The 72,089-nt window shown below is 37.5% G+C and overlaps 1 long non-coding RNA gene across 1 annotated transcript; it reads right to left on the bottom strand.

Annotated features, from left to right (window-relative positions):
* Positions 1–41,609: 41,609 nt before the first annotated feature.
* On the bottom strand, positions 41,610–70,021 carry LOC123478302 (uncharacterized). Its single transcript, XR_008425564.1, has 4 exons — positions 69,950–70,021; positions 54,736–54,826; positions 46,031–46,224; positions 41,610–42,961 (listed from the first exon to the last, which is right to left on the bottom strand). It is a non-coding gene; the product is annotated as an uncharacterized lncRNA (long non-coding RNA).
* Between the last annotated feature and the right edge of the window lie 2,068 nt (positions 70,022–72,089).

Here is a 72,089-nt window from a genome sequence, read left to right as displayed (position 1 = left end):
GGGTGGAGGGATGGGGAGAAAAGGCATACAACTGTAATTGAATAACAATAAAAATTTTTTTAAAAAGTGAAAAAAATTCTTATGACACCTTTGATTATATTTCTCAAAATTTATTTTTCTGGATAAACTAGGATAATATTCTGTCATTACTCAGCTTCTTTGGGGGCAATGCATGAATAAATCTTCTGAAATGTAATCAAAATGTGAGGAGATTTTACTTCTTGCCAAAATAATTAGGGTGTGATGTGTCCTGATAACCAGCTGTTGAGAATAGATTCAGTTTTCCTGAAGGGTGGACCACAAAACCAGCAAATCCTCTCCATATTCTTCAACTTAAAAAAATCAACAAATCTACAACAGTCCAAGATTTTATTTAGAAAATAGATTGATGTTGATGTCACATAAATTATATTAAACTCATATTAACATCCTTGTTTGTATGCAATGCAACAGAAGAAAGCTAAAGACTTTCTGGTTGTTTCTGTTTATTAATAAAAAGGAAGTTTTTTTTTTAATGGATTTATGCTATATCTTGAACATATTTTAGAGCATTTGGAGAATAATGTTGATGTTGAAACTATATATAGAACAAATAAAGCATGATAATATATATGCTTCAGTTTCTTAATTGGAGATGGATTAATTTTCAAGCAACTATGGTATATTTACCGCTTAATATGATATTTCCTAGTTTTAGTTGTTTTGTATAAAACTAGATTTATGTAGAAATATATTATTCAACACAAATTGTGAATAAGAATTATAATAATACATTAAAAATTAATAACAGAGTTAATTGGAAATTAAACAAATAATTTCTAGAGGATGAATAGCAGATTGAAACCAGAGTCTGGTTTAGGGACCATGTGGAAGAGGGATAAAATAGAACTGACATATAGCGGTGATTTTGTGCCTCATCGTTATGGAGTGACCCCTGGCTCATGGTGGGTAGATGTGTTAACTTGACAAAAAACAAGCAGGCTCTGATGGACACCCCTAAGTCACAGCATGGTAATTAGCTAACTACATAGGAATAATTTGAGCTATGCTTTATGGCCGATTATGGCAGAATTACTGAACTTTCTAAAACAAAATTCTATAGTCACTAGGAGTTGCAACTTTTTAAAAAATACATATTTATTGATTATGCTATTACAATTGTCCCATTTCCACCCCTTCACTCAACTTCATCCTGTCCACCCCTTCCCTCCCACATTCCCACCCTATAGTTCCTGTCCATGGGTCATGCATATAAGTTCTTTGGCTTCTATATTTCCTACACTATTCTTACCCTCCACCTGTCTATTTTCCAACTATCATTTATGCTACTTATTCCCTGTACCTTTCCCCCCACTCTCCCCCTCCCACTCCCCTGTTGATAACCCTCCATGTGATCTCCATTTCTGTGGTTCTGTTCCTGTTCGAGTTGTTTGCTTAGTTTGCTTTTGTTTTTGTTTTAGGTGTGGTTGTTAATAACTGTGAGTTCGCTGTCATTTTTACTGTTCATATTTTTTATCTTCTTTTTCTTAGGTAACTCCCTTTAACATTTCATATAAGAATGGCTTGGTGAGGATGAACTCCTTTAACTTGACCTTATCTGAGGAGCACTTTATCTGCCCTTCCATTCTAATTGATAGCTTTGCTGGATACAGTAATCTTGGATGTAGGCCCTTGCCTTTCATGACTTGGAATACTTCTTGCCAGTCCCTTCTTGCCTGTAAGGTCTCTTTGGAGAAATCAGCTGACAGTCTTATGGGAAGTCCTTTGTAGGTAACTGTCTTCTTTTCTCTTGCTGCTTCTAACATTCTCTCCTTCTGTTTAATTTAGGTAATGTAATGATGATGTGCCTTGGTGTGTTCCTCCTTGGGTCCAGCTTCTTTGGGACTCTCTGAGCTTCCTGGACTTCCTGGAAGTCTATTTCCTTTGCCAGATTAGGGAAGTTCTCCTTCATTATTTGTTCCAATAAGTTTTCAATTTTTTGTTCTTCCTCTTCTCCTTCTGGCACCCCTATAATTCAGATGTTGGAACGTTTCAAGATGTCCTCGAGGTTCCTAAGCCTCTCCTTATTTTTCCAAATTCTTGTTTCTTCATTCTTTTCTGGTTGGATGTTTTTTTCTTTCTTCTGGTCCACACCATTGATTTGAGTCCCAGTTTCCTTCGCATCACAATTGGTTCCCTGTACATTTTCCTTTGTTTCTCTTAGCATAGCCTTCATTTTTTCATCTAATTTGTGACCAAATTCAACCAATTCTGTGAGCGTCCTTATTACCAGCGTTTTGAACTGTGCATCTGATAGGTTGGCTATCTGTTCGCTGCTTAGTTGAATTATTTCTGGAGCTTTGAAGTGTTCTGTCATTTGGGCCATTTTTTTTTTTTTTGTCTTGGCGCACCTGTTATGTATAAGGAGCGGAGCCTTAGGTGTTCCGCGGGGTAGGGTAACGCTCATTGCAGCGCTGTGACGTTGTATGTGGGGGAGGGGCCGAGAGTGAGCAATGGCGCTTGCTCCATCTCCACCGGACTTCAGTCACTCCCTCCGCCACCCACAATCAAATTGGGACCCTCTGGTGCTGGTTCCCGAGTGAGTGGGCCCGTGCACACTCTAGGCCCCTGTGGGTCTCTCCAACGACCTCTCCTGTGAGGCTGGGAGTCTCTCCAGCTGCCGCCCCAACCCCCAGGGGTGTTTTCACTCAGGTTTGAGGCTTTATTTCCCCGCACTGGAGCCCTGGGTTACGCAGTCTGCTTTGTTCCCCGCCATTCTTCCTGGTTTATCTGTGCACAAATGTGGGGCCGCGGGGTGCTACCCACCACACTGCCTGCCCTGTTGTCCGCCACTCTGAGTCCGGCCCTCTTGGTTTATCTGTGTGCGAATGTGGGGCCGCAGGGTCTGCTAGTGGTCAGACTGCCTGCCCTGTTTGTCCCACACTCCGCCAATCTTGGTCCCGCTATGGCAACTTGAGTCCTCTCCGCCCCTCCTACCATTCTGGATGAATGTTCCTTTTTATCTCCTTGGTGTTGGACTTCCTTGCCATTCAATTTTCTGTCAGTTCTGGTTGTGCGAGGAGGCACAGTGTGTCTACCTACGCCTCCATCTTGGTTCTCCATCAGTGATGTCGAGTTGCATATTTTTAACCCCAAGGCAAAAGCAGAGTAGATTGTATGTTTGGTTAATAAAGAATGAATGCCTGTGGGTTTCACTCAGATCATATTTCTCTTCTCTTCTAAGTCATGACGCTACATTAGACTGTGCTATATTTAGTTTTTCTTTCTTTCTTTCTAACTATTTGGAGTATTTTATTTTATTTTTTAAAATATATTTATTGATTATGCTATTACAGTTGTCCCCTTTCCCCCCCTTCACTCCACTCCATCCTGCCCACCCCCTCCCTCCCACATTCCCCCCCTATAGTTCATGTCCATGGGTCATACATATAAGTTCTTTGGATTCCACATTTCCTACACTATTCTTACCCTCTCCCTGTCTATTTTCCACCTAACATTTATGCTACTTATTCTCTGTACCCTTCCCCCCTTTTCCCCCCCTCCCGTTCCCCTGTTGATAACCCTCCATGTGAGCTCCATTTCTGTGGTTCTGTTCCTGTTCTAGTTGTTTGCTTAGTTTGCTTTTGTTTTTGTTTTAGGTGTGGTTGTTAATAACTGTGAGTTTGTTGTCATTTTTACTGTTCATATTTTTTATCTTCTTTTTCTTAGATAAATCCCTTTAACATAATATAAGGGCTTTGTGATGATGAACTCCTTTAACTTGACCTTATCTGAGAAGCACTTTATCTGCCCTTTCATTCTAACTGATAGCTTTGGTGGATACGGTAATCTTGGATGTAGGTCCTTGCTTTTCATGACTTGGAATACTTCTTTCCAGCCTCTTCTTGCCTGGAAGGTCTCTTTTGAGAAATCAGCTGACAGTTCTATGGGAACTCTTTTGTGGGTAACTGTGTTCTTTTCTCTTGCTGCTTCTAACATTCTCTCCTTCTGTTTCATCTTGGGTGATGTAATGATGATGCGCCTTGGTGTGTTCCTCCTTGGGTCCAGCTTCTTTGGGACTCTCTGAGCTTCCTGGACTTCCTGGAAGTCTATTTCCTTTGCCAGATTAGGGAAGTTCTCCTTCATTATTTGTTCAAATAAGTTTTCATTTTTTTGTTCTTCCTCTTCTCATTCTGGTACCCCTATAATTCAGATGTTGGAACGTTTCAAGATGTCCTCGAGGTTCCTAAGCCTCTCCTTATTTTTCCAAATTCTTGTTTCTTCATTCTTTTCTGGTTGGATGTTTTTTTCTTTCTTCTGGTCCACACCGTTGCTTTGAGTCCCAGTTTCCTTCACATCACAATTGGTTCCCTGTACATTTTCCTTTGTTTCTCTTAGCATAGCCTTCATTTTTTCATCTAATTTGTGACCAAATTCAACCAATTCTGTGAGCACCCTGATTACCAGTGTTTTGAACTGTGCATCTGATAGGTTGGCTATCTCTTTGTTGCTTAGTTGTATTTTTTTCTGGAGCTTTGATCTGTTCTTTCATTTGGGCCATTTTTTTCTTTTTTGGTCTTGGTGCTCCTGTTATGTAAAGGGGTGGAGCCTTAGGTCTTCACCGGGGTGGTAATGCTGGTTGCTGCGCTGTGATGCTGTATGTTGGGGAGGGGCTGAGAGGGAGTAATGGTGCTTGCTCCACTCTGCCAGATTTCATTCACTCCCTCTGGTATGCACAATCAAATTGGGCCCCTTTGGTGCTTTCCTGAGTGGGTGGGCTTGTGCATGCTCTAGGCCCCTGTGGGTCTCTCCAGCGAACTCTTCTGTGAGGCTGGGAGTTTTTCCTGCTGCCTACTCAACCCCCATGGGTGTTTTCAATCAGAGGTTTGAGGCTATATTTCCCCTTGCTGGAGCCCTGGGTTGTGCCATCTGCTTCACTCCCCTGCTGTTCCTCCTGGTTTATCTATGCGTGAATGTGGGGCCGCAGGGTCTGCCAGCCACCATCTTGTGGGTTCTGCTAGCTGCAGCCTGGCCTGCCCCGTTCCACAATCTGCCACCTTGCTTGGTCCGCCAGCTGTCGCCTAGCCTGGAGTCCTGTCCGCCCTGGCTCCCTGTCTCCTCCCCTCCAACTGGTCTGGATGAATGTTTCTTCCTTATCTCCTTAGTTGTCGGACTTTAACTGGGCTCATTGAGGCTGTTTGCCCCTCCTCCTGCACCACTGATGAGGTCATAGATCAGTGACTTAAAAGCCCTCCCAGCACCGTGCATCAGTTGAGGTGTAGACTGCCTGCTATAATCCCAAGACCCTCTGAGCCATCACTCCTTGATCTCTCTCAACTCCACATCAGAAAGCATTTGGATTTACTTTTGCCGGCACTGTGCCCAGGTCTCCACAAACTTTTCCAGTGGAAAGTCTATTTTGAATACTGCTGTGAATGGCCAGGCCATTTTGGAGCTCACTGAATACCTGTACTAGACCTCCTCCTTCCTACTTTGAACAATGCCCTCTCTCCATCAACAGACTAAGCTGAATCCCATTTAATTCCTTGTCAGCATTTGATCACCAGGAACTGGGGCCAATCCTGATATTTCTGTTTTCTGCCTAGAAGGAAGTCCTGAGGTGAGTAAACTTGAAATTTAGTTTTTAATTCATTTCCTTCTGCAGTTCTAGAATTGTCTATTCTTTACTCCAGATCATATATCCTCTGCCACTCTGCACCTATGTCACTATCCCTTTTCCCCCAACTTGTACCCAAAGCTAGTTCCTGGACTGATTCTGATACTCCTTTTTTCAAACTTTTTCAGATTTTTTTTGGTCCTTCCCCCAAGCTTTACCATTTAACCTATTTCCCTAAAACCCAGGAATTCTCCAAACTATTTCTTCATGAATGCAACTTTCCCACAGGCTTGAACATCTTCTGTAGCTGTGGAGTCTATACCAATACTTTACTGGAAACTTAAGTGGAACCTCTGCCCAGGGTCAGACAGTTCACCTGGATGACTTGTGCTGAATGGATCTCTTCCATAACAGAACTTTCTCTGTCAGGGAAAAGGCACACAAAGTTATTGAGGAAGTAAGAAGACTAGTTCTATATTATACCTATTACTTTGGGGCTTACTTTATTGGCAGGACCATTTTCTGTGAGTTGGGCCTGATTTACTTCACAGCATCCAGTTTTTGAGGGACTCTTATAATGCTGAGAATTAATTTGCTTTATATTTAACAACCCCCTGTGTCTTTGTATTCATTTCTAAAGTCTTACCATCACTTATTATTCCCAGAATTAGAGAAGTTCCTCATACTCATTTGGTCTGAATCTTCCATGCCATTGTTTGGACAAGCTCTCTGACATGGCATTGTTGTTTCGGTCCTGGGGTTTGGTTATTTGCCTACTTCCCTGGGCTCTGAGGAGCTTCTCTTCTACCAGTCTTGGGTGTAATCTAACTCATCATTTTTCCCAAACTCTACTAATGATTAGGTGAAATGAACTCAAGAGTAAATGCTTCTTCCTCCATAGTAGCAGACATAACAGACACAGTGCATCTATTTCCATTAGTCAAAATAGATGAAGTTAGGAAATACTATGTCTTTCATTTTATTTTATTGGGAACAAGCTCTGCATGAGGTAGCCAGATGATGGCTTTAAGAAATTCCAGAAAACTGCTGCTGCTCACAGCCTGGAAAATCCTAGCAAACCTAATACCATCAAGGGATGTAACTATGAACATATAATTGCACAGATCTATTTTCAAGATTTTGTAATGCATTTCCTAAATTGATATCATTTGGCAAGAGCTATAAATTTATGACAAACCAAAAAGGGTTACCATTATGAATTATGGGGTTGTTCCTAAAGAACCATCATTTTTTCCATATTTCAGACCAAATATATTGTTTTCTCAAAACTGTATAATAATGGTATTTTACGGCTTACTCAAATAACCACAAAACCTTTGAAGAGATATATGGTTCCAAATAGCCACTATAAAGTATTGCAGAAATGGAATCAATTTATTGGTAATAAGTACTTTATATGGGGTTAGTTAATAAAAGTTGTGTAGACCACCCTACTTAAGTAGGTTATCCATCCTATTTTTCTCTGTTTGTTCCTTTGCATTATCATACTTACCACACTTTGTAATTGTGTATATATATACATATACATATGTATATATGTATTGGCACATTTGTTGATTTTGTGTCTTTATCACTAGATTATGATTCATGCATTCCATGATACCTTGTCCATTTTCTTTACCAATGTATGTGCAGCATCTATGCCTGTTACTGTGTTAGGTACTGAATAAATACTTTAACATAGTACATTACAACTTGATCTCTAGACATAAGACAGAGATATCTAATTGAAATATATGTAGGCTATATATATCATAAAAGTGAATATAATCATAAAAATCATATATATAAATCACTTCTACTTATTTATACATATACATATATATGACACAGACTATATGAACAAGTAGAAATGATTTGGTAAATAACACTTTGGTGTATTCATTTTTCATAAAAAATAGATCTTGAAAATATTTTTAAAATCTGAAAATTTAAAAAAAATTCAATATTCATTTAAATAATATTTCCTCACCAAATAACAAGTCTATTACATTTGAGGATGACATGGTGTTTAGAAGGAAAGTTTAAACATTAGGGAAAAAAATCAACATTCATTTTGTGAAATTAATTATTCAAGACAAAAGCAATAAAATTTTATCAACAAATGCATTTATTTATACATTTACATTTAAAAAATGAAAAGACTCATTATAGATGAGGGATATTTGACTAAATACAGCATGTTGGTGGTGTGTAGTATGAAAAATACTTAAAAGTTTTAGCTGACTCTGAGTTCTGTATGAATATTATTCTGATAATTGCAAAAATAAATAAGTAAGTAAGTAAATAAATAAATAAATGGAAATTTTAGCTTATATTATAAAAACTAGTGTCCAGAACAAATTACATGATAAACTAGCTGTTTATCCACACTTTGGGGTCTCCTGTTTCCTAAGAGACACAGGTAAACACTCACTTCTCCAGAAGCAAACACAGTGAGGGCCTGGGGAGAACTTCAAAGTGTTCCTGGGAAGGAATGTTTGCTGAATCCAAGAACATAGGTATTAGCATTGTCTTTCAGGTCTGTGAAGGGCTTATCCTGTAGGTCTAGAACTGGTATTGATAATGGGGCACCATGGGGCAGATCCAGAACCAGCTGTGGGACTTCGTAAGGGGAAGAGTTTGGTTCAAACTAAGGAAAAACTTCTCAGCAAAATAATCAAATTATTGGGATGGGATGCTTTTTCATGAGTTTCATGAATTCTGAGATCTTCAAAGAGAGTAGAAGTCAGTGAAGGAATTCATTTAATTACCTGTGAGACTCTTTATAATGTACTAAAATTGAATAAACAGCTAATATAATGAATCCTTTAAGCCTCAACTGGTTTCTATTAAAAATCATGGGCTTTCTTCCTTAACCCCTGCTTATTTTATCTTATTACTTTTGTAATTTTCTTTCCCCACTACAGTGTGTTCATTTCTCCTTTTACTGAGTTTACGAAAGCATGACCAATTATCTCAATGACCTGTCATTCAAATAAGAGGTGAGTCACGACTTTTAATAAAAACAGTAGCATGTTGACCGGAGAGACCCTGTTGACACTCTCCATTGTTTAACAGGACTTCCCTAGCTCACCCTCTACCTCACTCAACAGGGGTCAGGCCAGTGCCCTCTGATCTCCTGAAGTGGGCTAACAGATTGAAAATCTGCTGATCAAACAGCTGCTGAGTCACTAACGATCTCTCTCGTTCCAGTGACTAGGCAGGGCGGTGGAGTTCACTTATCCTTATACACAATTGAATGGCTTTCACTCTCAAGGCCCCTGGCCACCGATTCACGTGAAAATTCATCTTCAGTAGCTATAGCAACAAGATGGTTGGTTGTGGGGTGGGGTGTAGTAGGATGGCTGGTGAGTGCTGGTGGGGAGAGTGAGGTTTGATGCCGCCTGGGCAACCTTGGTTACTTTCATAGAGACACGACAAGAAACTTAGAAAATTAAGATTTTGTGTTTATATTTTCAGAGTCTCTCAAAATGTAACTCATGGAAGAATTCTCCAGTAATTTCAATTCAGTGAATCAAGGACTGAGTTTAGGGAATCTGCCTGTTTAATATGTACCCCAGTTGAAGCCCAGTCACACAGTTTGCAAACCTCACATTGAAAACAACTACTGGTTTAGACAAAAAGTCTTACTCTTTATATTTTTCTGGTGTACCTCTTGGAACTGAGAACCAGAAACTAGGACAAAAGGCTGTGGCAAATGTCCACGTGTATGTGTTTATGTGCATATGGGGGAATGTTTGTTTAAGCATTTGAAATATGCTTTGTGGACTACAATAGGTAAAAGAAATTATTGAACACTGGGAAATAGGGGAAAGTAGAAAAAGGTAGAATAGTGTTGAATTCCAAACTTCAATAGAAAATAACTCAATAGTAATTTAGGGTCACAGAGTTTGCTTAGGGGTTGAGTGTCAAACTTCTATGCAATAATTCACAGAAGGTTAGACTGCACAATTTGCTTAGGCGTTAACCATCTCTATAAGCTGGAATGTCAGACCATTATTCTTGCTATTGCACTGCTGATTTTACCAGGACAAGGGCACCCATTGCTATTCAAACTACCTACTGATCTAATGCTATCAGCAAGCTTAGGAAACAGATGATATTAAGAGGAAAACAATCACATAATGTTTGATGCAGCTGTTCTGCAATGATTGCCCCTGTAGAGTTTGATAAGGTGTTTACTTGCCCCCTCTCAACTCTTACTGGAACAGCTACATTTAATAATGCAAGATCACAAAGGTGATCTGCCTCTGTTTTTTCATTTACATGTAAACGAGAAAGCTATTCATAGAACTGTGGTCAATAACCACTTTTTCTTCATGTTTCTATGCTTTAGCTTTCAAGCCTAAGAAAATTATGTGAGAACTTCGGTGAGAATGTCAGCCTGAATCATGTCAGTCAAGGTAATCTGGATACCAAGAACTAAACAAAACAAATTGAATAAAAGCAGCCTGAAGTTCATCGGGTTTACTTTGAGTCAGCCTGCTCTCATAGAGACCTAGGTTTGCAATGCTTGACTGCAGTTTCATATTTATAGAGATGGATTAGAGACAGAAATCATCCTCAGGGCTTAATCCCAGGGCAACCAGAAAAACAACTCCTTGTAAAGCTGTTTACAGGGTAGCAGATGTGAAGGTGTATTTCAGATAGACATGGCATAAATAATCTTTAAAAATTAAGTATTTCATTAAACAACTCAAAATGAGAATTAGAAATTTTTAATCCTAACTTTTAAAATTTAGCTTATCAGATTATTATTTGGCTTTATTCATTCTCTTTCATTCTGTCTGTAATGTTACTTCATTTGAAATGTTTAAATGTATTTTTAGCTCTTTTCACTGTTATGGTTTCTCATTTTTTAAGAGAAAATAAATTGTTAGTTTCTTTTTAATATATTTTTAAATCCTCACCTGAGGATAAATTTATTGATTTAAGAGAGAGAGGAAGGGGGTTATGGAGAGAGAGAGCGCGAGAGAGAAACATCAATGTGAGAGGGAAACATTGAGCTGTTGCCTCCAGCATGTGCTTTCACTGGGGATCAAACGTCCAACCTAGGTATGTGCCCTGACCAGCAATCAAACCCATGACCGTTTGGTGTAGAGTTGACCTTCCAACCAATTGAGCGTCTGGCCTGGGAATTAGTTTTTTTGTTTGTTTGTTTTAAGTGCCTCTATTTTGTCCTAAACTAATATTATAAAACATTAAATTCATATTAATATCACTACTAGAGTTTTGATTGGTTTTATAAAATAATAGAAATTAGATCACTTTTATTTCCATTCCACCTTAAACCTTGTCTCCCATTTTATGATAATTTGCCAATCATTAATAGGACAAAGTGCACAGAACCTTAGACAAATGAGGCAGGATGGTTTCATTGCGCTAAAGGAGGCAAAGATCACACCATTTCTCCCTAGTGAAACAACAGTGTAGGACAGTATTTGCCATCTAAGGGAATCAGTCCCATTAACATCCTTGGCATGATGGGCATGTTTCTTCCCCAAGGAAAGGCTGACTTCCACTAGAAGAGACTAGCTCCACCATTTGGAATGAGCAGTATGACTTGGAATGAAAGTATTCATTATGGATTGCAAAGTATTCTTTATCAGTGGACTTTTGATTCTTGTCAGGACCTTCCCGTGATTACAATGACATTTCTCTACATTCAAAGCTGCCTTAGAAGAAATTCAGCAGGCAACCACCCATGAGAGAGAATAGAAACATTGCTTCTTTTTTTTTAATTTATTTTTTTAATTTTTGTTTTATTTTTTATTTTTATTCAGTTACAATTGTCTGTATTTTCTCCCCATCCCTCCACTCCACCCCAGCCAGTCCCACCTCCCTCACCCACCTCTATCCTCCCCCTTGCTTTTGTCCTTGTGTCCTTTATAGTAACTCCTATAGACCCCTCTCCCCACTATCCCCTCCCCACTCCCCTCTGGATGGAACTGGAGAGCATTATGCTAAGTGAAATAAGCCAGGCAGTGAGGGAAACATTGCTTCTTCTGTGACAAATTTAAAATAACTTTTAGATTTCTTTTTTTGCCAATGGTTTAAAATTATTCAAGATGATAGGCCAGAGAGAACTTACAGAACAGTTTATTCAAGATAGTCAAGCTTAAAATATATGAATCATTAGTCACATAAAATTTTCCATAGAATTTTAATATATAAAATAAAAAGTAACATTATTAGTATCACTTTCTTTTACAAATTCAATGTCTATAATTTTGTATAAAGTCGGTAAAAAACAAAGGAACATTTTGATAAAACATTTGAAATCATGCAATTGCTTTCCACCTGGTTCATTACAAAAGTATTTGTAGGAACATATATTTAAAGCCAAATTCCTGAAAACTCTCAGGATATTTTTTGATCAAATAGAAATTGCAGAGCATGCTTTTTTTTTTTTTTTCGACATCAATATGAAAGAAGATAATGCAATAGCACTAACTAATGTGTTGATGGGCTCTGGTATATTACAACTACAAAAATACATATTTAGGCAGGCATGTTGCTTTGTTTTTCTTTTCAACTGTTATATATATATGTGTGTGTGTGTGTAAGGTTTTGCATAAAGCACCTACATGAAATCCTAGAGTATATTTTCCTCCATATCAGAAAAAAAAGTGAAAAAGAAACTCAGACCCAGAGTGGTGATTCATTCTAGATCAATCCACACTCTGCTGACAGGAAAGTAGTTAGAACTTACGTGACCTGACTCCCATTGCTGTGTTCTTTCCACCATTTTCCACTGCCACTCTCATCTTAGTATTGTTGTAATTATTAATATTATTTTGTTAATGCTATTATTATGGTAAATATGAAACATCCAAGAAATAATGATCATTAGACATTAGCACTGGAGGAGGCTTTGGAGATAAACACTCACATCATCATTCCTGAGATTGGAAGTTGAAGGGAGTCACCTGCCTGAAATCCAGTAAATTGTTAATAGAAGCAACCTGAGGTTTCTGACTCTCTGTTTAGTGTTTCAATCTATTTGTCTTAGTTCAGCAGGAGTGTTCTTGAGAAATAGGTTTCAAGAAAAGAACCCATATCACCTGAACATTTTATTTTTTTATTCAGTTTTAGTTCATTTCATTGAGAAACAATATTATCTGTGGATCTGGTTAAACTTTAAATGCAAAAATAAGTTCTTATTTAAAATCTTCTTTAAGAATTCTTGCCACTGTTCTAAGAATTAGAAGAGAATACCACCATTCTTTTGTGTTTATTCCTTTGTAAAACATGTATTCTTGAAATTAAATCAAGATTCTTATCATAACATTTTATTCCAATTTACTGTATACCTTTAGCTTAGAAGTGGGGGGGGGTGCTCCACCTGCAGGGCACCCCTGGCCCCTTGGATGAGAATAAGTCTACCAAGACATGATCTGCTTGGGGAGGAAAGGTGGCTGATCTCTCAAAGGAGAAGGGCCAAGAGCATTTTCCTCAATGGGCTTTTATTGGGTTCAGTTTGCACAGGAATACAGGTAAAGCTCATCAATCATTGTCAGGCAGTAAGGATCAAACAATAGAAAACAAACAAAGAACTCTGAGGGCTTATTCTGAGTCAGGGTCTGTTAGCTAAAGAGCTATAAGACTTTGAGAAACAAACTCATTTCATGTGTGGACCCTTATCAGAAAACTGAGGACATTCTTAGCAAAGCAGGTTTTACAAGATTTTATGTATTCTTTCTTAGGCCTGATTGCCCTGGGGAATCTGCCCTTTCCAGCACAGGACTGCACCTCCACCCTCTGTCATTGTTTCAGGCTTAAGTCAAGCAGGGGAAGTAAGGCAGCCAAGAGATTAGGAGACTTCTTGTAGACAGAATGAGGACTCAGGCTATGTCAAAGCCAGGGGTGAGGGTCCATCACCCCCTTTCTCCATAGCCCCCCAAGTCCTTCCCTGAGGGCCTCTTCATGACCATGCCTGTATTAGGTCATCCCTTCCTTGAGGAATCTTACCCGTCATTGGCTAACTGGTCAGGCTCAGGGCCAAGCAGGGTAAAGTAAAGTGGGCAGGGGCGGTGCCCCTGCCAGGGAGATAAGCTTTGTCTCCTTAATGGCTTATGGTTCCAAGGTCTCTCACTCAACCTCAGCCATGGGGGGTTTAGAGCTTCTGAAACCAGGCAGGGGCAGTTCCCAACATAGAAGATCAGATATTTTCTGTGTTCTTGAATTTTAGTATATTTATCCTCCCGACAGGAAAACTGCGCACCACATGTAAAGCATTTTCCATTGTACTTAAAGATGTTGGCTTTGTGACTCACCCAAGCCTTCAACTTTCTTCAAATTTACACTGAAACCACCACAAGCACCTATTAAGTATCCCTCAGCTCTACTGAATTTGCAGTCAGAGTGGAAATATGATGCCTTCTCTGGGTTTGAATACCAAAAAAGGAAATCCTAAAGTAAAATTGCAATTTGGCTTTAAAAAAATTATTTTACTGTTGTTCAAGTACACTTGTCTGCATTTACCCCCCCTCACCACTCACCCCCACCCCCTCAGCCATCCTCACCTCCCTCCCCTGATTCCACTCCCCCTTGGTTTTGTCCATGTGTCCTTTATAGTTGTTCCTGAAAACCCTTCCCTGGCTTTTATAATGAATGTAAGCAATGCATAGGGAGTTTGTAATTAAAATACTTTTGTCATTTTGGGAATCTTAATGTTGAATGATGTCTGTGCTATATTTATAATCACTTTCTTCCCCATTAATAACAAAGCATTTCCAATTTAAAATGAGTGTGGCCATAAATTTTGCTTGTTCTCATTTGAGATCCCAGAATCTAAGGCTTTTCTTTCTCTCTGTGTGTCTTGTATTGCAATTTCATTACTGTTCTGTCTGCTTTGGGAAAATATTTTACCAGTAGTCTTTGTATATATGTTTAATATTTTAGAAAAATTATGAAATACAAAAAAGGTATATCATATCAGATAGATGAATTATAATGTTTTGGAGGCATTTAAAATGTTTAAACAATGCATGCAGTTTTTTGTGTGTATGTGAAAAATGAGAAGTTAAAAGGACTGGATTGTTTTTAGCTGACACATTGATTTGTCACTTTCAAAACTAAGTTGCATTTAGGACTGGGATTTCATGTAACATCTCTAGTAGACTTTGAAAGAGATGAAAACATAATTTTTTCTATTTTGTTCATTTCTAGGTCTCTTACTCTATAGACTGGTATTTTGATTCATGAAAAATAATGTCCAAAGTTTTCATAACTTAACAGTATTGAGCCTACTGTATAAAGAAAACATGAACCTGAACACTATGTCCTAAGAAGGGTCTAGAATCTCAAAGGAAATGAACTGGTTTCCTTTTTTTCTTAATGTCTTTTCCTGTATGTAAAGGGTGAAACAGCATATCCCATGGAAAAACTGTATCGGGGGGATATACACATTCCTCTTCACTTCTGTTTTAACTTTTACTGGTAGATTATTACTTAAAACTGGTATATCTGTTATTCTGTATTTCAATTTTGTTATGAAAGCTTACTCAATAGACTGTGTGTGCACTTTTTTTTATTATGTAGACAACACAGCTAAGTTCAGCTAGATCTTTATTTGTCCAAAATCAACTTTTTTCTCTACTGTAATTAAATTTAAAAAGACTATTCAAATTACCTTTAATTATATTTTGTAGTAAAAATTAAAAAATTTGACATCTGCCATCATCTAATGGATTTTGTGATCACTCCCTATTTGTATTCCTGTCTATAGTCTTTATGCCTTCTGTTCTGAGGGTTACCATCAGGGGAAGGGTTATAAATGAATTGAAAAATAAAACATGAATGGATAAAGATAATTGTTTCCCAAATTTGGTTACAGAAAAATTTAGAGAAAAAGTCTTTTGTATCATACATTTTTTCTATAAAATGTGCAATCCTTTATTCAAAAAATAGTATCAATTGATTGCATTTCTTGGCTCACTATAGGTAGAACACAGGCAAAGAGAGAGAGAAGCAAGAGTGACACTGAAGTAAAATGGCCTTTACTTTCATTTTAACCTTTGAACGATATCAGTCTTTGTTAACGAACTTTTAACACTCACCTGTGATTTAATCACACACCTGTGATTTTTCAGGGTGCTGCTGTAATTTACCTGGCCATTGGGAACTTGAAAGGGTCTACCTACGCACCACAGTCATGATCCCAGGGCATGATGGAGTCACTGATTGAGAGGTAAGAAAATACGTTTATCCTTCACTGGATGCACAAACTGTGGTTTCATGATGACACAATTTAATAACCTTCTAATTGTATTTGAGGCAGTTCTATTTTTTAAATTATTTTAAATTATATTTTATTGATTATGCTATTTTCCCCCTTTGCCCCCTGCACCCAGCACCCCCCACTCCCTCAGGCAAGCCCTACACCATTGTCCATGTATATGGACCATGCATATAGGTTACTCGATTTCCTACACAGTACTTTATATTCCCATGTATATTCTGTAACTACCAATTTCTACTTCTTAATCCCCTCACCTGTTCACCCATTTCCCCGCACACTCCTCCTACATGGCATCCATCAAAACACTCTCTGTATCCATGATTCTGGTCCTGTTCTTTTTTGCTTAGTTTGTTTTTAGATTCAATTGTTAATAGACATGTATTAATTGCCATTTTATTGTTCATAGTTTAGATGTTCTTCTTCTTAAATAAATTCCTTTAACATTTCATATAACAATGATTTGGTGATGATTAACTCCTTTAGATTTTTCTTGTTCTGGATGCTCTTTATCTTCCCTTTGATTCTAAATGATAGCTTTGCTGGATAGAGCAATCTTGGATGTAGGTCCCTACTTTTCATGACTTTCAATATTCCTTGCCAATCCCTTCTAGCTTGTAAAGTTTCTTTAGAGAAATCAGCTGACAGTCTTATGGAAACTCCCTTATAGTTCTAACTGCTTTTCTGTTACTGCTTTTAAGATTCTCCCTTTATCTTTAACCTTTGGCATTTTAATTGTGATGTGTCTTGGGGTGGGCCTCTTTGCATCTACCTTGTTTGGGACTTTCTGTGCTCCATGGACTTGAATGTGTATTTCCTTCACCAAATTAAGGAAGTTTTCTTTTGTTATTTTTCCAAAAGATTTCCCATTTCTTGCTTTCTCTTTCTGGCACCCCAATGATGCTAATGTTGGAATGTTTGAAATTGTCTCAGAGGCTGCTTACACTATCTTCACTTTTGGGGGGATTCTCTTTTCTTCTTATTGTTCTCATTGGTTGTTTTTTCTTCCTTATGTTCCAAATCATTGATTTGATTCTTGGCTTTATTTACTCTACTGCTGTTTCCCTGTAAATTATTCTTTATTTCAATTAGTGTAGCCTTCATTTTTGACTAGATCTTTTTTATACTGCTGAGGTCCTCACTAAGTTCCTTGAGCATCCTTATAAACAGTATTTTGAACTCTGCATCTGATAGATTGTTAATCTCCATTTTGTTTAGTTCTCTTTCTGAGTTTTGATCTGTTCTTTCATTTGGGCCATGTTTCTTTGCCTACTTATTTTGGCAGCCCCCCTGTGTTTGTTTCTATGTATTAGTGAGCTGCTATGATTCCGTGTCTGGCTAGTATGGACTAATGTAGTAGATGTCCTATAGGTTCCAGTGGCACAGCCTCCCCTATTGCCCAAGCTGGCTACTCAAGGTACACCATTTGTGTGGGCTAAGTACAACCTTGTCTTATAATTGAGCTTTGGTTGCTTTTGGCAGATCAATGGGAGGGATTTACCCAGGCCAGTCAGCTACAAGGACTGGCTGTGACCACTGACCACCAACCTCTGCCCTCCACGAATAATCAGCTGTGCAGGAAGGAGCAGATTGGCGGTGTTCCAACATGGTCTGTAGCTGTACACTGGTTTCACAGGCCCTGGAGTTTCCCGGGTGATACAGGCCAATGTCAGTCCCCACCTGTGTTCTGCCTGGGGCACCCTGAATGAGCTATAGAGCAATCTGACATGGCTGCTACTTGTGTTGGGCTTGGAGGTTCCCAAGTGAAGCCAAGCGTGAGTCTAGGCTGGCTGCTGCTCGTGCCAGGCCCAGGACCACTTAGCAAATGGTATGGGTGATGAGGGCTCACTGAGGCCAACTGTTGTTTGTTTGAGAGGTTTTAGAATGTTGTGAAACATGAGCCTAGACCAGTCATTCATATGGAAAAGTTCCTGGTAACAGCTTGGGTGTGCCTGTAAGTTGGGTGTGTTGGAGTCTTGGGGATCTTCAGGGTGGAGCAAACAGTGTCAGCCAGCTTTATGGAGTCTCAGATATGGCACAGCTTGCCAGTTCTGTGGTTCTTTCAGGGCATGGTTCAGAAAAGGGACGATGGCCTCTGCCCTCCTTTCTGTCTGGGAAAATGTTTTCCCCCAGCTCCTACCTTGATGCCAGACACTTCAGCTTCTCCCTGTATGCCACTGATGCCTTTCAAGCTGCTACCTTGGTGCTAGAGCTCAGAGGAAGTAAGTCTGAGTAAGTTTGTGTATGGGTTCTTTATGAGGAAGTGTTTAGAACTCCAGACGTTTCTTCCTGATTCAATCCCCACAGGTTTTTGAAACCACAATTTATGGGGACTTATATTCCTGGCACTGGAAACCTGGGTTTGGGGACCTTGTGTGGTGCTGGGTCTCCTGGCTCTCAAGACATCCCTTCCAAATTTTTATCCACCACACATGGATTTGGGACCAGTCTGTTCCATGTCTCTGCCCCTCTTACCTCTCTGGATTGATGTAGATTCTTTAATTCTATAGTTGTCAGACTTCCATTCAACTCAATTTCTGATGGTTCTGAGTGATAGTTGTTCTATATTTAGTTGTAATTTTTATGTGGTTGTACGAGGAAGCAAGGTGTGTCTACGTATGCCATCATATTGACCAGAAGTCCAAGAGGCAGTTTCAATGGTGACATAAAATTACAACTTTCTAATTCTTTGGAACATTGAGAGCATGTCCTTTTATATGCCCTTAAACACAGAGTTAAAAAAGATAAAAGAATTATTTCCAGACAGAGGAGGAATTCGGGTATCTTGTGTATATTGTAGAATTCTACCTTTGTTGAAATCTGTATAATTATATTTTCTGTGAAGGGATTATGCCTTGTTTAAGAATGGTGATTATAGATTATTAAGACCACTTGTTTCCTATGAAAAGGCAGAAGCAGCTGATGTCAAATCTCAACAACCTCTGCTCAAATGAGGGCCCTCTGAGGACTCCCTGGTGATAGCAGGAATGCCCTAGCCTTCACTGCCCAATGATCACTAACCTTGATGTCCCTGAACGAGATTTATCAAAGTCTGCACTGACACTTTATTTAATTGCCCAGTGCTTGCTGTTAAGAAGAATTTTTCTTGCAATCCCACTAGGCACACAGTACTGTGATACCCCATGGCACTTATTAGTCCTTTCTTTGTTTAGAAAACTTAGTGATTACATCAGACTGAGTATAAAAGTTAGAGCTTGGAAGTCAGCTGGGTTCATGTCGTAGCTCTCTCACTTACTAGACATGCCTGGGCCAGTCACTAAACCCATCTAAACTTTGATTTCCTTGTTATTAAAATGGAGATAGTGCCTGCCTGTGGTAAAATGAGGGTGAATTATGGCCTAGAGTTTTTCAAGTGTTAATTTGCATTCAAATCACTTGGTAGGTTCTGATTCTGAAGATCTGGTAGGGACTTGATACTCTGCATTTTTTACAAGCTCACTGCTGGTTCATGAATCACTCTTTGAGTAGAGAAAGATTGTAAATAAAAACTGAGCATACAACTAGGTAATGGACAACCACATATAAAAATAGAATTGAACCACTACATGCATTGATCTGTCTAAGAAGCCAACCCCTTATCTTCAAAAAGCAGCCCAGGAACTAGCCTGCTTAGTCAGACCTGTAGGAATTCAGACTGCTATCTCTAATAATAACTCAGGAAGCCAAACAATAACTTCTGTAGCAATCAGACCAAAAAGGTCAAGCCTCTATTAGTAAAAACCAGCTTCCATAATTTTTGTCCCCACTTCTAATTTAGGACCTACCAGAGAAAAATATATATGCACTCTTAAGCAATCACATAGGATGCTCCATTTTGTAGTTGGCCTGCCTACAGCTTCCTCAGGGCAAGAGCCTCCAATCAGGGCACACCGGAAGCCTTCTCCGTTTTCCTTTACAGCTCTCCAACTCCTCTGCCTGTCTTCAAGTTTCTGCCTAAGTGCAAGTGATGGTGGATGACTCTCTTGCTAGAACATGGTGTGAATAAATAGCCTTTGCTTGTTCTCATTTGTTGGATATTTGTTTAGTTCTACATATACAGATTATGAAAAGTAACTGTTAATTTAATAAGGCCTCAACAAATTGTAGTCTTAGGCCGTTAGAAGAGAGTGGAGTAGAAGCTTCTCCCCTCACCTCTGAGGAGTTCTTTATCCTTCAGCTTTCCACCTTCCACTTCCCTAGACAGGTCGTTTATTGGTGCCATTAAAGCTCTTGCACACCCTGCTTAGTTCTCCTTTCCATGGTAATATCTTCTCTTGCATTGGAAGGATCTTGATTGTTTTCTGTTTGTTTGTTTGTTTTCTTTTGGCTTTATCCTCTTCCTTCCTCTAAGCTGCAGAGAAGCCCAGCGGATCACCAGATCACCAATTCAAGTCTTCCCCCTTCCCTCTAAAAACTGTGGTAATAGGCACAGGGTGCCTTCTACCCAGGGGAAGGCAAGATAACTTCTCATTAGTGAGCCAAGCACTCTCATCTTTTCATTATCCTGCCCCATATGCCCTGACCCAAAGGTGGTAAAGGAGTCAGTTTTAGGTTTCACCTGCAAGGACAGGAGGGAGAGAAACACCCATAATCCTAAATCATACACTCTGTCCCAGGTTTTTAAGGGTGGCTATTTCTGAGTTTGGGTCACTTCTCAACAAAACTCAGGTGGCATTTTGCTTTACTCTACCATTTACCCTGTATTCATATCCCTCACAGGAAACACACTTGGAGAAGAAGTGACTGGGGCAAGGGAAGCTTTGGAAATTCTTGGCTTCAATAGCTTTCAGATTTCACAACCTCTTTTCATACTGTTTGGTTAAAACATAATTAGACATAAACAGGATTACCCTTAGAGGTATCTTGATAGAAGGAATATAGAAATCATCCAATGAAGAAAAAAGGAAAAGGGTGACTCCGATTTCTAACAGTCCAATCCCAAATTTAAATTCCATGACCCACAATGGCATTTGCAAACCTATCCGGCACAGTGAAAAGAACAATATATCAGTGGCTGTGAAAGGAATATTTCAAACATAAATATAACTGGGAATGATTGCCAAGCATCTGAATTATTAGGAATGTGCTTACTTTTAAACATCTTCACAAAAAAAGGAGAAATATATTTTTAAATTTTTATCTTTACCAAGCATTTTCCCCATATCCTTGAATAATTTAAGCTTCTGTCTTGATGGTGGCTTTTCATTATACTTTGTTATTTGATGTAGTAAAAATATATGATAGTTCAATGCATTTAGTTTGTGAATGCTTTTCAAGTCACCCTGCTTTCCTACAGGCTGTCCAATGAAACAGAAGAGCATCTGAGATATTCCTGGGGAGTATCTTCCCATTTTCTTTACAGTACAAAGAAATTAAAAGTTTTCTAGTAAAAGTTGTGGTTTAGGAGAGGATTGGCTTTGCTCTAAAACTCATTTAAAATACCATTGCTCAGGCTTCTCTCAGGCAGATTCTGATTCAGTAGTTCTGGAATGCGGCCCTTGAACCTGTATTTTTAAAACCTCTGTTAAGTGACTATGCTGCCTGCCAGGATTGGCTCAGTCGTTACAATTGGATGAATGCCAATTGGCATGATTCAAATGCTCCAGGGTTGGAATAGCCTGCAGTCCTGTGTAAAGCAGAGCAATTTAATTCAATTCAACAATATTTATTAAACACACTTTGGTGCGTGCTGCAGACACAAAGGTGAACAACACACAGTTTTTGTCTTCGACCAGTTTAGAGACTAGAGAGAAGGACAGAGAGGGAGAGAGAGAAGCAGAGAGGAAGTGTAAAGGAAAGAGGGAGAAAGGGAGGAAGAGAAAAAAAGGAAGAGAGAGAAGAAATGAAAACTACCTGCAGAGCGTGGCAAGAAAGATGATAGTGAATTCCACTGGAATTGGTAGAAGAACAAGAAGAGAAGAAAAAGCTAGAGAAGAGAACTTTGAATCTCACTTGGAGACTTACAAGAAAGAAGGTAGAGTGGTTCTCAACCACTGTGTTGAGCAATGTATGGGGGCAACTATAGTTGTGGTTTGTGGGGCCGTGGTTAGCATTCAGCAGCCGTGGAGTGCTCCTGCATTAAGTGTCCACAGCACTCCTGTGAAAAGTCCTGCATGGGTTGATGACATGGGAGAGACGTTAAGATCTTCGTCAGTCACAAGGGCAAGGAAATGTGAGATGAGAATGTTGGCTGGGATCACTATTGTGGCACCCTGTCTAACAAAAACAATAATAGAAAAATAATTAAGTTGTATGGAGGGTTTTAGATGACAAGTTTTTAGTAGTCTAGTAATAGAATACTTGTCAAGGTTTCAGTTTGGTAGTTTAGAATTGATGCTAATGGCAGTGAAAACACTAAAATGGAATCAGGTTATATTTATTGGGAAGCAGCATAGAATGATGCCTTAGCTGGAGGTCTTCAAAAACTAAGCATTAACCAATTGCTTTATCATGCTAGCATTTACTATTACATGAGTAGTATAGGGTCCACTTAAGAATATTCTCAAAACTTCATTGACATTTTTCAAGTTTCCTCCCCAAACCAATAGCATTTGTGAAATATGCTTTCTTTTTTTAGCCATATATGAAAGTATTTGTTTGTCTTTCAATTGTCAACCCTGTTTCCAGAATCTTTGAACAAAACAGTGACCTGGTAGTTTCCTACTAAATTGGAAATCAAAATGGTAGGGTCAGAACTTCTGAGGCTATCTTGATGCTGAGTGTGTGTGCATTTTATTAGAAACAAGCCTCAGAGAGCATAAGGAACGTGTTACTAAATATTTATTAAGAATAACTCACAAGATATAGAGCAAGCTCTTTGGGGGGGCAGTAGTGGAGTGAAATGGAGACAACTGTACTTGAACAATAAAAAAAATGAAGTAAAAAAAACTGTATTTGGTTAGGTTCTTGAGTATCATTCTTTACATTCCTCTTGGAAAGATTAATTTCTGCTTCTCTGTATTCAAGAAATCCTGTCTGCTTGTAGTTGCTTTTGTATACTCACCGAATGAAACTGTGAAAGTCTTACTTTTCTTTAAAGTTTCAAATAAACAGCCCTAAATTGAACTGAATAACTGATACTAAATATTCTGCAATTATTGACATTTCCTATATCACATTACTATTATGCCTACTGTCTAAGAAAATTTTCCCTATGATAGTATATTAACAATATGACTGCTTTCTATAAAGAACTATAAAAGCATTTCAAAGATAGTTATTTAAAGCCAAACATTACAGAATGGAATTAGGAGCTTCAAGGTTCTGATCCTGAGCTAAGTAACTCATACATTTAAGAAAAGGTCCTCTTCAATGTTCCACTTGATTCTCTACCAGGATGCAGTCTAATATCAAATATTTGTGTCCAGGTTTCAGCAACAACCACAACACATTGCTTTCAGTCTTGCAGAACTGTGTCAGGACATGTCTAGCAGTGGTTGTGACGGCAGGCATGGCCTTTGGCCCACTGGTTTCACAGTTGATATGAGACCGTATGCGGGGACTAACTAAAATGATATTATGAACAAAATTAATTTGTTTATAATTATTCACCATCTCAATCTTGGCCCAGTGTTCAAATTTTGAAACCAACCCACTTTTCTTTTAGTCATTTCATATCTATTATGAACCATAGAACATACCTTTGTCTTCCTTTACTTTGTCAACCACTCAACATGTGGAAGTTCTCTATTCCACAAGTAAAGCCAAAGACATTCATTAAATCCTGGACTGGCTAATTAGGTCTGTACAAAGAAAGACAATAAAGGCTGGAAGGAGACACTGGAGATTACCTGTCCATTCTTCATGTCACAGCCAAGAAAAGAGACATCCAGAGTGGCCAGCTGGTCTGACTCCTCTAAAGCAAACCAAGGCCACATGACAGAATCAGGAGAACTTCCTATTTTCTCTAAGTCACATATAATGCTGCCCCAATGTGGCAGACACCACCTCCAAATCTGATGCTTGGATGGCTGATGGCCAGCAGGAACTAGGCTGAAACTATGCTTGCATCACTGAGAGGTCATTCTTATTCATGTGGCATAACACAAAGAGCACAGCCTACTGTTGCAATATTAAAAGCATGACCAATATATTTTTCTTAGCTTGAAGAGTAGGGAACATTTTGTTGGAAAATGCTGGGTTTTTTTCCTATTGCTTATTTCCATGGAGTTTCTTTTAATATAACTTTAAAAAGCACAATAAGTGACTTATTTTTTGATTATTCAATTATACAATGATTTTTAAATAAACTAAACAGTTATATTTTATTCTAATGAAAAACTATATTTAAGTTCTTTTTCCCTTCACTTTGCAAAGTAGCTTTGCAACATTATTAGAAGTGTAATAATGTGTTAGCTCAAAGATGGATAAATTACACCTGTTTCCCAGGCAAATGGCTGAATGGATTTTTCATCACCACATCTCTCTTTTATGTATGGTGTTTTTTGTGATTACATTCAAATTAAAGATGATCTAATTTGAGGATAGTAGTTAAACACTTAACAAAATGAAGTGAAAGTAAGCCTTTTTAAATTGTGCCAAAGCAAAATGGCCACATAATAGGGATTCTACCAGGAAGACACACTGTTGATGTTAGTTTGGGCCACAGGTATGTTGTGCAGAATAGAATCTAACACTGACAGCTGGGATAGGAGACAATGTATTATCCAATGCATGAATCCTATGTCATATAACTGTAAGAGTTTTCTTTGAAGAGTTGGAACATATTGCATGTAGGGCAAATTAAGCAGACCTAATTTCATTTTACTTAATATATTGCATCTCAAAATTGAGAAAATATTTACTGAATGCCTGTTTTATGCCAGGAACTAAGCTCGTCTTATACATATTTTCATTCATTTATGAAACATTTAAATTCAAGAGGTTCATATAAAATTTAGTAGGTCTAGAACCAAATAGACTCTTTCCCACCTCCATCATCTAATCTGTTCTGTTTTCTTTATTTCTTATGTTAATGACTATACTGCCATCAACCTAGTTGCCCAAGACAGAAATCTATGTGCCATTTAAATTCCCTCCTCTCCTTTACTTTTCTACATATAATTTGTCACCAAATAAAATTCACTTAGTCTCTGAAACGCTTCTTGAATTTATCTCCTATACAACAACTGCCCCTGGTCTAATGCAGCCCTTTATTCTGTCCTAGATTATTTCAGTGGGCTACTGTCCAGTCTCCCTTCTAGTCTTACCAAGTTCCACCTCTTCCTGAGCACTGACACAGGGTCATTTTCAAAACATATTATAATCACACTTACTATCTTTCATTGGGCCTCCATTGCTTACAGAACTATAACCATGTCGAAATTCCATAGAATTATTGCCCTGCCTCCTACTCTCATCTTCCTTTCTCTGCTTATGCCCTATGCTCCATTCACCTTTTATAGCCTCTAATTTACCATGTTCTGTCAGGTCTCTGTGCCTTTGATGTTCACCCTGCCTGGAATTCCTTTTCATCCTGTATGACTGAAAACAATTTACTAATTTCTCAAGATCCACTTTAAGGATTACTTCCTCACTAAAGCCATTCTTGGTGCTTCTATTTATCTTATTTTTTTCTCTTCCTCCACTCCATTGTATTTTGTACACACTCTTGTTATAGCCCTTGCTTTAATTGCACATATGTATTTATGTCACTAGGTGGTGATTGTGGCAAAAACCTTCTAATTAGTGTCTGTCTCTAATTGCTCCTCATCCTAACCTGTCTTCCACATTGTTTCCAAATTATCTGAAATCCTTTGATATTTCTTTAAATCCAACTACTCAGCATGGTGCACAAAGTCCGTCATTCCCCATCCCAAGCCCCAGTCCCATCATCCATGTCCTGCATCCTGCATACGTAGACAATCCTTTGATACATAGACAGTCACTTCTTAATGCACCATGGTAGTTCATACTTCTGTTCATTTTTCTAGTTTTGAGGAATGCTCTTTGCCTTTCTTCCAGATTTTTGTGCTCATTATTTGAAGGCTCCCACAACACACAGAATCTGTATAAAGGCTTCCCTGTACACCCTCAGAAAGTGATACACCCCTTTTTTTTCCTACTTGCAGAACATCTTCCACAGAGGGCCATATCTCACTTGGAATCTTGTTATATAGCCTACTTGGTCCACTTCTTCCATATTTGCTCTCTTTAGTCAATCCTCATCACAGTGATGATAGTGATTCATTTAAAAGGAAAGTCAGATCTTATCAATCCTCTACTCAAAACCCTTCGCTGGCTTCCCAGCTCATTCAGTCCTGACAAGGCCCTGCATCACATGGCCCCTGTCATTTCTCTGGCCTCATCTCATGCTAGGCTCCCACTCCCTCTGCTTCAGCCTCACTGGCTGGTTGCCTGCCTTGCTCTTCACTGAACTCTGCAGGCAAGCTCCTGGCTCTGGGCATTTGCACTTGCCTTTTTCTTTACCTGTATCCCTCTCCTCTAAACAGTCACATAGCTTACACATTCTCTCCTCCAGGTGTCTACTTAAATGTCATGTTCTCAATAAGACCTTTCTCAGCTCTCTCCTATTTGACACTGTTCTTGACTCTTTCCTTACCTCATCCCTTATCCTCCTCCATCGCTTTCATTTTCTTCACATCTACTATTTCTGCTCTATTTTCTGTTACTCTCCCTGGAAAATAAGCTCCACAATGCAGGGATTTTTTTTTTTCTATTTTGTTTTCTTAGGTATCCCTCGAGCTTAGAACAGTTTTGGATATATAAGAAGAATGTATGTGAATAAACACATACATTCATGCTATAAATTACATGAATGAAGAATTCATGTGTGACTCAGTTCCATGATTCCATCTGGGAATGATTTTTGGCACATTATTAATAAACCCATAAAAGTTTTCATTGAATAAATGATTATATTTGCCAACCCTTGGATACAATATTGGAGAAGCTACTTAAACATGTAGCAGTTTATTTGCTGGATTTTTTCCATCTATAGTTGTTTAAATAGTTCCCAACCTATGTGGGAAAATGGTCAACTGTTATATGAAAGAAAAGTTCCTTGAAAAAGTAGTTTTCCTTGAAAAGTTTACCTGAAAGAGTATTGGAACTCAATCCACTGTACCAGTGGGTAAGATGGTTTTTGGGTTCCTTTGTATTTTATCCTTTAATAATTTCATTATCTTATATTGTTGAAAGACAATGTGCTTTTCACCTCTGGTTTTAAGGTAGAACACTGGAGTAGTATTGGAAATTCTGATGCCTGGTATAATATACAGAATCAGATATCCTGACTCGATTAGTTGAGGTGTAGCCTAAGAAAAAGTCCCAGAGAAGTGGAAATGAGGACCAGGATTAGGAACCACAGATAAGAATGGCGGTAGCTCGAACTAATGGTCAGGTCTAAGCAACTGCTGCACATCACCTAGCACTCACCACGGCTGGCAAAGCTGGGACAGTGTTGACACAGACTAAACAGAAATTAACACAGGCATATATTTGATCATTTTAATAATGCAAAACATCTAGGTATTTTCTGATGTCAGTTGAGTTAGTTTAGTTTGCTTTGTACTTTTTAAACATTTTTTTTATTTTTATTCAGTTACAATTGTCTGCATTTTCTCCCCATCCATCCACCCCACCCCAGCCAGTCTCACCTCCCTCCCCCACTTCTACCCTCCGCCTTATTTTGTCCTTGTGTCCTTATAGTAGCTCCTATAAACCCCTCTCCCCAATATCCCCTCCCCACTCCCCTCTGGCTATTGTTACATTGTTCTTAATTTCAATGCCACTAGTTATATTGTGTTTGCTTTTTTTCTTTTGTTGATTATGTTCCAGTTAAAGGTGAGATCATATGGTATTTGTCCCACGCTACCTGGCTTATTTGACTTAGCATAATGCTTTCCAGTTCCATCCATGCTGTTGCAAAGGGTATAAGCTCCTTCTTTCTCTCTGAAGTGTAGAATTCCATTGTGTAAATGTAACATTTTTTGATCCACTCATTTGCTGATGGGCACTTAGGTTGCTTCCAGTACTTGGCTATTGTAAATTGTGCTGCTATGAACATTGGGGTGCATAGGTTCTTTTGGATTGGTGTTTCAGGGTTCTTAGGGTATAATCCCAGCAGCAGAATTGCTGGGTCAAAGGGCAGTTCCATTTTTAGTTTTCTGAGGAAATTCCATACTGTTTTCCACAGTGGCTGCACCAGTCTGCATTGCCACGAACAATGTACTAGGGTTCCCTTTTCTCCACATCCTCTCCAACATTTGTTTGTTGATTTGTTTATGATGGCCACTCTGACTGGTGTGAGATGGTACCTCATTGTGGTTTTAATTTGCATCTCTCTGATGGCTAGTGATGCTGAGCATCTTTTCATATGTCTCTGGACCCTCATACGTCTTCCTTGGAGAAGTGTCTGTTCAAGTCCTTTGCCCGTTTTATAATTGGGTTGTTTGTCTTCCTGGAATGGAGTCGTGTGAGTTCTTTATATGTTTTGGAGATCAGACCCTTGTCTGAGGTATCATTGGCAAATACGTTTTCCCATACTGTTGGTTCTCTTTTCATTTTAATGCTGTTTTCTTTAGCCATGCAGAAGCTTTTCATTTTGATGAGGTCCCATGTGTTTATTCTTTCCTTTATGTCCCTTGCTTTAGGGGACATGTCTGTGAGGATGTTGCTGGGTGGAATATCTGAGATTTTCCTGCCAATGTTTTCCTCAAGGACTTTTCTGGTGTTACAACTTATATTTAAGTCTTTTATCCACATTGAATTTATATTTGTGTATGGTGTAAGTTGGTGATTGAGTTTCATTTTTTTGCACGTAGCTCTCCAGATCTCCCAACACCATTTGTTGAACAGGCTGTTTTTGCTCCATTTTATGCTCCTGCCTCCTTTGTCAAATATTAATTGACCATAAAGACTTGGGTTTATTTCTGGACTCTCTGTTCTGTTCCATTGGTCTATGTGCCTGTTTTTATGCCAGTACTAGGCTGTTTTGATTACAGTGGCCTTGTAATACAGTTTGATATCAAGTATTGTGATCCCTCCTTCTCTGTTCTTCTTTCTGAAAATTCCTGCAGCTATTAGGGGTTGTTTATGGTTCCATATGAATTTCTGAAATGTTTGTTCTATATCTGCGAAATATGTCATGGGTACTTTAATGGGGAATGCATTGAATCTATAAATCGCTTTGGGTAGTATGGCCATTTTGATGATGTTAATTCTCCGAATCCATGAGCATGGTCCATGCTTCCATTTGTTTCTATCTTCCTTAATTTCTTTCTTCACTGTTGTGTAGTTTTCTGAGTACAGGTCTTTTACCTCCTTGGTTAGGTTTATTCCTAGGTACTTGATTTTTCTTGTTGCTATATCAAATGGGATTTTTTTCCTGATTTCTGTTTGTGCTGTTTCATTGTTGGTATACAGGAATGCCTTTGATTTCTGAGTATTGACTTTGTATCCAGCTGTTTTGCCAAATTCATTCATTAGGTTGAGTAGTTTTCTGGTGGAGTCTATAGGATTTTCCATGTACGCTAGCATGTCATCTGCAAAAAGTGACAGTTTCATTTCCTCCTTTCCAATTTGGATGCCTTTTATTTCTTTTTCTTGTCTGATTGCTGTAGCTAGGACTTCCAGTACTATGTTGAATAGGAGTGGTGAGAGAGGACATCCTTGTCTTGTTCCTGATCTTAGTGAGAAAGCTCTAAGTTTTTGTCCTTTGAGTATGATGTTGGCTGTAGGTCTGTCATATATGGCCTTTATTATGTTGAGGAATGCTCCTTCTCTTCCCACTTTGCTGCATTTTTTTATCATAAATTGGTGCTGTATCTTATCAAATGCTTTTTCTGCATCTATTAATATGATCATGTGATTTTTGTCTTTGCTGTTGTTTATGTTGCGTGTTATGTTTATTGATTTGTGAGTATTGTACCATCCTTGCATCCCTGGGATGAATCCCACTTGGTCATGGTGGATGATCTTTTTAATGTATTGCTGGATGCGGTTTGCCAATATTTTGTTGAGAATTTTAGCATCTGTGTTCATCAGCGATATTGGCCTGAAGTTTCCTTTCTTCATTGCGTCTTTACTTGGTTTTTCGGATTAGGATGATGCTGCCTTCATAAAACGAGTTTCGGAGTCTTCCATCTTCTTGAATTTTTTGAAATAATCTGTGGAGGTTGGGGGTTAACTCCCCCTTAAATGCTTTGTAGAATTCTCCTGTGAAACTGTCTGGTCCAGGGCTTTTGTGTGTTGGAAACTTTTTGATTACTATTTCAATTTCATCAGGCGTTACTGGTCTGTTCAGGCTTTCTGCTTCTTCTTCATTGAGTTTTGGAAGGTTATATTTTTCTAGAAATTTGTCCATTTCATCTAGGTTTTCAAATTTTTTGGCATACAGTTCTTCGTAGTAATTTCTTACAATCCTTTGTAGTTCAGTGGTATGAGTTTTAATCTCTTCTCTTTCATTTCTGATTGTGTTTTTGGGTCCTCTCTCTTTTTTTCTTCATGAGCCTGCTTAAGGGCTTGTTGATTTTGTTTATCTTTTAAAAGAACCCACTCCTGGATTCATTGATCCTTACAATTGTGCTTTTAGTCTCTATGTCATTTAACTCTGCTCTAATCTTGGTTATTTCCTTCCTGGTACTTGCTCTGGGCTGTCTTTGTTTTTGTTCCTTGAGTTCTTGTAGGTGTATGGTTAGGTTGTTTGTTTGACCTGTTTCTATTCTTTTTTAGGTAGGCCTACATCACTGTAAAGTTCCCTCTCATGACTGCCTTTGCTGTGTCCCATAGGTTTGGGATTGTTGTGAGTTCTTTTTCCTTTGTTTCCAGAAACTTTTTGATTTCTTCTCTAATCTCATTTTTCACCCATTAATTGTTTAATAGCATGCTATTCAATCTCCATGTTTTTGAGTGTTTTGGGTTTTTTTCCTTGAGATTTATTTCTAGTTTCAGTCCCTTATGGTCAGAGAAAATGCTTGATATGATTTCAATTTTCTTGAACTTGTTGACGCTTGTTTTGTGTCCTATCATGTGGTCTATTTTTGAAAATGTTCCATGTGCATTTGAAAAGAATGTGTGTTTTGCTTCTTTGGGATGAAAGGCTCTCTATATATCAGTTAAGTCCATTTCATCTACGGCATTGTTCAATGCCACAATATCTTTGTTGATATTTTGCTTGGAAGATCTGTCCATCTTTGACAGTGGGGTGTTAAAATCCCCTACTATAATTGTGTTGCTGTCAATATCTTTCTTGAAGTCCTCCAAGATTTTCTTTATGTATTTGGGTGCTCCTATGTTGGGAGTATATATATTACAATGTTTATGTCTTCTTGGTGGATTCTTCCTGTGAGTATTATGAAGTGACCTTCTGGGTCTCTCTTTATGGCCCTTTTTTTAAAGTTTATTTTGTCTGACATGAATATTGCTACCCCTGCTTTTTTTTCCTGTCCGTTTGCTTGGAAAACTTGTTTCCAGCCCTTCACTTTTAGTCTGTGTAGGTCTCTTGTAGGCAGCATAGGTGTGGGTCATGCTTTCTTATCCATTCTGCTATTCTATGTCTTTTGATTGGAGTATTTAATCCATTTTTGTTTAAGGTTATTATTGATAGGTAGTTATTCATTGCCGATATTTTGTACCTGTGTTCCTCTCTCTCTCTCTCTTTTCCTTCCTTTCCTTAAAGCAGTCCATTTAACGTCTCTTGTAGAGCTGTTTTGGTGGTGGTATATTCTTGTAGCTGTCTTTTGTCTGGTAAACTCCTTATTTGGCCTTTTATCTTGATTGAGAGCCATGCTGGGTAAGGTAGCCTTGGTTGCAGGCCTCTGATTCTCATTACTTGGAATATTTTTTGCCATTGTTTTCTGGCTTGGAGTGTTTCCATTGAGAAGTCAGTTGCTAACCTTATTGGTGCTCCCTTGTATGTTACTTCCTTTTTTTCCCTTCCTGCCTTTAAGATTCTTTATTTGTCTTGGAATTTTGCCATTTTAATTATGATGTGCCTTGCAGTGGGCATCTTTGGGTTCCTCTTGCTTGGGACTCTCTGTGATTCCTGGATTTGTGTGCCTTTTTCTCTTATCAAATTAGGCAAATTTTCCATCATTACTTTTTCAAACAGGTTTTCTATCCTTTGCTCTTCCTCTTCTCTTCCTAGTGTCCCTACTATATGGATATTATTATGTTTCATGTTGTCCTGCATTTCCCTTAACCCCTCTTCATTCTTTCTGATCCTTTTTTCCTTTTCTTGCTCATTCTCGGTGTTTTTTTCTTCCTTGTCCTCCAGTTCTCTGATCTGGTCCTCTGCTTCATCGAGCCTTCTTTTGATTCCTTCTACTGTGTTCTTCAGTTCAGAAATTGTATGGTTCATTTCCTCTTGACCCTTGTTGATAGTTTCTGTTTCCTTTTTCATGTTGATATAGTTTGTCGTGAGTTCATTGTAGTTTCCCTGTAGTTTCTGGTAGTTTTCTGTGAGCTCAGTGAGCTTCCTGATAACCATTGCTTGGAACTCAGTATCTGATAGTTGACTTGCCTCTTTTTCATTTAGCATTGTTTCTGAGACTTCCTCCTTTCCTTTCATTTGGGGATTGTTTCTTTGTCTTCCCATTGTTCGTGAGACTCTTCTTGTTAGCCTCTGCATCTTAAGTTGCTCTGTTCTGACCCCCTAGGTTTTGGGTGTAAACTTCTGTGATAGAATACCTGTGAGATTTAGTGTACAGTCTTCTTGATCTCCCGATCTTACTGATCTTGGGCTGTGGTTTATGTTGGCTCTGTGTATGCCTTTTGTTTTTGGTTCTTGTTGGGTCTTTCTTTGGTTGGTCTTTCCCACCAGCTGGTTATCTGAGGGTCAGTCTGTCCCCCACCTCTTGTCTTCATTGTGCAGGTGTGGTCAGGTTGTGTTGGAGCTGGTTCTTTCATGTGTACAAGGTTTTTAGGCTTTTCTCTTGCTCTTGTTCATTTGTTTGTTCTTAGTAATTTCTTCACTATTTATTTGTATTTTCAGATAGGTCCTGGGTTGACTTCATGTGGCTTCTCCTCCCTCCTTCTCCTTCTTCTCTTCTTATCTGTTGGTGTTTCCTTTGTTGGTGGGTTTCCTCTTCCAGGAGGAATCCTGGTGTTCCCAGCTTCTACCCACTCTTTTTTATGGTAGGCCTTCTCTGGGCTATGGGTGTGTGTGCAGAGCCTTCCTTGATTTGCACTCTCCCTGGTGCCTGTGGTCTCAGTTCCCTCCGAGATGAGGTGCAGACACTCCCTGGTGAGTGGTCACTGTTCCAGTGGCTGGGCACCCTCCCCTGGGTGGTGCCTGTAGTCTCAGCTCCCTCAGAGATGAGGTGCGCACAGTCCCCTGACGGGTGGCAGGGTGGAGAGGAGACTGGAGCTGTTGCTGCAGGGGAATTCCCCAAAGTGCCCCAGAGGGTCTTTTTCTTTTTGGGAAAAATCCTCCTGCTCACTCCTGTGGCTCCCTCCGTACAAGGAAGGGCCTGTCCTCTCACACAGCCCACCTCTCCAGCTGGCCTTGGGCTGTCCGGGTAAGGGTCACAAATGGCCCAACTTTCAACTCTCCCCAGCCAGCGCCTGCAGTCTCCCTGTGTTTACCACTTAGTCCTTATTCCCCTCCCTGCGACTTCAGGCAACCAGGTCTCTCACAGTGTTGCTCAGGCCTTGTTTGGCAGGGGAGGGGGCCGTTAACCTGGCTCTCTCCCAGGAGTCCTGCGGCAGACCCTGCACGGGTGGACCTGCGGCTGCAGTTGTCCTGGTCCCCTTGTTGGTTCTAGGGACTTTTTGTCCTAAAGCAATGCCCTTACTATCTGTTTTCTCAGTGTCCTCTGTACTCTTTGGTCTCCTATCTTCATAAACGCTGGGCTGCTTTTGGCTGTTTGCTTTGTTTCTCAGTAGAGTGGGTAGGTGTTTCACCCAGGTGCAGGGGGAAGTGGACTCTGCTCCCACCTATCTCGCCTCCATCTTCTCTCTCTGCTTTGTACTTTTAAAAGTTAGTTTAGTGAGCATATGTAAAATGCCTCTTTTTTTCTTAGCTATTAAATGCATCTGAATAAAGAAGAAAAACTGACATCCAAATTTACAAATTCATGATTTTCCTTTATAAAACTAAAACTTATGGAAGGTTTGCTTCTGTTTATAAATCACATTTATTTGGATTTATTTTTCACCAAAACTAGAGTCAAGAAACTACAATGGGGTTTTAGATGGGGCATTAAATGATATTAGAAATATTTTTTATCTATTATTTATTCCTTTCTGATAGAATAGTGAAGAATCAATGGTAATAGTTTCTTAACTAACATAAAATAACCCCATTTGTACATATGATGATTTAAACTTGTCTAGGAAGTCAGGAAGTTAGTTACAATTTACTATGCATGTAGAACAAACACAAAATATAGAATTTATTTTACACAAATACTTCAATTTGTATATCCTTTATATAGAATGAGTTGTATATGAGACACATGCATTATCTACATAGTGTTTTAATTAAAAAATTAACAATCTTTGCCCAATAATGTTTCACCTGCAGTTTATAATAGCTGTGGCTCAAAGAATGACTTTTTTTTTTGGTATTGAATAATTGAAGAGACTTACAGGGACAGTAGGACTTATTTCCAGGTACACTGTCTGCATTCTCAGTAACACCTGGGCCTTGGCTTCCCCACTGAAACTGAAGCATTCCCAACGCCATACTGTGGGGAATGAGTTGGAGAAAAGGTGACTCTTCTTACTCATCACTCGGTGAATAATGACAAGAGTCTTAGTGTTAGTGGCACCTGAAGGAATAGGGTCCATCATCATGCCCTCACTGTCCAGTGAAACTGTGGGCCCACAGCTCCTAGGGAACTTCCAGTTTTACAGCACAGCCTGAAACTTAGGTACATCCATGTTGTAAAAAGAAAAAAAAAAGTCTGGCATGTTTAAGTTCTATAGTCTGTTTTAATCCACTACTGTTAGTTTACCGTCTTTAGGTCTTTTGCTTCTGACTTTTAGGGGATGAGTTTTTAATGCCTACAGGTTGACTAGAAGATTTTTCTTGTTCTTCTCACTTCCACCTCTATTTATAATTCTCACAAGATAAGTAAGTCTACATGTGAATCATAAATTTGCCTAAATTCTTAATAAGTGAAACTATTTATATCTTCTGTAAAACTCTTAATTTTATTGGGATCTATCTCTACATACTAAGACAGAGAAATAAAAATGAATTTAATAGAGAAACATATAAATATGTATTCACCAAAATTTATTTAGGGTACTTGTATATAGCTCAAAGCAAAATAAGCTCAGTTTACTTTTACCTTAATATCATGAGTTATATAGCTAAGATAGTGTAAATTCTATTTGCATACCTTACCATTTTGGTCTAGATGTGCATTTTTAACCTTTGTCTTACCTTCCTTACTGAAAAAAAAAAGCTTTTTAAAAACAGAGACTTGCAGAAAATGAGAGCTAACAAACCCCTCATTTCTGTAACTTTCTTGCATCTTTGTTGTCTTAAAGTAAAAAAAAAATACTTTTCTTCTTTTCGTTGTCTTTAAAAAAAACACTGAAGTATTTGCTTGATTGACTTTTAAGTTTAAAGTTAACCAGTTTAAAGGTGAGGCATTTGAAATCTTGGAAGAAAACAATGTTTTCTGTATGGATGCTTTATAGTCATCTACACCTCCTATCCCAACACTCTAATAAGATCATGGACCATTTTTTTTTCTTTTTTTGGTAATAAAAGGAACTTTTAAAGGGACAAAAATGACTTAGGTAGAAGTCTATGAGGTGACCTGAGAAAAGCACAGGGCTTTAGAGTCAGGCAAATCTGACCAAACAACCTGGATAAGGAGCTGAGTGTTTCTGTACCTCACTTCTAAATCCTCTAAAAACACAGATCTGTCATAAAACCTAAAATAGATGTGCAGTCTCTGGCTGCAGAATGCACCCTGGCATGAGACGACCATCTCAGCATCTGGTTAGTACATTACCTCACCAGAAAATGCTCGCCTTTGTTGACAAATGGTCTAGCTACTTTCTTAGTGAGACTGGAGGATGAGAAACTTCTGGAAACATAGTTGCATTCAGTACCTAAATGTGGAAATATGTTGAAAAATTCTCTAATCCAGGTGGAATCATGTACCAAATGTTATTATAAACAAACTCAATGTTTCTTTTCATGTCTTTTCTTTAAAAGAATAAGTTTAAGAACCTACATTTTAAAAATGCTTTCTATGCAGTTTATTAATATCAAAAACTAATAAGAAACAAATTTCGTATGACATTTTTATTAAAATATATTTAAACAATTAAATTTATAACTTAAACCATTGAGTATTTCAAGATGTATTTATCAAATGATATTGGCTAAGGCAATTCTTTACAAAGTTAACAGTATAAGATCACTGAAATATTGATCTCTTTTATTTAGACTCTGTCAATATTAAAAAAACATGTAAATAAACTATGAGTTGGAACAGAAAAATCTACTTAAGTAAAAATTATTAGAATTTAAAGAGAACTTCAATATCCTCTATTCCAACCTATTCATATTATAGAGAATGGTATAATAATATGAGGTCTAAGCAGGTTTAAAAAGTAGTCAAATTTATACAAACTCCTCAAATCTCTTCTTTTGTACTCTAAATCTAGTATTTCTTCCAGCACATCAAGGTCCATCTCCATGGTTAGTAACTAGTAAATGGATTAGTATGACCAGAGTGTACGGGACATGTGGGCGATAATAAGGCTAGCAAGGCAGGAAATACAAAACTTTGCAGATCCTTCCGTGACAGGCTGAGTGGTTGGGGCTTTACTCTTCAGGGATCCCCTGGAAATAGTGTGGAAGCTCTAATAAAGGGCTCTCAAGAGCCCACAGGACAATCTTAGGTCTGGACGTTTGTGTACTGCCCATGAAGCTCAGGAAACAATCTGTTACCTATTTCATATCTTACACTAGAATAAATTCATCTTCTTGCATAGTGCCTGGGTGCTATGCTTACAAACGCCCACAAGAAGTGTATAGGGAGATTATACTGTCCAGAAATAAATAGCATAATGTATTTAGAGAAGAAAAAATAGAAAAGACATTATTAAAACTTGGGTTTTTTCCTCCACCTAGTTGTCTTCATTAAGACTGAAGTTCCACTTCTAAAAGCCAGTACACTTCGTAAAACATGGTCAAATACCTAAAATCTCGGACACAGTGTGATGAGAAAGGCAGTAAAATGAGTATGGACTTGGATCTGAGACAGCTGCAACAATGTTGTAAGTTCTGGGAAGTCTTTTAGCCTTAATTTCTTCGTCTATAAATAGAGAGAATATCAATCTTGTGTTCCTCAGAGGGCTGTTCTGAGGTACAAACGAGATAATGTATATGAAAGCATCTACCCTGGATAGGGTCTACAGCAGAAATCCAGATGCTTTTGTTTGAATATGAATTTGTTAAAGTTACTCCACTTTATGGAAGTAGCATCAGTTTCAAATGTCAGCCCTTCTGGCTCTAAAACAAAACAGTGATTATCAACGTTGACCCCAAAAAGAAAGATTCGTAACATTCTTCTCTAAAAATCTTAAATTGTACAGGTCGTCTTACATTCTGGGAACTTACAGGTCGTCTTACATTCCGATGGTGCAGGTATTCATTTGAGGGTCAAACATGGGTCAAATAAATAGGATACTTAAAAATTCACTTTACCTAACCTAATAATCTATCATAATTAATCTTTTAAACTAAAAGATCAATTTGCTATCTAAGAAAGTGATTATGCAAGGAAACATTTAAAGTGGAAGAAAATTCTTTATTGTATGGTAATTACACCTCAGAATCTTAAATATATTACTAAGAAATTATAAAATGATTATATGGGACTTTTTCTGGTTATGATATAGAAAAGCAAAGGAATCATTGCTTTCATCCTAACAACTAAAAGAAGCTGGATAACCTTCAAAAACACATAGTTGTTTTTTTTTTTTTTTTAATCTTTCAGAGACCTAAGAGGACGCAAAGAAACCGAAATAAATGAATTTCCAGAAAAATGACAAGCTCTGCACCGGGCAGAAGTGCTCCACAGCTGTTCTCACTTCAGGTTAAGTAGCGGAGGAGGAGTACCTGCCATAGAAGGGGATAAGGAGAAACCAGCTAAACTTATAATGAACTTTTAGTGGCTATGCGTAGGCTGGCATGAGAGATTAGATTTTCAAGGAGCCTGAACCACAGAGCAAATCTGCAACCATCCAGCAAATATTTTCCACAAGTTTTTACCTAGTGTTTGAGTGTACTATGTCAAAAAAACTGGAGGCAAGTCCAGGATTGCAGAGGGAGATACCCCTGAGGTATGCAGAGTTTCCACTCAGTGTTCTACAGCACCCACCGGAGGGGAGTGCATTGATGGGGAGGAGAGCTGAGACACGCAGGTCTCTCAGGCACACAGGCTAAGTCAGGATGGGAGGGAAACCTATGAGGCACTTCCATCTTTTGTGGCATGTCAGATAGCTGTCCTAGTATGGCTGGAGAATGGCAATCAGGGTGGAAAGAGATCTCCAGAGCTGAAAACCAGAGATGACACAAAAAAGCAAAGACTTCTTGCCAGTGAATCAAAAAGTTGGTAGCTGAGCTATAAAACAGAAGGTTATCTTTCATGGTACAGAGAGTTGATGGCTCAGTTCTAAAGCACAAATAAAACGCCCACATCATGCCAATGCTCAGATCCCAGTCCATACCGAAAGGAAAATATAGATTCTTAGTCAAAGCTTGTGAATGAAGCCAGTGGTGAAAGTCAGCCCGGTTTCACTGAGTATCATGCGGTGTCAGCTTTCTGCACTAACATCCAATCAAAAAAAAGGGGAATAACCCTTTTTGGAAGTTAATATTGGCTTTCAGCGTGACTATTCTTTTGTACAACATGTATTACATAAAATAAAAAGTTATGAAACATTAAAAAGCAAAATAATCAGGCCTGTGGACAATAAAAGAAAAAGTCAGTAGAATCAGACACAAAGATGGCCCAGATCTTGAACTTATCAGACAGAAAATTTAAAACAGCAAGGACAAAATTGCTAAGAGATATTTTGAGAAATATATCATGAATATTTATTATAATTCAAAATATGTAAATATTATAATAGACATAAATAATATCACAATATATGGGACAGAATAACTGAATTGGTAGAGAAATAAAGGGAAGATTTGATTTAAGACACATCATTTCAGTAACATTTTCTACCATATTTAGAAACAGAAGAAGAAACAGAGAAAGGAATTCCAAGAAGATAGAATAGAGAATACAGATGTAAACAGTTATGAAAGTTTATTGTGGGATTAAATAGCGGGTATTCCAACTGATAGGAATAGATAATGCCAGGGTCGGGTCCAGACAGTTTCATGAACCTGTGAACGGTACATTCACATGGAGCCTTATGCTCTGAAGGACCCTGTGTTTGTAAATTTGAAATATTTCAAAATTAAAAAGTTAAAATAGCATAGGAACTATTTTTTGCTGTTTTCAAGGAGCTTGTAATCAGGTTGGTGTTATAAGATCTACTATAAGCACTAAAGTGCAAGTTCAACTGGCAATAAGAAAATACAGGGCAGCATTTCATCAAATGACTGAGATTTGATTTCTTTATGTTCCAGTCACTGTGTATGGACTTACACCATGATGATGAAAATGCATAGATCTCCTCAAACATCTCAGAGGAGTGAGAGACTTCTAACCAAATATTTCTGCCTGGGTGGAGAAACGTGTTATCAGAAGTATCTGTAGTACTTCAAAGAAGAATTAGCAGCTCTATCCAGGGCTGCTGGCGAAGCTTCAGGAAGAAGTGAATTATGAGTGGGCTTTGGAGGGGGTGGTAGCCGTGAGAATGTGCCTGCAGACATATTCCATCTCTAGGAGGCAGTTGGCCTGACCCCCCTGCTGCACTTTGAAATTCACCACCTCACTGGTTTGCAGAGGCTAGGTTCCCATGGTGCCAATGATCTGAACCAATGACTGGACTGCATGCAACAGGAAAACTAAAGGTAACTTTGGATCAAGGACTCCAGAAGGCTTTGCTGAGCCTTTCGTAAACTGCTAGGCATCCAGGACACTTCCACCAAAACTTACGTTCTTCTCTCCCTCTCTCTAACTTACGCTGAGGTCTGATGAATCTCCCAGCCTTATTTGACCCCCTTCTTATTTTCTTTTACTCAGATATTTTCTTCAGTGCAAATTTAATACCTTCCTGACCTCTATTCTGGGAGGATTAACACAAAGGATATATAGAAATTTGTTAAGACAGCAACTGAGATAAAAAGGGTTTCAACAGGGAGCAGAACATCATGCCAGTGTTCATCTGGCTGTTCTATGCCCACCAGAAAAAGAAAAGGAAACAGTTGGGGTCCTGTTTTCCACCTCTTGTGAAATTCAGATTCCTCCTGTTCCTTCCCATGTAGGAGCCTTCATCTCTTGAAAAGCCAGCTCTCTCATCATTCTGAAGCTAGGCTTTTAACAACAGCAATAACAAAAGGCAGATTTTTAGAACATAAAACTTGGTTTTTCGAAGGGGATGTGGAAGATGATAATTATATATTTATTCTCTGCAGTTTCCTACACCAGCAAGTATACCCCGGAATATATTTCAGTAAGTTGCCCTGCACAGAAGTTTGGGAGAAATTTGTCTACCTCTGAAACTTTAGATCTCACTCACCATTTTCCAAGCTATGAATTCCCTAGGTCAAAGAAACTGGGTTTCTCTTATGTCTGTTCCTTGGAGGGGATATAAATTTTCATAGCTAATCTCCTGTTGGGGGGCTTTAACACAGCCCCCCGGTCAGCCATGGATGAAGAATAAGTCTACCAAGACATGATCTGCTTGGGGAGGAGAGGTGGCCGCTTCTCTCAAAGGAGAAGGGCCTTGAGCCTTTCCCTCTATGGGCTTTTATTAGGTTCCTTAGCATAGGAATACAGATAAAGCTCATCAATCATTGTCAGTCAGTAAGGGTTAAACAATACAGGATTTACAGAGAACCTTGAAGGCTTATTCTGAGTTACAGCCAATTAGTTAGAGGGCCATAAAACTTTAGGCGCCAGACTCATCTCAGGTCTGGACCCTTACCTTTTAAGCTGAGGGTACAAATTAAGTAGGTTTCACAGGAATGTATGTATTTTTCTTAGGCCTGATTCCCCAGGGAATCCGCCCCTCCCAGCATAGGACTGCACTACCCTCTGTTATTGCTTCAGGCTTAAGTCAGGCAAGGGAAGTAAGGCAGCCAAGAGATTAGGAAACTTCTTGCAGACAGAATGAGGACTCAGGCTATTTCAAAGCTGAGGGGCGAGGGTCCATCACCCACTTTTGCCACGGCCCCCCGAGTCCTTCCCTGCGAGCTTATCCCTGGTGACCAGAGCCTGTCTTAGGTCGATCCTCCCTTGAGGATTCTTACCCGTCATTGGCTAACTGGCCAAGCTCAGGGCCAAGCAGGGTGAAGTGGGCAGAGGTGGCACACGTGCCAGGGAGATAAGCTTTGTCTCCTTCATGGGTTATGGTCCCAACTCTGACTCAGCCTTAACCATGGGGGGTTACAGCCTCTGAAACCAGGCAGGGCGGTTCCCAACAGTCTCCAATATGTCTTGTGCAAACCTAAAATAATTTTAAACTAATTTATCAAGCTATTTATTCTCCATCTTGGATTTGAAAAAAAGGCTAGACTTACATAGTTGACTTGGAAATGATTACCTCCATCACGTTCATCTTTGGCTTGTAGATGTCAGTCACTTCTGTTATGTACCATTCTAGATCCAAAGAAAGTAGAATCCCTTAACTCCCAAAGACAATGACAAAAAGATCTACCCAAGATGCTTTTGGAAGTTTTCGTTTGTGTGAGAAGTATAGGCACCATTTCTAGGAACCCCAAGGCATTTGACCATTTAGAAAGCTTCAGGAAATAGTGAATTATTAACAGAGTTGGCAAGAACAATATTTTGTTGTTTTGGTAAATCAAAGGGCAATTATATTGCTCTGAATTTCTGCAACAAACAATGTATTTCATCTAAATTTTATTTCAGAATTTAATGACTCAAATGCTTTATTGAAACACAAGAGATATTCTATTGTAAAATATGGTTTTTATGCAATATTAAGAGCCTCGCCAATATAATGTTGAATAAAAGGAGTTAAACATCAAAGAGTAGATATTTTAAGATTTGCCTCCAAAAAAGTACAAAGCCAAAATTAATCTATGCTCTTAGGAGTCATACAGCTGTTTTCCTTGAAAGGGAATGGTGCAGAAAAGGGGGCGGGAAGTCTGGTAATGGTCTGTTCATTGATCTTGGTGCTAATCTCACATGTACGTTTAATTTTTTAAAAAATTATCAAATTATAAATGTATATACACTTATAGTTAAGAATTCTATATTTGAATAAAATTTTAATATAAGAATTATGTTCATCTAAATACATAAAGCACAATGAAAAACCTAAAAAAAGGAAAAAATCTTTTAATTTCATGAAACAGATAGTCACTTCATTTCTTTAATTTTAAGACTTTACAATTACCATAACATTACTAAATTAATACAAGAATGTTGTAAAAATCAAATAAAGATGTATATTCAATAAAAAGCAACTATTTCTGTTGACTGCCCCTGCCCAATATAATGAATCCCTCACTTTTCTCCACATCCCCATATTTAACCAGTGTTATCAAGGAGGTGGTTATATAGCCACATATTTATTTTTCTTTGCATAAGAAAGCATATGCATATATTTTAAAAACATAATTAGAGTAATTTGCTCTGAGTTGATTTATTTATGTTGTAGGTATTGCTATATCAGTGCATGAAACAACACTTTACTGAACAGCTGCAGAATATTTCAGTCTATGAATGAATTTATAAAAATATGTTTTTCATACTGATGAACATTTGTTTCCAGTTTTTCACTAATAATAGCAATTAATAAAAATATCCTTATAGATAGATGTGTTAATCTTAGGTTGCCATAACAGAATACCACAGATTGGGTACTTAAATAACAGATATTTATTCTTCCACACTTCGGGAGGCTCGAAGTCCAACATCAAAGTGCTGCCCAGGTTGGTTTTGGTAAGAACTCTCTTCCTGTCTTGCTGGCAGCCACTTTCTCCTATATGCTAACATTGCCTTTCCTTGGTGAGCCTGTTGAAAGAGACAGATCTTTGGTTTCTTTTGCTCTTCTTATGAAGACACCAGCCCTATTCGATTAGGGCCCCACCTTAACGATAGCATATAAACTTAATTATCTTCCTAAAGGCCCTATCTGCAAATACATTGGAGGTTAGAAAGTAAGGGCTTCAACATATGAATTTGGGGTACGGGGCACAATTCATTCCATAACAACAGACATTTGTACAAGTATAAATTTTTGTGAGTCATAAGTTTGATACATATATACGTATGTACATGTAAATATACATTAAGTATTAATTTACAGAGAAAGCAATATATGAGGTCTCCCCAGGAAAAGTCCAGCCATGGTTAATATAACATGAACAGTTTGTGCAACATTGATGAAACCTGGTAGCCAGGGAGAGTGGACTGGAATGCGCATGCACAAACAATGAGGACTTCACTGTGCTAGTCAGTGGGGACAAGAGACACCATTGAGTGAGCATGTGTACCGTGTGGCCACTGCATTCAAAATGACTGAGTAAGTACAGCAATGAATCTGCATCAAATTTTGTGTTAAGCTTGAACATTCCTCCACAGAAACTACTCAGATGATTCAGAAGGCCACAGCTATGGCAACTGGTGACAGGCAGCTTCATCACAACAACATGACCACTTACACATCATGTTTTGGGCACAGTTTTCTTGGCGAAACATCAAATCACTCAGGTGACTCAGCTTCCTACAACCCAGATTTGGTGACCTGTGACTTCTGGCTTTTCCCCAAAACTAAAATCACCTTTGAAAGGGAAAAGATTTCAGACCAGCCATGAGATTCAGGACAATATGATGGGGCAGTTGATGGCGATTGGGAGAACTGTGTGAGTTCTCAAAGTGCCTACTTTGAAGGGGACGGAGGCATCACTGTCCTGTGTACAATGTTTCTTGTATCTTGTATCTTCTTCAATAAATGTCTCTATTTTTCATATTACATGTCTAGTTACCTTGTTGACAGACCTTGTAACTGTATGTATACAATTTTAAAATGATATTTAAAACCGTATTATGTAAGCCAGTTTATAGTCTGCATTAACATTTTGTCATGTGCATTTTCTAATATTATGTAATATTCTGTGAAAAATTATTTTAGCTTCATATAAAATATATAGGGTTTGTAAACATTCTGGTTTGGAGGTATATACAATTTTTTTCCTCATTTCTCTTAACATAAAAGTGGGTTCTCATTCAGTGTAAATTTCTACCCATGTCTGTATTTCTTTAAAATACATCCCTGTGAGAAATTAATTACTCACTCACAGGGTAGGAAAATTTTAAGACTTTTTGTATACATCACCATATTTTTATTAGAGTTATATAAATTTACATACCTAATAAGTGTATATTACTGAGATTAACTACTTTAAATAAGCCTTGGATATTTGCATTTTTTCTTTTGCATTTATTTCATTGGTTTTCATTAGGATATATTTTTCCTATTGGCAGTGTTTGTGTTATATTTACTGGACATTTTTCTGAGTTTCCCCTTTTACTTTTACTTAATTGTGTTTCTTAATATCAAGAAGCTTTTTGATAAATTTTTCCTCTTTGTTATTATTTTAATTTATTTTGTTTAAACTGCATTATTCTAATCCAAGGGATGATAAACACACACACAACTTTTCTATTTTTTTTATCCTCATGTTTGGACATGCTTATTGATTTTAGAGAAAGGGAGAAAAACATCGATGAGAGAAAAACATTGATCAATTGCCTCTCATACACACCCAACTGGGGATCAAACCTGCAAATTTGGGTTTACTGGACAATGCTCCAACCAACTGAGCTACACAGGCCAGAGCTATTTTTAATGACATCATGTTTTACATTTTGCTATATATATATTTTTTAAGATTTTATTTATTTATTTTTAGAAGGAAGGCAGGGAAACATCAATATGAGGTTGTCTCTCACGCTCCCCCTACTAGCAACCTGGCCCACAACCCAGGCATGTGCCCTGACTGGGAGTCTAACCAGCGACCCTTCGGTTCACAGGCAGTGCTCAGTCAACTGAGCCACACCAGCCAGGGCTAAATTTTTACAGAAATTACAAAGTAAGGCTCTGATTTGTCCTTTCAAATAATAAATCACTTTCCCAGCACTACTTAATGAATAATTTCCCTGCACAAATTTGTGATCTCACCTTTATTATACATTAAAGTATTATCTACAATAGGTTATTTTCTGCTCCCTTTATTCTGTTAATTTCATTTGGACACCAGCTCTTCTGCCAAAACTGGCATTGTTTTCATTATCATGGATTATATTATACTTTGCTAGCTAGTAGAAACAGGACACAGTGATTACTTTCTTTTTCCAAAATTCTTACTTGTTTAAAATTTCCCCTATCCTTCCTGAAGTTGAATTGAAATTTCATGAAGCCAATAAATTACTTTGGGGAAAATTGACACTTTACCTTAGCCAGTCTTTCTGTCAATAAATATAATATAAAAATATTTTTAAGCTTATCTGAAAATATTTCCCTTTATATATTTTAATTTGGGTTGAGAGTAGTCCTAAGAGTTTTATAATTTTGTTCCTTTTGTATAAATGATAATATCATATGTATTTACCTGCATATTGCTGGTAAACAAGAGTTTATTTTCAATTTTAGATTATTCTAATCTTCATTCTTTTAAAACATTATCATTTTACTGAACGAGCGCAACAGTTTGAATATTTTTGTTTGTTTCTGTCATGTTTTTGTCATATTTTACACTGGCAAGTACTAAATAATTTTTACAAAGAGTCTATTTAAACAGTATTTTACTGATGCAATGTTTCCTCTTTTTCCTTCTGAACATCTTTCTACAGTCATGTGTGTTGTGTATCTGTTATTAAATTACTTCGATATTTTTAATTGCATGTCTAAAAAGCAGTTTCTATAGATTTAGTATAAATGACTTCCCTGGAAGAAAGACACTGCTTTGTTTTAAACATTTTCAGAAGCAATGACACAAATCCCAAAGTCTTACACAAAACCAATGATCTATTTTTTTCCAAGTATGAGTATGTGTTAACCCTTTAAATATTTTAACTTACTCTTAGTGATAAGTAAACAGTCCTTGGTAGGCTCTCTCCAAATCTGTTGCCAAAGAGATTTCTGGGATCTTCCTATAGAGAACAGATTATTGCTGGTTTGGGGCTCTTCTGTAGAATTCACATTCTTTTTTTTGTCCATGGAGGCCATATGAAAGGAAACTTCAGGGCACTTTGCTCTGTGACCACACTTGTCCCTTGTGAGGAAACACAAAATCAGAGTGTCATGTTTTAAACAGATTTTACTTCATTTGTTGGAAAAATAACTGAGGAAGTGATCATAGATTTACAGGTTGTAAAATAGAAAACAATTCCACTCAATTATTTACTAAAAACAAAAATATAGCAAGAGTTTCTGAGAAGCCTAATTCCTACAGCAGAATTCTGCTGTATCCAACTCCAAATGATTGCTCAAACTCCTGGGAAGGATAGAAAATTTCCTCAAGCTTTATAGTAATACCATGGTGAATTTATTTTTTGTCTTCCCGATGCTTTAAAACCACAAGCATTACAGTCAATGTAGTGTTATATCTACTAGAGCTAAAGACTCTTGAATCATCACTTTAATCTTTGTTGCCAAGGCGAGAGCATTCTTTCTGCACTTGCATAAATCTTTTAAAATTTCAGAGGCACATTTGAAAAAAGTATACCAGAGTAAAACTTTGTTCCTGAGAAACTTAGAAAGTTTTAAAAAAATTGTTTGTTTTAGGGTTATAATTTCATTTCCTTCAGTTTTCTTGGGATGTAGGGATCAAGCAAAAGAGGTTTTATAAATGATAAAAGTGTACTTCTTAGAAACCATCCCTATGTTATGACTCTCGATGCACTAATGGCTCTGTAGAGTTCATATGATCCCCCCAAATTATAGCACATGTCACCAAAACTAAGGACAGCAAGTTCACCTCATGATTTTAAAATTGTTCTGGACTCTCTGGATCCTGTCTCACACATCTTAAGTTGAGAAACTACTGGTACTGATATGTGAACTATCAGTTTCTTTTCTGTGAGTCTTTTACAACCATAACTGGAAAGTCCATGCTTGTTAAATCTACTATGAGACTGCTGGGTGGAAAAGTCTACATGCTTTGGTTTACTCACAATTACATTTATACTCATTCAACCTTTATTGACTACCCATCATCTTTAGGCTTTATGTACTGGAGAATAGAAAAATGAGTAACATGAAGACCTTACCTAGTACATAGACCATTGCATGCCCTTGTAGGCTGAGCAAAAATAATATTGATAAAAGTAGCTGTGTGTACAGAAGCTTGATGTCCTTTCTACTTGAAACATAGGCTTCCAAGCCATGCATTAAAAACAAATGAAACAGCATTGCTTAAAAGACCGAAGGATAATAGGGCTGTCCCAGAGACCTGTTCAGAAAAGTCGCTGCCTGAGTAGTTTTTGTACAGTGGCTGCATGCATGGCTAATGACCCATGAAATCATGGACCGTGACACAGCAAACAGTTCCTCAACAATATCTCTGAAAGAATAGATGGGCTTGTTCAACTTCTGTGACTGAAAGAATCTGAGGGGGTATAATGTTATCTGAATAGTATGAATTAAGACCTGCGTGAAATGTAGCTCCAATTTCTCAGTAATCTTTTGTAGAGCGCTCCAGGAAAAGGGCATAATGACATCCAAGCCTGTTTAACCTACAAAATGAGGGAATTAGTTGGCATGATACAATCATATAAAGAATTCCATTCTAGAAGAGCGGTAATGAGATGAAAGAGACTTAAAACTGCTGTCATGACCCTGAAACTATCCCTCCACACTGCTGCTCTCCACCCCAGCCTGTTTCACTCAGCACTATGAGGACTCACAAGTGCAACCTCTTCCTAGGGAAAAGGCCAAGCAACTGAAATGCTGTCAGCACCGGCATATTATTTAGTCATGGCTTCCCTTGTAAGAAAAATAAAGTGATTCTTAATATATGTCTTATTGTTTCCCTCCTTTTCTTTCTCATCCTTTCTCCCCTTTCTTTTTTCTCCTTTCATTCCTTCTCATGTTAGATATGGTCAGAAATGGTGAGGTCGGGAGGTTGGGAGCAGCTGGTGGGATGTAGAGAAATGGAGACAAGATATTAAAATCATACAAAAGATATTAAAATGATGAATACATTTTGGCATTATTCATCTCATAATACAAAGTTCAGCCAGGGAAACTAATGTACAATGAACAAAAACCGTCTAAGTGGACAAAGTATTAGCATCCTGGGAGGAAATAGAATGTGCTGTGATAACTAGTCAGGTAAGCAATTTGATCACCAATTTTTTAAACCTTTGCTTGGATTATGTGAAAATGAGAAAATCTGATTTCACGTTTGCTAAAACTCCACTGTAATAATCACCAGTGTATTGGTTTTATTTATTTATTTATTTAATGAGTGTTAGTACAGCACTTATGTACAAGGCGTCTGCTAGGAGCTGTGAGGATACCAAGATCTTAAGGAAAATCAAAAATAGGCAAGGGACAAACAGGTACACCCACCACCAAAATAAGGAAGTATAGGAGGTCTATCATAAGAGTGTTGAAAAATGCTTTGGATATAAAGAGGAAGAGATTTTGTAATTTAGGAACGTAGAGCTGCCTATAGGAGAAAACCCTGAGCCGTGTAACATGCATCATCCTTTCCTCACCCTGGTCTCTGCCCTCGTCCCTCCTTTCATTCTCTGATCTAGGTCAGTGCCTCTCAGGCTCTTCTGCAAAATGCAAGTGCATTCTGTTCATTCTAGTCTTTTTCTTTCTTTCTTTTTTTCTTTTTTTTTGGTTTGGCTGATCGCCAATTTCTCACTCTCACCTAAATTGTCTTGCACAAAGAATAAATTATTGCTATTATGGTAATGAATGATAACGGATTAATATGTAAGAGGTGTGAGGTCACGTGTTTGCATTTCAATGGACTTTTGGAGATAATGTCCCAAAGAAATGGTGAGAAATTTTTTGGTAACAGTGCAGGCTGATGGCAGAAATATTTTTGGATAGGTCAGCAGATGTCTTTCAAATCTTACCACATAAGCAACCACTTTCTCTGCAGTTATGCAGGGCTGTTCCTCCAAATCTATTTGCCTTTCATTTATTTATTTTAAAGAAGACCAACTGTAGAAGACTCTGTTATTCAACTCAAATTTAGTTGTGATACCACCCACAAAGAGCTCCACATAATTTCCCTTATGTATCCACAGTGTAGCCCTGTGTATTTTATGTCTTTTAGGAAAGCCAAAAGTGACCTGTAATTACAAGCAAACATCATTATTTTATTTTGAGTTTGTGTTAAATGTTTCTTTTACACTTTAAAAGGAATGATTGTATCATTAAAGTAATTACTTTGAGGGGTAAGGATTTGGGTTTTCTTCCATTTTTCAGACAGAAGCAGCCTGAAGAACCATAGGGCCCACTTGTCACATGCCTGTCCTAGAGCAGGGGACAGCCAGCCTGAGGTCCAGATGTCACACACAACTGCTTGGGTGCTCTACCACCCTGTTCCCATCTCCTAGACATTCTGAATGTCATATTTTGTTTATCTTTAAAGTCAAGAAAGTAAAATATAATTTTTAAAAAATATTTTAGAAGAATTCCACAATGCCTTTTGAAAAAAATACTAGTGCTTGTTGTGACAAAACCAAAGGGAAATATAACTAGTGTAGAGGACAGATGTGTGTAATTTTTGCTTAATTTTTAACTTTACAATGATTTCTTCTTAATTATTGCATATATTCTTATGCAAGATCTATTTTCTAGATATAATGCTATCATTAAAAATGATACATGAATGCTAAATACACATTTCATTGCTTTCTTAGCTTAGCATTAACTGGCTGAAGTGAAGACCAGTATAACATTTTTATTTGGAAATATGAAAGCCTTCTTTGGAAACCAGATATGTCAGGTTTTAAACTTTATTTTTAAACCTCCTCTGACCTTCCACGTAGACTGTTAAGATTGTCAGCACTAAAGATTTCCACCTGTCAGTCAATGTGCTGATTAAATGAAGGACTAGGCGGGTGATGGTTACCTCAGAGAGGACTCGCTGTTGTTTTGGGCTGATGAAAGCAACCCTACTGGCTAGCATCTCATTATTCCCTCTGGCAGCAGGAAAAGTCTCAGGAAGGTTTCACAGACTTTTTACACTTTACTGAAAAATGGAAAGAAAACTCAAGGGATTATAAGAAAAGCTAAAATCTTTGCTGAGAAAATTTTAGCATCAAATCATTAATTATAAACCTTCTTGCATGTGGTCTGGTTTCCCCTCCTATTCTCCACAGTCACTGAAGTGTTCTTTAAAAAGAATAACTGCCTGTGCCATCAAAGTGAGACTCAAAGTGGCATTGGTTGGTGACCTTTTTGGCCTTAGGAGCTGTCCTCACACATTAACTTTGCAGTGACAAAATTTTGCATTTTACCCCCTTTCCGCCAGGTAACAACCCCATAGGAAAACTTAAAAAGGTCCCAGCTGGACAAGTCCTGAGTGAAGTATTTCAGCTGGATAGGACTCACTTCTCCCTCTTTGCTCAGTTCCTCAACTGTTCATTTTCTTTTGTTACAGCATAATGAATAATGCCTTGTGATAATTCATTAGAGCTCATTTGTTTTTGCCATTTCACATTTTTAGTCAATACATTGGGGATTTCAAAATTATCACAATGTAATCAGGTAAGCTTAGGACTTCAAGTATTGGACTGAAATTATTATCACTCAGTATTTGTTCAATATATGCACACAAACAGCTAATATAGAGTGAGCTGCAGAACAAGAATCTGTAGCAGAATTTTTAAATGGTAAAAATATATCCATATGTATACAGTTGCAATTTTCAACACCAGATTGAGCTTTAAAATTAAGAAAATTAGAAATCACTTAAAATTAATAATTTAAAATTATTTTCAAATTTATATCTTATACATAGTTTTTCATATTAAAAAGCTTTAAGTTACACAGAAATACATCATCTGTGATGATCTAGGATCATCAATAGGTAAAAGGCAAACTTTAGTCTGGGTCTGTATTTAACATTACCATCTTCATGATAGTATTTTATGAGTGGAGCCAGAATTAATCTATAAAAGAAAAATAGCGTGGTATTCAAACCTTTTACAACACACATTTTTTAATTCAAAAGGCGGGATGAGGGAGGGAAGAGTAAAAGGAACTGAAGGAGGACTAGAGAAGAATGAGAGGAAAAGGGAGAGGAGGGAGGGAGTGAAGGACCTTTCCAACTGTTTCCTGTTTTGTCCTTCATGTCGACTTGAGTTAAACTTGGCATCACAGTTTAGAGATATAGAGTTAAAAACAAAACAAAAAATTTTAGTGACTTGATAATTATGAAAATTCCTAGGCTATAGTTTCATCTGTGGAAATAAGTCTGTATGTTTTCGACATTTTCAAACCATTCAGCAATTTATGGATTCGACAAATAAGATAAAAATCTGAACCTACTAAATGCTTCTTAGAGCCATAGAAAACATTCTTTTATTTTGAGTTTGAATATATGTGGAAATATATCCATGTAGCAGTTGTACTTTTTAGGTTGTTAGAATAGTATCAAAATCAGAGTTGAAATTTTTGAGTTAATACTGTTTCATGGTCCCAGGGGGAAAAAGCACTATTTTTTGCCATCTCATTTAAGATATAGAAGAATCAAACTGCTAGATCAGAAATGCATTATGTAAACATCCCTTTGTATACTGAGAAAAGCCCTGCATTTTTTTTTCCAGCTCTGAGCAATTGTTAAAGTCGTGTGTTGCCTATTAGGTCTGAGATGTAGATCCAGCTGGACATCTACATTTAAAATAATTAGCTAAGCTGGCATTTGTTTCCAGAGACTTAATCCTTTTAGCAAAGATCACGTGGCAGTTTCAATCCAGAAAAATCTTTCATAACTAAAATTCAACAAGAATTTCAAAAAGATGAGGTGCCAATGACTATTCCAAAGTAAACTTTGAAACAGAGGCATGGATACATGGAACAGACCGACAGCTGTCAGAGGGGAGGGAGGTGGGGGACTGGATGAAAGCAGGTAAAGGGATTAGCCAAAAAACATATATGCACAACCCACAAACACAGACAACAGCGTGGTTACAGCCAAAGGGAAAGGGGGTGAGTCTGTAACCAAAACGCAGGTCTGGCTGCCTGCTGCTGTGAAAGCCAGTACTCAATACTGGAGAGGCAGGTGCTGATGTAAAGGAAAGTGGTTTGTTTGTGGATGCCGGCCATCTGGAAGATGGGGGACTCACGTCTCAAAGCCCATCTCCAGATCTCAGTGGAGGCAGAGATTTTTATAAGGAGGGAGAGGGGAACAGAACAAAGAGATCAAGGGGTGGGGGGGGGTTGCAAAGGTCTCTACATGCAGATGAGCACAGTCCATTCCAATAAGGCAAGTGATGGTCCAGTGTGCAGCATCCTGGTTTAGTCATCCTGGCTTCACGTCATCCTGACTTCACATCATCCTGGATCCATGGTTGAAGGTCAGAAAATTTCCCGGAGCTGGGATGCCTGAAGGTCTAAGTCTGTATCTTTTGAAGTTAGTTCTTAGGATTCTTATACAAACATGCTGTTCATCTACAAGTCACATATTAGTCAGAGTCTACACTTACAGAAACAATATCAAAAGAAGAGTGGAGTGGGTTACAATTTCCCACTGGTACAATTGTCCACTGTTACAGGGCCAGATGAAGGTGGGCAAAGCTGGGGAAAATGCGGTTGGAAAGAGACCCCATTGGGTCTCTTGGGGCAGATCCCTTGGGGCAGTGGGTGCAGATGATTGTTGTACACTTGAAACCCGTATGTCTTTTGCCATTCAATGTTACCCCAGTAAATTAAATTAAAGAATAAATAAATAAAAGTAATCTTTGAAAAAAGTGTCGTTCTACAGCCTAACTCTTCTGTTGGAAGCTATAATTCTACTGCATTGAGAGATACAGATCTTGTAGTGTCTATTTTTAAACACAAAATTTATAGGAGCATACAGTAGTCAATTGTTTTAATTAAATAGATTTTCTCATTAGTGACAAGCCCTGAGAGGTACAAAGGAACACTGAAATCCCATTAATCGTCTTTTCTTTGTACCAGTTCACTAAATTTGTATCTTAAAAAGTTCCCCTGTGTTGTGATAAATTTGGAGACTATTACAAGATTTTAATTGTAAACAAAAGTTATTTGAACACTGATTATTTCCCTTCATTATTCTCTAATAACATATTTGCACTTGACATTGTTATTATTAAAGGTACTACATTAACAAAGCTATTTAATTTGTTTAATTAAGCTGAAGTAACATTTAATTAAAATTCAGGTACATGATAAAATAGAGATATTTGCAAAAAGAGGTTAATAAATAAAATCTAAAATTGGAAAAGGCTCAGTGGTTGCTTAATCCAAATTTTCTCAAGTCAGAGAACTCCACAAAATAGGTGGCTCAGTTGGTTGGAGGTGACCCATACATGGAGAGGTTGTGGGCTGAATCCCTGGTCAGAGCACATACCTAGGTTTCAGGTTCAGTACCTAGTTGGGTGGGTATAGGAGGCAGCCAATTGATGTTTCCCTCTCTCTCTTCCCCCCCCTCCACCCATTCCTCTCTCTCTAAATTCAATAAAAACATATCATCGGGTGAGGAGTTTAAAAAAATTGGCTGACATTTATGCATACTCGATTTGCTTATTTTCAGGGATGGAAAGCTGAGTTATTCATAAGACAAGCATTTCCATTATTAAACTTATATTATCTTGCATCTCTTATCCACTGGTCTTACATTTTCCCTTTGCAACATTAGAGAAAATGTCTATTCCTTCTTGAACAACATGCACCTCCCCCCACCTAATATTTAAAAATTCTATTCTGTTATCAATTAAATCTCTCCTTTTCTAGTTTTTCAACCAGTTTCATGTTGTGATTCTCAGACCAGATTCTGATCACTCCCAGTTAAATTATTCTAAACTCACTCTATTCTGTCCCATATTGTGGCATCTAGAATTGGACTCAATATCCTAGGCATGGTCTGACTAGTGCTGAATGCAATGATGGAGAAAATCTCAGTTGATTTGAACAATATATTTTCCTCTTAGTGCAATATAGAAATATGTACTCGGCATGTTGGCAAAGAGTTTGGTGTGATGGCTGTCATTAGGTGACATTGTCTTTGGTTTAGTTGCTGGAATCATTGGTCAATTAAGGCACTTCAAACTCTTTTTCAAGTCTACTGCTGTCAAGACTGTATTTTCATTCTGTTTTGTATGTTCTTTGCTTTTGCTGTTGTTGTCACTTTTAATCTTCAAGTAGGAATCAAGTGTTGATATTGTTAAAAAGACAAAATGTTGGCTCTTTCACCATCATTTTGATTCTTAATTTTGTTCTCTTGAGTGTTAGTTATCGCCATCATACTTGGAGTTGTGCAAGTTTGATAAATAAGCATTCTTTTTTTTCCCAACAAAATTCCTGGATGAAAAGTTAAATATGACAGAATTAAGAAACACTGTGGAATTCTACCTGTGTATAGATGCCTATGGCATACTATTGAAATACTCTTTTGTAGTCTTTAGTGAACACACTTTGAGTTACTATCATACAAGGAATTTCATCAGATGGTTTTAAAATCAAGCAGCAGAGTGAAAGGTGTTGTAGAGCATGGAGATTAAGGCCCCAGGATGACAGGGATTGAACCTGGGTTCTGGTTCATACCAGCTGTGAGCTTGCCTTTGCCACTCACCTCCTGATTCACTTTCTTCATCTTTAAAGTAGAGAAGGATGGCAATGAAGATGATGATGATGATGATGATGATGATGATGATAGAACCTGTCTATAGGGTTGTTATAAAGATTAAATGAGTCTAAAATGCTAAGAAAACATATGACATGTAATAACATATGACTATGTAAACATGTAAAAACATGACTATGACATGACATAGTGACCAAAATTAACCCCATATTTCATAGCATTCTTTTGACCTATCAGCTTTTGTGAACTATATTCTTACCTGTCATTGATTTAATTTCTGGATGGCAGTAACCATGGGATCATTAATTTATTTTAAAAATTTAACTAGAATATACACCTGAAACTAATATAAAATAATAGTGAATATAAATTGTAATAAAAATTTTTTAAATAACACATGACTCCACTCCAGGAAGACAAACAACCCAATTAAGAAATGGACAAAGGACCTGAACAGACACTTCTCCAAGGAGGACATACGGAGGGCCCAGAGGCATATGAAAGGGTATTCAGCATTGTAACAGGGGGCAGCCAATAGGGCGGCCCCAATAGGGATTTGTAATGGGGTCCAGAAGAGCTTGGAGATAATTGGCTCCACACCACGGGGCCACACCTGCCCGAAATACAGGCAGCTGTGACCAATTGTGGGAGGAGCTGGAAATGGGGCTGCAGAGGAAGATTGGTGCTGGGATTTAAACCCAGGCACGGCAGCCATTAGGCGTTTCTTTTTGGGGACCACCAGTCTTGTTGAAACCACAAGGCTTTGGCGTCTTTTCAGGGAACACTCAGCTTGGGAAGTGCTCTCTTTTTGCCCTGTGGATGGTGCCGGGGGCCTGAATCACTTCTTTCCTGAGATATGGTACCCCGGACTGGGCAAAGGGGAGAAGAAAGGACTGTGTGCATTTGTGAGTATTTTAAAGAACTTTAGTCAGTATTATTTCAAATAAATAATAATTCCTTTCCTTTTCACCAATCTCTGGCATTGAGAGATGTCTTTCCTCTGACAGCAGGCAAAGCAAACCTAGTATGGGGGAGGAACCATCAGAGAAAAAGGTGGGGTCCTTTTATATTGTTCAGCACCCCCGGTCTGTTCTGTAACAGCATCACTAGCCATCAGAGAGATGCAAATTAAAACCACAGGGAGATACCACTTCGCACAGGTCAGAACAGCCATCATAAACAAATCAACAAACAACAGGTGCTGGTGAGCTTGTGGAGAAAACCAAACCCTAGTACACTGTTGGTGGGAATGCAGACTGGTGCAGCCACTGTGGAAAACAGTAAGGAATTTCCTCAGAAAACTAAAAATAGAACTGCCTTTTGACCTAGCAATTCCACTGCTGGGCTTATCCCCTAGGAATCCTGAAACACCAATCCAAAAGAACCTATGCACCTCTATGTTCATAGCAGCACAATTTACAACAGCCAAGTGCTGGAAGCAACCTAAGTGCCCATCAGTAAAGGAGTGGATCCCAAACTATGGTACATTTACACAATGGAATACTATGCAGCAGAAAGAAAGAAGGAACTCCTACCCTTCATGACAGCATAGATGGAACTGGAGAGCATTATGCTAAGTGAAATAAGCCAGGTGGTAAAAGACAAACACCATATGATCTCACCTCTAAGTGGAACCTAATCAATAAAACAAGCAAGCAAAATATAACCAGAGACATTGAAATTAAGAACAAACTGACAGTGACCAGAGGGGAGGTCAGATGGGATAATGGGGGGGAAAGGGGGAAGGGTTTTCAGAAATGTTTATAAAGGACACAAGGATAAAGCCAAACGGAGGTAGGATGAAGGGTGGGAAGTGGGGATGGGTGGGGCAGGGGGAAGTGGTAGGGGGAGAGTGGAGATAATTGTATTTGAACAATAAAAAAAGTGAAAAAAAATTTTTTCAATTAAAAAAATTTAAATATAAACTAGTACACAGTTATTGGGAATTTTAAAGTACGTTTAGAACCACTTGGGTTTGCAAATTTACTTTTCAATTATAAATTTCATGAAATTTAAGTCAAGATGAGGTTCTAGTTCAAGGTATATCTTGATAGATATAAATCAAAGTCAAGTATTCCTAAAGATATTTAATGTAAGGATTAAGACATGTTCTAAGTATAAAATATACACCAACTTTTAATGACTGTATATGAAAAAAGAACATAAAAATATCAATACTTAATATTTTGTACATATAGAAATGATACTATTTTAAATAAAATATATTATTAAATCTAGTTTTATCTGTTCTTTTTACTTTCAGTGTGGTTACCAGAATATTTATGTGGATTTCATTATGTTTCTGTTATGCAACACTGGTCTGGACACCTGTCCTTTCTCTCCACCCTTCTCCACTCCCACTGCCACTATACTCTAGGACACTATAATCTTTTCCTAACTGGTTTCTAATGCTCCTACCGTCAATCCAATCTCCACTTACTGGCCAAAATGATATTCCCATTGCAAAATGTTCTCTGCTTTAAACATTTTAGTGAGTCTTTACTATTTCCCCATCTTAGATTCTAGTGACTTTAAGCAACTTAAATGCTTAATTCTCTAAACTCAACTCTAACAAATCTAGAATGCTGAGTCCCAAGCATTCTTTTCACTCTTTCTCACTGATGGGACTTTGCCACACTGCCTCCTCTGTGGCACAGGCTTTGTGGCCACTTGCCTAGAGGCTCAGGTTTACTAATAGTTCAGGATTAGATCGGACAACATCATCTCTGTAAAGTCATTTTTGGTACCCCAAGTTATATTTAGACCAAAAATAGCTCAAAGGCATCTGAGTTATTTGAGCCTTTTTTATGCTATATTACAATTGTATTTTTGCTTGCATCTCCTTTTTTATACTCTAAGACCCTGAATATTGAAAATGTGGAAAAGGGAAGTCACATAGGGAGGTCATCACATGTGGTTTTAAGTTCTCTTAAGAAAGGTTACTGTTTCCTGAATATGTCATTTCACTAACTTCCAAAGTGCTTGGATTAACTGTGCCTGACAGATTTCTTGGAGTCAAAACTAACAAATTTTCAAGTTATAGGAATTAACCCAGGTCAGAGGTGGACTTAGTTAAGCAGGTACATCTTCATTGTATTACATTGTATGCTGAAGATGTGATCTTTGATTTAGTGGGTATGTATTTTATTTTACAAAGTACAAATCTACATGAAACAAATGTTTCCTGTTCAAAGTTGATGCTGGACACTTTCACAATAATAATTATGAACACCGAGGTAAAAATTCCAAACCATAATTTCTTAGTTATGGGTATTTACATAGAAATATTTTTTGCTTGATATTTCTTATTGATATTGAGGAGAAAATTACTGGAAATTCACAGAAATGGGAAAATAATGTAATGCAAGTGTTTATGAAAATGAATAGTGGAATAAAGCTGATTGTAGTCTTTTTTTACCAAAAGACATTACTGATGTTCCATTTCACTATATTGACTTTAAAAAAAATACTTAGAGATTAACAAGTTAAACTATAGTGTTTTGAAGTTCAACTTAATTTTTTAAACTGAAATCAATGCAAATCCCCTATTATGGTTGCATTATAACAATACTTATGTGCCAACAAAATGTTTTTGTGTGTGTTTGTAGTGAGTTACCTATCCATCACATATCATATAATCCCATAAATACTACCAGATTGCAACATTGTCAAAACATCAAGATTTAAAATTAGAATAGGGACAAACTTGTTTGGTAATTGAATACCTTTAACTAAGGGTTGATGGAAAATAAGGAGCACAGAAAGTCCCAACTGATAAAATTATTATTTGCTCTTTTACAATCATTCTTTATTGGATTCCTCCCCTTATACTAACTGGAATGCAAAGTGTTATAAAATTATTTTGCATAAGATGAAAATGGATTTTATATCCATAAATTTGTTGAAAAGTCAGTAATGACTTTAATTTTACAGATGTTTCTATACATAGTATGGTAGAATTAACAGCTTTTTTCACTTTTGTTCTTTGAAAAAAAGACAAACCGTATAATGCTCTTATATGGTTTGTACCTAGAGTAAAATTAACAACTCACTTCCTGCAAATAACTTACACAGTAACTTTTATGAAATTCAAATTACTTTCAAAGTTATTTAATGAATGAAATGGCATTTGTGAAAACATTTTAGAGCATTTTTGAAAATTGTTTCCTAAGATCTTATTTTCCTTTTGCCTAAATTCCATTTCATTTTTGGAAACACTCATCTCTCAACCACACAATACCTGCAGTCAATAGTTACACAGGTTTACTAATGAAATGGTTACATTTAAACAGTGAGGTTTTATGTCAATACTTTGGAACATGAGTTCCCTTTCCATGAAAACAATGGCCATTAATTTACCAGGTTAATGAACCACATCTATACAGTCGATACTGTACATGAGACTATAAACTCCTGCGGCTATAGCAGCTCTCCAAAGAGCAAAGTCACAGGGTGAAGGGATGTATTCGGAGGTGTGGTGTTGTCGCAAGAGGGGATGACAGAGGGGATTAGATGAAGTCAGATTAGGGAAAGCACAAGAAAAACTAGTGTGGGCTAATAGTTACCAAATATTACTCTCCTTGGAACGACGTATTATGGGTCTATGTATGTTACATAGATTAGAATATTTGATCATTATAAAATTCCTGTGAGGCAGGTGCCATTATCCAAAATTATCCAAAATTATCCATTATCTGAAATTGTGCCTATTTTCCAGAGGGGGAACTGGAGGCATAGAGTAGTTAAACAAGTTGCTCAACATTACCTGACTGTAAAGTGACAGGGCTGGAATTCAAATCATGGTAGCCTGGTGCCAAAAGTCATACTCTTAACCGCCACACTCTAATGCCTCTTGGCATTATAGCAGGTACCTCAGTCAACTTTCCTCTCTCCCTCATCCCTCCAGAGTCACGAAAAGCGTGCTGACCTTCTGCCTCTCTGCAGTTTCTCAGGGGGTCAGTCACTCTCTATGTGTTCTCAACTTAAGAACTCAAGCTGTGCTTTCTACAATAAAAAATAGTCAATATTAGTTGGTGTTCACTGTGTGTGAAGCATATGACTTAAGTGGATAACCTCATTTTATTTTCCTAGTAAGTCTAGTTAAAACTGCTTCACACTTTTATCTTGTATTGGGTTAGTCTTCCGATCACTTCAGTCAATAGTAAGCACTTGCCATTTGAAACATACTATATCAGGTTTTGTGAGTCAGGGTTGCATGTTTAATGTGATAGTTTCTACCTTCTAAAGATAAAACTTACAAACAAGTACTTATTAGGCAGAAAGTAATGAGTTTTGTAAAGAAATATGCACATTAAATGTTATGGGATTTTTATAAAATAAAGACTTTTTTCACGTAGATGTATAAAACAAAAATTCATAGAGACAGTGAGATTTTATCTGGGTCCTAAATAATTCTGAGTATTATACTGATGAACTTGGTATAAGCCAGGATCTTTAGTTTCAGAAACTTACTTTAATGAATTTGAACAGAAAGGGAACTTGTTAGAAGGCTTTGGGAAGCTCAAACAATCTTTGGGAGAGCTAGAGGATCATGTCCCAGTGCCATACAGCCAGGTGGGGAGTTTCTGAGACTTAGATCAGGGAAGTGATTTGGTTTGGCAAACACTAACCCTATTGCTCTGCCTCTGAGAAAGAGAGAAAATTTTTTGACACTTGGTTCTTTCAATGCTAATTTCTGCTGTTAGAGGTTGCTTAGTGAAATGTTTTACTTTCTGAGTTATTTACATGATAATTTGGAGATTTTGTCTTCTTCCATTATGATTTTGATTTTGAACAACCCATGAGAAAACTTGATGTAAAATCAAACATTTCATAGCCCATGTGTCATAGAATGTTAAAATAAAGTCCTCATGGGAAGTGATATTTCAGAGAATTTGACTGGAATGAATATTATCAGATGTCCCCCCAAAAGGACTAAAACCTAAAGGTTATTTCATCAACCACTATAAGTTACAGTTTTCATGTTCTCAAAAGTAGCTTAGCCATGTTTTTTCTTTTTCTCTTTCATTTCTTCCTCCCTTTTCCACCATTAAATTAAATTTGAATGTGACCATTGTACATTCTTCCTAAACTCCAGTTTATTTTCCATTAAAAACCTATTCTTGTTTTATTTATTTTTACTAGTTTATTTTTTTTAAAGATTTGGGGTGAAATTTCAATGGAAGGCATATTTTAGGTTAATAAAATGAAATGGGGAAGAAACAACCAGAATAGGGAAAATAAGAAAATGTGCTAAGCCTAAACTTAATCTAATTTCTGGGATTGACTTTCACATTGACCTTCCTTGAATATAAGACAGAAAGAGAAACAGTGACAAATATTATCAGCAAAATTGAGCTTTATAGTTTCCAAAAAACATTTTTCAAGTACTAAAGTTTCAAATGTATGGCTTCAGATGGGGCCTATTGAGTGATATAAAGAGGAATCTCATCAATATTTTTAAAAATGCAAAAGCAAACTTCACAGGGCTTAATGAACATTCATTTTTCTGTGATATCTAGAAATAAACAACTTCTAGATATTAATGAACAAGATCAGTTGTGGTAAACTCATACCCTCATATATAGCATATGTGTGTATATGCATGGAAATGTAATTTTAAAATATTTGTATGGAGGAAGCAAGAATGAACAAGAGAAAAATATGCTGTGGAAAATTCACTATAGGCAAGATTTTAGCTTTTTCCTCCATTCCCTTTTCATTTCTGAGTCTTATTTATTTTTTGTTTGTAGTTATAAACATATACTATTAGTAATAATGGCCCATTTCTAATTAGCAAGAAAATCATGGTGTCATTAATATATATGATAGACTTACTCTCCTATTTATAAGGACAGAAACAAAAAACTTTAGTCATACACCAGCATAAATTTAGAGACCAGCTCAAAATCTTTTCTTAGTTATTTCTTATCCCTTCAATTAGATTATGATTATTTTTATTTCTTAATCCACCACAACATATATGGTAGGCACTTATTAGATATTTTCTAAATAAATGACTATATATATTTTAATTATCTTTAACTATAACATGCTTTTAAGTTGTATGTATGGGATATACTTTATCTATTCTCATTGTTCTATCAGAACTAATAAACTTTTGAAGTGTCCATACATTAGAGACTTCTAAATGTATTTCCTGAGATTATTAAATAAGATGTTTTCCACGTTGACCATCACTGGGTGCTTAAAACACTGTTGCATTGAATGTAGTTTCAGTTGCTAGCTTATAGAGCTCTCCAATAAAGAGTACTATTAACTGTTACCATCCTGTGGCAAAACAAGCAAAGACAAACATGGAGATGGGAATAGTGACTTGGCCCAGTTTTTGCAGGAGAAAGGTCATTTTCAAGGATTAAATGAATAATACATGTCACCAGTCCTATGTCTATATTTAATGTTTAATTGCAAATGAAAGTTCATTAAATACAGGCATTTACTTAAAACAAACCTTAAATATAATTATGTTGGCCTTTTGTCAGTTTTTTAATCCTTTGGATGTTTCCTCTAAGTGAGTTATTTCACTTACCTAAGCCCAGAGCAATTTCCTATTTATAAATAACTTAATTAATGGGAAAAATGGCTGCTTAGGTTTATAGATTTATTATCTCAGGATGATGACCAAATAAATTAAACTTTAATGTCATTGAAAAATGAATTAATAATACCTGCTGAAGTTCTTGATTTATATTTTAATTAAAGCATGATGCACTATTAAATATAAATAATTTTAAATAATTAGAAATAAATATAATGACACACTCATATTGTAAAGGAGGTATATAAATATACCTATATATAAAAAAATCACCAGATTGCAACTGGAAGCTGGTCATGAAATGAAACTCATGTGCTCTCTTTACTACCTCATAAAGTACTAATGGCTGTCTTACACATAACAGCCTTTTAGAGTTTATGTATTTACTAGAGCCTGAGGCCCTTCAGTGGCACATGCTTTAACTACACAATTCATTCAGCCCACCCCAGTAAAATAGAACCATTGCACTTATTAACCTCTATACATTCTATATATGCAGGTGGACTGAGGACCATCAAAGATTGGCACCTGACAGATGTTACCAGTAAAATTGCTTTTCATGTTTGCTTTACGCACCCTAAATTTCTTTTTTGCTGAAAATGTGTCTGTTTAGACTTGTTTATATATATATATATATATATATATATATATACATATATATATATATATATACACACATATATGTATATATATATATACATACACATACATACAAGTAAGTGGGCCTGGATAGAGTTGGAGATTCTAACACATAATAGACAAGATCTTTTAGTCTCTCTGTAGACACATTCCAGGGGCTGCCACCACTCAAAGAGTTTAATCTTAAAATGAGCTGGGTGCTTGGCAGCCAAGATTCAGGAGAGGGGAGCTGAGGACTTTCCAAGAAGAGTATCTGCTATGGGATCAAGAAACTGTTGGCCAGTTAATAGTGGGAAGGAGTAGATGTCTAAGAGGATGTCCAGGAACCGGTTGAAGAGAGAAGAATTAAACCAGGATGATTTCGATGTCAGGAGGGGTTCAGAGGAAATATCACCAAGGGATATAAACTCAGAACTGAGGCTCCTGCAAGAGCTGAGTGGTCAGATGGACAGATCAGGCCTGTAATGCCAGCCTCGCGGAACCTGTTTTTCGTATTCTCAAAGTGGCCTGATCCATAAGGGCTGCGACCAGGAGAGCCAGGCCGGACACTTGGGAAGCTGGCAATTTATGCAATTTTAGAACACAGTTTTAAACCAATCTGTTCTTTGGATGCCCTCTGGGTGATGGTTGGTAGTTGCTTCACTGATGATGGGTATCACCTTGTTTTTAGTATCAGGGCTTCTTCTACATTCAACTGATTATCAGCTTGGTAGTGCCCCTCTCATAAACACAGCAGGCACCATTTTCTCAAACAGAAAGTAAGTGAATTTAAACTGTTTCACGTGAACAGTTTGGTGCAGTACAGTGTTTCAGTACTATCAAGATTTAAAATGTTTGGGAACATGGAGTACTTGCTTACAAAAGTTTTCATTAATGAAGTATTTGGACCTCCAGATCTCTCTAAAACTTGTGTACCTGCCCCACCCCTATTCATTTCTGGAGAACCTAGAATGTATTTCATAGGCTCAACAACAAGGCTTGTCTGCTAGTCAGCTCTGCCATATTTACCAAATTTTTAAACAGGAATAACCTCCATTGATATGATGGCCAGAGTGACCACAAAGCTTCTCTGCTGAGTTTGGCCATCTCTGCTAAACCCCAGAAAGGGTGAGTGTGGTGGGGGGAAGCAATGGATCAAGGGGAGGCAGCACAGTTGTTTCCTGGAGCTGCACTGTGCCATAATACCATAAAGAAGACCCTTTCATGTTTCTTGTAATACTGGTTTGCAAATCATGGGCTCCTTCAGCTTTTTCTTGGCTGGGAAGCTCTTTATCTGTCCTTCAATTCCAAATGATAGCTTTGCTGGGTAGAGTAGTCTTGATTGTAGTCTTTGCTTTTCATCTGACTTTGAATATTTCTTGCCAATCCCTCTGGCCTGCAAAATTCCTATTAAGAAATCATTGGTAACTAACTACTTTTCTCTTGCTGCTTTTAAGATTCTCTCTGTCTTTAACCTTTGACATTTTAATTATGATGTGTTTCGGTATGGACCCCTTTGCGTTCATCATGTGTGGGATTCTATGAGCTTCCAGGACTTGTGTGTCTATTTCCTTCACCACTGGAACTTTTCAGTCATTATTTCTTCAAATAGGTTTCAATTCCTTGCTTTTTCCACTTCTCCTTTCTCTAGTATTCATTTTCACTATGCAGCGATGCTCAGGTATATGCTGGAAATTTGGATACTTGAAGAGCCATTATTTCTCTGTTGTTGCTTTTCCGTAAGGTCTTCATGTTCTCTGTATGCTTAGGAAACGGTTCCTACATGTGGACCTCAGTACATTTGTAGGTGACCCTCATTCAATATACTCAGATGGTAGGAACACTTCTGAGACCTCTTCTGTGCTACAGTGTGTCCTGTCATAGGCCCAAGAACTGAAGTGGACACAGGCAACTCTATTAGCAGCAGAGCCAGTCACCTGGGCCACACACCCCAATGCTGCCTGAGGGGCTTGACAGGGTCCACACAGAAAAACTTGGGGTTGTGAAAGAGAATGGCTTCAGGATCTGACAAACTCAGATTTCACCTCCGCCCTGCCACCAATTCGTTTTTTCACTGTGAGGAGATGCCTTGAAGCTCATTCCTAGAAAAGATAGAGGCCTAATAAATGGAATCACCTGGCTTAGATGTTCACTAAGGCAGAAGAAGCCCACCTGAAATAATAGGAAGCACTGATCACTGATTACCTTGTCAAAACTGATTCTTGCATCTTCTTCTCTGATGGAATTTTTACACCAGACAGAAGGTCCACCCCTAGGAAGGTTTCCCATTTCTAAAGGCAATGATTAAAGGTTAAAGGAACAGTGCAAGAGTAAGAATGTTGAACCTCATCTTCAGGAAAAAAAAAAAAAAAGAAAGGAAAAACAAGACTGAGAACAGAAGTATAACATAGCATGCCTTATAGGAAATCAAAAACTATAAGCCGGACACTATGACAAAACAATGAGTCTTCATAGATTTTGTGGACAGCCACATTTGTTCATTTTCCTATCTCTCCATTACCTTTTTATCTCTCCATAATGATTCACATTTAAATCCTTGCAACATAAAAAAAGTAATCTCTTAGGGAAATAAAAATAAGGGCTTCACAGATATTACATCTCATCATTTCAACAGTCAGACTTGGAGGAGAGAGATCTTCTGGGATTGAGACCTTTACAGAGAGGAGGAGAGAAGGTGAATGATCTCCCAAGGCCTGTGGAACAGAAGGAAAAGAAATAACTGGAACTAAGGAATAACAAAGCTCATGTGACATAGCACACAGTGCCCCTAAAAAATTAGTTGCCATTTTTAAGCCTGAGTTTTCTCTTTTTTTAAATGGAAATCATCACTCTTACCTCACAGGGTTTCCTTGATGTTAAATTAGATAACATTTGTATAACTAGAATTCTTTCTGTTACACAGTGATCCATATCTAAATTGTGCCTGGGGCATTGAGTAAATATTAGTTCCCTTCTCCCCAGTACACGTTTATTTTTAAAATTTTTTTATCTATGATGGTGACATTTGTTTATTTTAAAACTCAGGTTCTAGTGGAGTCTTGTGGTTTTCTCTCTCTTCCACATAGTTGGAGAGCAGGATGAGAGCTAGTTGTAGAGGGAGTTTAGGGGACAGAGGGATTGAGCAGAAAAGAAAGAAGACTCATGGACAACAGTGAGGTGATCGCTTGTGGGAGGCAGGTATAAGGGGACTAAAGGTGTTGTAAAAAAATACAATAAAAATTTTTAAATATTAAAAAATTAAAAAAAACAAAGGAAACACAGAGACAGATGATTTACTACTTCTGTGGATTTACCCCTGCATGAGTCCCTCTCCAGAACTCACATCCATCCATATTCCTCAAGATTCTTAGGAAAGAAATGTAGTTTTTAAGAAGTACATGGTCTAGGCTCTCTCTTCAGCAAGGCCAGTGTAAGGATACAAATGAAAGCTCACACACCTTATATCTAAATATTTTAAAACTCATGAACAGCTGATAGCCTACTATATGAATTATGTTCTATCTTCTGGCCTTGATATTGTAAAATATCTTCATAATAAACATTTTAAATGCATTAAACAATGATTTGTGGATGATTAAAACTAAGCAAAATATTTAAAAGTGTTTTTTATTTTTATTAGATGATTAAAACTAAGGAAAAAGTTAAAAAACTGCTGTATTTGTTAGTTTTTATTGTACCTCTGGATGTTCTGTTTATGTGGTACTGAAGTTTGGATGAGTAATTTAAAAAATACATAATTCATAATTGATTATACATTTGTTCCACAAAGTTTATTTTTATTTTTCATTTCAATAAAATTACTAATTTTGTTAATAAAAATCAAGAATTTTATACAATTTGTATTCTATTGATAATTATGCCTAATTAGACAACCATCACTAAGTCACTGAAGTTTTTAGATAGTTTTTTTTAATGCATTTCAGTTTGGAGAAAATTTGTGTTTTTGATACAAGAGCAAGTATATTTGTCAATGATATTCTTAAAAATGATACTTGAATTTGAAATGAAATAAGAATTTTAGATATTGTGTTCAAATATGATAATGGTATCATGTAATAAATTATTAAGCAGAAAATAATACAAGGTATTTTGATTTTATCATATAACTTTCTATTTATTTTGGCTTTTATAAATTCTTAAAGCAATATCTCTATCCATAATCAGTATCATGGTTCACATATTATTTAGAATATATGTGCATAAATACATATACATGAACAAATACATATACCCAATTTTAGAGTATTGTGAATTATTTAATATTACACACTGTTTCTCAGGTGCCATTTGAAAAATCATGCTAACTAGTGAGAACCTGTGGAACAACAAATTAGAAAACAAAGCAATAAAATGGATGCTTGCCACTACTCAAAAGACATACTTCTTTGTGGAAAAAAAAAACAACCAGCATTCATAATATTTAAAAGAATGGATTTTAAAAGTTAATGAATTTGTCTTTTTAGTTATTTGAGTGCTCTTCTCAAGTCTTCTGCCAACTCTCAAACAGCACTGACACTGAAGTTTTAGTGACACAACCCACAAGCATCCAGCTCGTTCAGATGGTCACTGGCCTGAATAGTGCTAGTCACAAGGCCAGGTATTTAGAGTTATGGGCCTCAGTGTACCAGCACTAGGTGCCGTATCCTCATCGGCAAGGACACCTACCAGCATTTCAATAAATTTATTTTGTGTGTGTTTAAAATATATGGGGCCTTTTACAGTAATGTGGATGAAAGAAGGGGTTCTGTGGAAAGTAACCTCACAGGTTGATCTGATCATAAATTCCTAACTAGGAAGGTCATGGTGGGTAGTCACACACCAGACACATAAAAAGTCTTATCTTTGCCTTACGTAATCCCTGTGCCTTGTTTCTGTGAATCTAGGTTAACACACTTTTGAAATAAGTCTAACTACCCTCAGGAGAGCACATAATCTCGTTAACTATCCTGTAATTTGATTCCCCACACCTCACGTAGTCTTAAATTCCCTCAATTTTATATGCACAAAAGAAACCTCAAAACTGTTATTCCCCAGAATATTTGAGATCTTGCTCCATGGCATGTATGATTAGTTTGGCTCGAATAAACTCAGAAAAATTCCGTACAGGTTTGGATATTTCTTACACTGACAGTAAGGATCCCAAGGACAAGGATCCCTGTGGGGATGAGTGTTATAATTTTAATAAAATGGTCAGATTGTTAATGTAGGTGGCTAGTTAGGTATTAACAAAAGAGAAGGGAGCTAAACTGGCTAAACTTGATTAAGTCTGGAAGCTACAGCTTCACAGACACCCCAGGGGACAGCCACATCCTCTGCCAAAGAGATATTAATTGCCAAGCAGGCAGGAAAGACCCACCTGGGTGAGTCCTTGAAATTATTTTCTTGTATCTCTATAAGGACCCATTTTCTTTGGCAACAAGATTATCTCATTGAGAAAGTGATGGAGCAAAATAAACATGAATAGGTAGAGTGAGCCATGTGGCTATATGAAGGAAGAGCATTCCAGGCTGAGGGAATGATCAGAGCGAAAGCTGTGAACCTGGAAATGTGACACATGTGTTGATGGATTAGTATGTGGCTGAAGTTCATGAGTGAAGAGGCCAGTGGTAGAGTGCTTAACTCAGAGGGTTGACATTTTACCTATGTGTGACAGCCTCCAGAGTCATCTCCCTAAAACACAGCTCTGACCACCCATCCCATCTCTTTCTTTTCCTACCTCTAGTAATTGGGTACTACTGAAAAAAAAATAAAACCAGTTCTCCCTGGGCTACCTCTTAGGGACTCCCATAATCTAGCTCTAATCTATTGTCTGCTATTAAGAATCCTGAGGCACTTTTCAAATTTAGATATTTGTTCTTTCCCAAACATTTCTGTCATTTGGCCATGTAACTCTGCTCAAGACTTTTTATTTACTTAAAATGTCCCTGTCTCCATTAATGTCCTCAAAATTACCTCCTCCACTGCAATGTTCTCTTTTTTATTGTTGTTCAAGTATAGTCGCCATTTTCTCTCCACCACTCTCCCTATCCCCACCAATGCCCACTTCCCACACTTGTTCCTACCACCCTTTGACTTGGTTCATGCATCCTTTATACATGTTCCTTGATGGCCCTTTCCCTTTTTTACTAGGTTGTGGAGAAAAGGGAACCCTAGTACGCTGTTGGTGGGAATGCAGACTGGTGCAGCCACTGTAAAAAACAGTATGGAATTTCCTTAGAAACCAAAAGATGGAACTGCCTTTAAAAAAAGAAAGATTTTATTTTTATTTTTAGAGAGTGGGGGAGGGAGGAAGAAAGAGAAGGAGAGAAACGCCAGTGGTTGCCTCTCACATGGCCCCCAGTGGGGACCTGGCCTGCAACCCAGGCATGTGCCCTGACTGGTTATCGAACCAATGACCCTTTGGTTCACAGGCAGCTACTCAGTCCACTGAGCCACACCAGCCAGGGCAGAACTGCCTGTTGACATTGTGATTCCACTGCTGGGATTATACCCTAAGGATCCTGAAACACCAATTCAAGAGCACCTACGCACCCCAATGTTCATAACCCCAGTGTTCATAATAGCCAAATGCTGGAAGCAGCCTAAGTGCCCATCATCAGTAAATGAGTGGATCAAAAAACTATGGTACATTTACACAATGGAGTACTATGCAGCAGAGAGAAAGAAGGAGCTCCTACTCTTCGAGACATCATGGATGGAACTGGAGAGCATTATGCTAAGTGAAATAAGCCAGGTGGTAAAAGTCGAATACCATACAATCTCACCTATAAGTAGAAACTAACCAACAAAACAAACAAGCAAGCAAAATATAATCAGAGACACAGAAATAAGGAACAAACACACTACAATGTTCTCTGAAACTCAAGCCAGAAATAATCTTCACCATTCAGAAAGCACTGCATTTGCATCTCTTTTATAACCATTATCATCTTCTACCCTTTATCAGGATTATTATGCCCATGATTCAGATCTTTTATTACTGAGTCAAGATGAAGCTTTACTTACCTTTGGATTTCATTTGGTATGTTGTACCTAATATCCAGGTCTACCCATAAAAAGTCTGGCCATTGTTAGTATAGTGAGAATGGTTTGCATGACATCTATATATCCTGGCAGCCAAGAAGGGTGGACTGGAATGTGCATGCCTGAACAATGACAACTTTACTGTATTAGTCAGCAGGGGTGGAAGATGCAGTTGAGTGAGCATGTGTTCTGTGTGGACGTGACATTCATAATGACTGAGTGAATAGAAAAATGAAGCTGCATCAAATTTTGCATTAAGCTTAAACATTCATCTTTGGAAACTATTTGGATGATTCAGAAGGCCACAGCCTCTGGTGATTGGCAGCTTCATCACAACAATGCACCCACTCATGCATCACGTCTCGTGCAGAGTTTTTCAGTAAAATGTCAAATGACCCAGGTGACTCAGCCCCCCTACAGCCTGGATTTGGTGACCTGTGCCTTCTGACTTTTCCAAAAATTAAAATACCTTTAAAAGGGAAGAGATTTCAAACTGTTGATAGATTCACGAAACTATAATGGGACAGCTGATGGCAACTGGGAGAACTGTGTGAGGTCCCAAAGTGCCTACTTTGAAGGGGACTGAGGTGTCATTGTCCTTTGTATAATGTTTCTTGTACGTTGTATCTTCTTCAGTAAATGTCTCTATTTTTCATATTACATGGCTGGATATCTTCTGGCCAGACCCTGTATACTCAATAAATATTTTTTAATAAATGAATTAATGAAAAGTCTTCTCTTCAGTTTAGCTCAATAAAAGACAAGATAATAGTTAATGCCATAGAACATAGGTAAAATTACTCTAGATATAGAGTAATGATACTAGACTGAGACCCCAAATGTAAAGATTTCTTTTGCATTTCTAAGGGCATGTCTTCATGTGTGGAAGATAATCATTTATAGATTTGAGAAAGCTATATAAGAATTGTTTTTTCAGCCCTGGCTGGTGTAGCTCAGTGGATTGAGTGCCAGCCTGTGAACCAAAGGGTCACGGGTTTGATTCCCAGTCAGGGCACAACCCTGGGTTGCAGGTCAGGTCAGGTCCCCAGAAGGGGGCACAGTACATGAGAAGCAACCACAAATTGATGTTTCTCTCCCTCTCTTCCTCCCTCCCCTCCCTTCTGTGTAAAATAAATAAATAAAATACTTAAAAAATTGTTTTTCAAATAAACTTAGGTTCAGTATTTAGGGCACTATAATAAATTATAATGTCATATTTCATCTGACCATGTTTTAATGTTATAAAAAGATTTCAATCCAAAGAGAACTTACAGGTAACTTTCAGAAAACACTACTTTGCACTAGTAACTTCTGAAATATATTAATTATACATTTATAATGGAATTATATCTCTGGAAGAACTTTTTCTCCCATGGCCTATTAATGGATCTTGTTGTTTTCCTTAAAATTGTTTTTCTTTAGAACTATAGAAAAATAATACAATTCAATTAATTATTTTGTTTGTTCAGAACAGTGTTGGGTTTATAACTGTTATTTTGTTGCACTGAGACATTTAATATGACACAAAATTTCATCAGGTGTAAGTTTTTGATAATCTATTACAGTTATGGATTTTAAACATTACATTCTAACTTGTAGGATATTATCTCTCTAGTTCAAGACTTCACATTTGTTTCTTTAGAATATTGACTATTTTTCTACACTGAACTGATAGTCACTTATGTTAACCACACAGAAATTTTAATTCCCTTATCTTTCCTTAGCTAAGCAAATTAATCTAGTCCAGATGCATTGGGATTTTGTTAAACACATGGAAATGCGTTCCATTTTTCCAACTAGTATAGTAAATCATGTCATCGTATTTATACTTTTAAAAGTAATTTGCCTTAGGTACTATAAAATCAAATAACACTATTAGTGAAAAATTAATATTATGCACAGTGATTTCAATGAAGTTGAGCAGTTGGAAAACTCAAGACCATTCATTATTTAACATATTGAGAATAGTAACTAATTGATATTCACAGTAATGAAGAGTTTGTTTCTAGTGAGGAATAAAGTGCACAATTCAAATAAGAAGATAAATGCCATGAAAGAACAAGGTTATAAAAAGTCAAATTGTCAGAGGGAAAAAAGCAAATATATTGTCAAAATAATGAGA

This window comes from Desmodus rotundus, chromosome 11, assembly GCF_022682495.2.
Source record: "Desmodus rotundus isolate HL8 chromosome 11, HLdesRot8A.1, whole genome shotgun sequence".
Classification (NCBI taxonomy): domain Eukaryota; kingdom Metazoa; phylum Chordata; class Mammalia; order Chiroptera; family Phyllostomidae; genus Desmodus; species Desmodus rotundus.
The sequence above is the reverse complement of the archived record's forward strand: the minus strand, read 5'-3'. Positions and strand labels throughout refer to the sequence as shown.